At 41.6% G+C, this 72,089-nt stretch overlaps 2 long non-coding RNA genes across 2 annotated transcripts; both read right to left on the reverse strand.

The window, feature by feature from the left end:
• Positions 1-3,996: 3,996 nt before the first annotated feature.
• LOC146398756 (uncharacterized) lies at positions 3,997-9,241 on the reverse strand. Its single transcript, XR_014818202.1, has 2 exons — positions 9,132-9,241; positions 3,997-8,082 (listed from the first exon to the last, which is right to left on the reverse strand). It is a non-coding gene; the product is annotated as an uncharacterized LOC146398756 (long non-coding RNA).
• Positions 9,242-20,573: 11,332 nt separating this feature from the next.
• LOC146398757 (uncharacterized) lies at positions 20,574-33,293 on the reverse strand. Its single transcript, XR_014817230.1, has 2 exons — positions 33,044-33,293; positions 20,574-22,941 (listed from the first exon to the last, which is right to left on the reverse strand). It is a non-coding gene; the product is annotated as an uncharacterized LOC146398757 (long non-coding RNA).
• Positions 33,294-72,089: the final 38,796 nt, after the last annotated feature.

Raw genomic sequence — 72,089 nt, forward strand, 5'->3', positions numbered from 1 at the left:
AATAGCCAAAGTAATCTTGAATCAGGCTCCCTGACTTCAGAGTATAGTACAAACCTACAGTCATCAATACAGAATGGTACTGGAACAAAAAAAAAGAAATAGAGATCAGTGGAATAAAAGCCCAGAAATAAATCCATGCACCTATGGTAAGTTAATCTATGACAATGGATGTAAGAATATACAATGGAGAAAAGACAGCTTCTTCAATAACTGGTTCTGGGAAAAACTGGACAGCTACATGTGAAAGAAGGAAATTAGAACATTCTCTAACACCATATACAAAAATAAATTCAAAATGGATTAAAGTCCTAAACATAAGACAAGATACTGCACAATTCTTAGCAGAAAACAAGCAACACACTCTTTGACATAAATGATAGCAATCTTTTCAGATCCACCCCCTAGAGTAATGAAAAGAAAAAGAAAAAGAAACAAATGGGGCCTAATTAAACTTAAAAGCTTTTTCTTTTAAGCATTTTAAATCAACTATACTTTAGCAAAACATTTTACATGAAAAAACTGTCTAAAATAAATTAGACAACTGAATTCATATATTCTCAGTGTGGTCATAGCATATCTGTGCATTATCTCCACATTAAAGAAATAACTTTTAGGAGTTCCCATCATGGAGCAGGGGAGAAATATCCAACTAGGAACCACGAGGTTGCGGGTTCCATCTCTGGTCTCACTTAGTGGGTTAAGGATCCAGCGTTGCCATGAGTTGTGGTGTAGGTCACAGACACGGCTCAGATCTGGCATTGCTGTGGCTACGGCGTGGGCCGACAGCTACAGTTCCAATCAGACCCTTAGCCTGGGAACCTCCATATGCCATGGGTGTGGCCCTAAAAAAAAAAAAAGAAAGAAATTTTAGAAGTAAATCTTCTCAATATTTTTATGACCAAAAGATAAGTTATACTAAATGGTTCAACATGTTTGTTGTGGATAGAATGATTTTACAACCAATTCCAGTTAGGTCAAGTACAAGTTCTTCTTGTCTAGGACTGCAATCACTAACATTTGCTTGTGTTCTCCTCCTGGATCCATGATTATCAAGCTTTCAGAAAAATAATTCTATTTTCCAAAATAGTGTTACTGGTTTTGAGTATAAATGGTAAGTTTGATGGGCTGTAGAGTACAGCATCCAAAAAGGATGCTAAGAAATAATTTTGGTTTTGTTTTTAATATGTAGGACTACAAACTCAACTATTACTTTAGAAGTATTTTAACACATTTTTCTTAAACATATATTACCAAAGCTTAAAAACCTTTGCCCAATGGAAAGAAATGTGTATGAAGTCTAATCAGAATTAGTCAAAAAATAAGGCTCAGTGGGAAAATAAATAAATAAATAAATAAATAAATAAAATAAGGCTGACTTTCAGTAAAATCTTAGATTTGTCTTCATTTTATTGAAGCTTCTATATTGGGGCCTGAAAATCAACACAGCCAGAATGTGGCTAATGGCAAGATATTTCTGGTAACTGAAATCTTTAAAGCATAAGGAAAAGAGGAATGAAGTTTCATGATGCGAAATTTGACACGAGTTCATGGGGGGATTTTTTTGAAATTTGAAATGTCAATTTGCTTAATAAATATACAATTTGCAAGTCTTCACGGCTCCTAATACAATTGTTCTTTCTGTGATTATTCCCCTCCCCTCAAGATCATAATTATTTATATTATTTTTCAATGTTTTTTAATCATTTCTTAGCCTTACTGCTTGAGTTTGTGTTACACAAATGCAGTCTATAGCAACTAGTATTTGACCTCTATTTATTAAATATTTATACCTTTTGAGGTGAATTTTAATTATTCTTAATACTGGAGATAGATGATAGATATCTAGGTAGAAACACAGATGGAACAGACATAACTCGGAAACTTATTCTTGGTGAACCTTCATAATTGCGATGGTGATGATGGTGATGGTGGTGATGGTGATGATGGTGGTGGTGGTGGTGGTGATGGTGGTGGTGATGGTGGTGATGGTGGTGGTGGTGATGGTGGTGATGGTGATGATGGTGGTGATGGTAGTGGTGATGGTGATGGTAGTGGTGATGGTGGTGATGGTGGTGGTGGTGGTGATGGTGGTGATGATGGTGGTGATGGTGGGGTGATGGTGGTTATGGTAGTAGTGATGGTGATGATGATGGTGGTGATGGTGGTGGTGATGGTAGTAGTGATGGTGGTGATGGTGGTGGTGGTGATGGTGGTGGTGGTGATGGTGATGATGGTAGTGGTGATGGTGGTGGTGATGGTGGTGGTGATGGTGGTGATGGTGGTGGTGATGGTGGTGATGATGGTGATAATGGTGGTGGTGATGGTGGTGATGGTAGTGGTGGTGGTGATGGTGATGGTGGTGGTGATGGTGGTGATGATGGTGATGATGGTGGTGATGGTAGTGGTGATGGTGGTGATGGTGGTGATGGTGATGATGCAGCCACCATTTGTTAAATGCTTCCAACATTCCAACAATTTTTCATTTGTCCTAATTCATTTGCACCAGAACTTAATGAGTTCGTCTTTTTCCACTTATAAACAAGATTAATAAAGCTCAAATAGCTGAAGGGTATTGCTTATATTGCAAGAGGCTGAATCAGAATTTGAACCCAAACATACAGAGAGTCATGGTCCCATGATTAGTCACGTCATACATCCTGCTTCAGACCTTTTATTATCCACTTCACTGGAATTTGCTAAGGAGGAAAATGTCAAAATCCATTAACCTATTATTAATCTTTTTTTTCCACCTGCATCTGTGGCATGTGGAAGTTCCCAGGCCAGGGACTAAACCTGCACCACAGTAGTGACCTGAGCGATAGCAGGGACAATTTTAGATCTTTAACCTGCTGGGCCACCAGAGAACACATATTACTAATCTTTCAATACAAAAACATAAAGACATCTCCAAATTTGTGTTTTCACTTAAACGAATGTAGTCAGATTTCAAAATGTGAGGGTGACTCCCTCTGGTTGTCAGTGTTTACTCAAGTGCTGTCTATTGCATACTATTTCCTAGTCTGCACACCCATCCACATTCAGTCTAACTGAAACCCTGGTGGACATGCCTTAAAGCAGAGCATGCTCCCATTTGGAGCACACGGGCACCAGGTCTCATTGACAAAATGACCTTTTCCTCCTGTGAGCAGTGACATGAATGACACAGACAATGCTCCTGGGAACACTCTGTGAAAAACAGTTGGCACATTTTCCTCTTTGGAACTGAAGGTCTGTAACATGGTGGATGATATAATTGTGAAGGGAACCATAACATTCCTGCCCTTCTTCTATAGCAAGCATTTCATTTTTCAGATAAACCTAATGATGAAAACTTTCATACTAGAAAGCACTTCCATTTTCTCTCCTAATACACAAGTGTATGCATGAGAAATGAATGTTTCTTCTATTTACTTAATATTGCTAAGATCAAAAAAAAAAAAAGAAGAAGAAAATGCCTGCTAACAGAGACTTTGCAAAAGATATAATTGCCACAAGCCAGCTTCTATCCCAACAGAGTAATACCAAGGAAAGTCTCCGATCCTCCTGAATTTGTTGGAGCAAAAAAAGCATTTTAATATAAGCCATGAGAAACTGAGAGCCAGAAAAAGAGAGAGAGAGAACATGCTAGTCTGGCTTTATCTTACATCATAGGCAAGGGGACTGGCTTGGGGAAAAACACAGCTCAGAAGAGAAAAGCTCAAGAAGTTCTACTAGATGTCCCAAGGCTGAGGGACACATCTTAAGAGACCAGATGGACAAATTTGTCTCAAGCAACTGTCCCGAAGAACTGCAGATATGAGATCTCCAGCAACAGTACTATTTTTTTTTTCTTTTTTTGGAGAGGGAGGAAGGGAAAGGAAAAGAATCGATACCTATCACAGTGAGGGAAAACCAACCAATGACAGGTGGATTCAAGTTCATGAAGACTATTCCTTGCCTTTCCTCCCTTGAGATCCTGGGGAGTCTCTGGCAGCCTAAGGTGTCAGGATAGAGCAGTGGAGAGGTCTAATGGGAAGCCGACAGGCAATCTATGGTGCAGCCCTTTCCCACTAGGATCTTGCAGTGAGCAGCAGCGAAGAGAGGAAAGAATCTTTAACATCACTGAAGGAAGGAGTTTATCTTTACACTGGACTAGATATGATAATTACGAAACTGGGAGATTTTGACAGAACTACAGGTAATCAGAGAATGGTTATCTGTGAATGAACTCCTTCCTACACACACACAGGCGCACACACACACAAAAGCACTGGGTCTGCCCAGGGCTGAAAAAGAATTAACCACAGAATGGGTAGAAATGGACCACAAAGTAATGAATGCAAGTGTTTTGTATCTGTGCCCAGATATCTTGCTTATTGATACTTGCAGTGCTTGAATTCCTTTAGGAGATGTGTAAAGCACTGTGTATTCTACCGTTTCATGCATCCTCTGTCACGTACCAGTCATCTTTAGGTTCGGGGACATTTCTGCCTAGAGTGAGGTGCCTGTTTGATACTGGGACAACACCTGTTCTGTTCCCATCTTTGCCGTCTCCTATTTCATGTGGTTCATGCACAACGGCCGCTGCACAGAAAAGCAGCTCACAGAACAGAGAACAAACCAACTTATTCTGTGACTGGTCGTATTCTAATGAGTGACCTGCTGAATTTCTACATCACATTGCAGGAACTGGCAGAGAAAGGAAGACAAGGCCCATTCTGCCACCAAAGGGATTTAAAAGAATCCGTGTCCTTTCATGTGACACGAGCACCAAATCCTTGGCTGTGCTCTGTGAAGAGCTAAGAACCCAGGAACCACACTAAGACAGGGTTGCTCAGTGGGAATTATTGTTTCTATTGAGAAGAACTGAGCTCCTTTAAGTGAGAAAGTTAAAAATTTCGAGAAAAAAAATACACGTTATAGGCAAGTTGGGCATATGATCTCAACTAACTCAGAGCCAGTCACAAATGTTTTATGTTTGTTCTTCTTCACCTAAAACACAATCATTAATATTCAATGAAGGAGATCTGTTCCAAAAATATTTTTCAAGTACTTATTGAGAACAAAGAAGGAAAATGAGAATTTTTTTTATCACAAATTTGTATCAATATTCACTTAGAGTTGTACAGCTTTTCTTATAATCTTAGAAAAATAAAATTTTAGCTACATTCACTGAGATTCACCCGTCTAGAAGGGATTGGAGTAGGAGTGAGATGAACTCTAGGCATCGAAAGCCTTGCCCTAGGCTTCTCACCAATTCATTCTGTTCATTCTGTAACCTTGAATGTTGCTGTGACTCTTGTTTTACTGAATTTATTTTTATAAGGTTGCTCATACCCTCTAAAAGTAAAAACATGAAGTAGTTCTTCTAATCTCAAATCAGGATAGATATATTCAGTCTTGTCTACTATGTTAGAGCTATTAAGAAGATCAATAAACAAATTTCTAAAATACAAAGTACAATACGAAAGTTACCAAAGGCCAAACTCTTGATAACACACTGAATATATTTTGCAAAGGCAGTGTACGTAGCTCATGCACTTGACTAATCCACGCCATCACCCAGGTCAAACAAGTACTTTGACAACCCTAATTCCATACAGGGGTACTGGAATTATACTGAGGCCGCATAAACAGCAAATAGGTGCCAAGGAATCAACAGCAGAAAATCCCTTACCTAGTCTCAGGAAAATATTTATGAAAAGATATGAAAAACATAGCATATTTTAAAAAAAATTTACAAAAAACATGGTATAGTTAAACCTTGAGGTTAGAAGAATTGTGGATTTAAAATACATTAAAATGGGGAGTTCCCATCATGGTGCAGTGGAAATGAATCTGACTAGGAACCATGAGGTTGCAGGTTCAATCCCTGGCTTTGCTCAGTGGGTTAAGGATCCGGCGTCGCTGTGGGCTGTGGTGTAGGTCACAGATGCGGCTCAGATCTGGTGTTGCTATGGCTCTGGCGTAGGCTGGCAGCAACAGCTCCGATGAGACCCCTAGCCTGGGAACCTCCATATGCCACGGGTGCAGCCCTAAAAAGACAAAAGTAAAATAAAATAAAATAAAATAAATAAAATACATAAAAATGTATTATTCTTGAAATGTAGATTTGTGTCATTTTGATAGTCACCTGTATTTCCTTAGAAGTACCACTCTAATTATACAAATGAAAATAATTATTTGATTCATGAAGGGGACAAGCCAGTAAATATAATGTCCCCAAATTTTAAAATATAAAATTCTGACGTATCTACAAAGGGAGAACCAATGATCAATACACAATAGATCTGATGTTGAAAATGTGGAAGTCTGATATGCGTATAGATTATGGTTTGGAAGCTGCCAAAATACACCACATGAAAATAGGCACTGAAAATAAATTCAGGAAGATACATTTTGGCGTTGTGATCCACAAGTATTGCCTTGATAAAATAGGTTTCCCTGGAAGTTGCTTGTTTTTTTCAAATGTCAGCATCAAAGTACTTTTCCAGAATGGAAACACAAATGAGATGAAAAACCTTCTCTTGTTACACAAAAGTGCTTTATAAAATTACGTGGTTTTTCCTAGTGGGTTAGGAGAAGGGTTGTAGTGGAAGTAAGAAGTAGCTTCCTCAAGCTAACGCGGGCCATTTTTACAAAGTCTTCTAATAATTCTCCTACGGTCCCAGGAACTAGGAAATCAACCCTGCAGATGGCTCTTGACACAACAGTGTGCAAAGAGTGGCTAAATCCCTTCATGTCATCTTGCTTCCTATTTGCCCTGACTACACGCAACCTCGGCTTCAGAAGTTCTCACATTTTCAGGAGGAGCCCAAAGACGGCACTTCTCATCCTGGCCACGCGATCCCAGGGCCTCGGAGAACGGAAGCGCTGAGAACAAAGGCTTGCTGTTTTGAAAACTGTTTCTGGGCCGCAAACCAGGAGCGCCAGCTGCCTGCTGCAGAGAGTGTGTCTGCAGAGCTCAGTGTCAGCCTGGAGCTCCTCTCCTAACCCTTTCTTTCCTTCACACTGCCCTGCGCCACGGACGGTGTCACCAGGTGTTCCTGTGCCATCCATGTGGGCACCACTGGAGGAAGCAAGCCATCTAGACGTTGTCGGAGGAATTACTACGCCCTTGTTGAGGGCAGCACAGGCGATCACAACCTTTCAGTCGAAATCTCCACGTGGGGAGGACGCCAGACACCAGCAGCACCACTGAGCCCGTGAGGATAATGGAATTACTTATTTGCGGGTCGAGATCTCAGGATCCGAACGAGACAAACACGGTGATGCTATTGATCGTGACGCTCTCAGAAGACAAACAGAATGAGCGGAGCGCAGAAATCGGATTGACTTTTGTAAGTCAGCTTAGCATTTCCCCACTAAAACGTCAAATACGCTGCCCCCAAAGTCCTAAGAATCCTGCTCTTTTCTGCGGATTTCACTTCAACAGTGTTATCAGTGTGAGGCTCATACGAGCACCGTCACAGTGGGGCGATGGGCTATTACCACCCAATGTACATTTCAAAAAAAAAAAAACCTCTGCAAAAAAATAGTAATTAATTGCTGGAGGCTTGTTACCTGGCTCTTACTGATTTTATGGCATTCGGAAGGGAAAAGTGATTTTAGAAGGGTATATTGAAATTTCAATTTCAAACAACAGTTTTCAGAATATGCAGACCTAAGTTAACAGGCCTCTTCGAATTCGCGTTTAAGAAAAGTTTTTGGCCCTCTCCGTCTCCGTCACATTGAGACTGAAAATACTTGTGGCGCAAGTAATGAGGACCCAGAAAACCATGAAGTCTCCAAAGTAACTCCCTCCTCGTCCAAAGGGCTGAGCACAGGATCACAGTAAATAATACGTCCCTGCAAGAAGTCACGGCAAGCCTTCCTCGGATGGGTAAGTTGGCGGGTACCTCTCTTTGCATCCGTGTGCCAGGTTGCAAGTGGGAGGCAGGTACACGCATGCACTGCGGGGTTTATGCAGAAGATCCGTGCTTCCCCTTACCTCTTGGTGTAGGAGGTGGCTCTGTCTGCTGAAAGCTCTGTGAGTGGACGGTGGGTGGCGTTTCTCAGCTGGCTGGATGTACTTACTCAGATCCCAGCCTCTCATCCGGACCCCTGGTCCTCGCACAGCAGACAACAAGGAGCCAATCAGAATAAAGTCAACACGACATTGGTGAAACATGTGGAAACACACACCAGAAAGATTCTTATCCTCCCCACTCTACTGAACCAGGGTTCAAGGACCACTTCCGGAGGCAGATAAGAGACATCTCAGAGCCACAAGAAATTGCTTTTGCAAAACTGCTTATGAGCAAGCGTGTGGTATTAAGCCACATACAGTGAAGTGGTTTTGCTGTTGTTGTTAGGAAGGAATACCGTGGAATGGAGTAGCGTGGGAGGGAAATAAAGCGGAGGTGAAAATTTAAAACACGGAGTCAAAGATGACCGCTGGGTTTGGGGAAGATAAACAGGCCCAGCTTCTGGAGATGGTTCAGGTGATTCTGTTTTCGTTCCCTTTTCTCATGAGAGAGTGATGAAATCTCTCCCTTCCTTCCTCCCTCCCTCCCTTTCTTTCTACTTCGTTCCCTTTTTTGCATCATCAGGTTCTGTTACGAAAAATAAAGATACATGATGATGTCTGGGAACTGAGCAGCACCACTGATCACCTAAGCCGAATCAATGAAAATGTGCCATCTGGGTACATGCCTTGACATGCAACAGACACAGAACTACAACAAGCCCATCTTCCAGGCACCTGTCCCACTTGCAGCCTTAGGGGCAGTGTGCTTCCTTATATGTATGTCAGAATAGTTTCTTCTAAAGCTTGGAGATAACCGTACTTTAGGTGTACACGTTCACAGAGCTCTGAAATCATATCACATATCTGACTTGTTCTTCACAATAAGCCTGGGAAAATTGCTATTGTTGAGAGTTTTAATTAGTGAACAGATTGAAGCTACAGATTTTGTATTCACTCCATAAAAACAATTGATGGCTTGCTAAAATGAAATCCCCTCAAGTCTGAATCAAAGACTTTTCTCGTGTTTAAATAAATACCATAGCCTCAGATACACACATCCCTTTATCTCTCCACCATCTACTGCCACTCAAACGGTCCCTTTCATCTTTGACCCTCATCTCTTTCCTGGGACAGCAGTACTTACCTCCCATTATTTAGACGTACGTCCCTCTTTTCTGGACATTCATCTTTTCTGTTTTATCAGCTCAGTTACGAATGATGTAACTTGGTCATTTTTATCGTAGTGTCTTTGCTGTTTTGCAGAGATATTTAGCTACTTCATATATAAAGTCATCTCAGGATTAGCACTGAAGGAAAGTTAAACAAGGGACATCTCGTGTGGGGGTAGGAATGCGCGTGTCTATGACAATAAAGACGTGGACAGGTTCCCTGTTTTTGCGCAGCTTAGCAGAGACAGCAGCGTTTCTCTGCAAGAGTCTCTCCTAACACTATCTCCCAACAGCCACATCAGATTTCCTCTTAAGCATCTCTTTGTTGCTATTGTGCTATTTCTGCGCCTAAAAAGCAATCTTTGTGTTAAGATTTATATCTCCTATATTAAAGATGATCCCACATCTATAATTCCACTCCAAAAATGCACTCGTATTTTTAATGCCATGTTTCTAACACAAATAAACTTATCAGCAGAGCAGCCCATTCCACCAAATAGAAAAGAGGCGATATTTACATCAATGGGTCTTTGAAATGAACATTTTCCCTCAGGGAGGCAATTCCTACATCTTCTCCAGTCCTCTCTCTTGACAGGTTATAAATATTCTCAGAAGTAACTGTTTTGATGTTGCCCTGAAAACCAGGGGAAGGAAGGAAAGAATACTGAGGCCACATGCCTTTTCGCATAAATTTCTCCATCGACATCTGACAGTTTAACTATATTGTTGTTATTTGCATTTCTCATGTTCCTTTATACTTTTGAGTCCTAGCTAATGGCTTTCCAGAAAGTGATACTTCCTCGTGTTCCTGGCTGGATCACATGTTATCTTAGTTTCTTGTTCTGCAAGATAAATTCAATCCACCACAACCACATGTTTAAGAACTTTTGAAGTTAGTCTGTCAGAATCAACAATTTCTGAAAGCCCCTATTTTTGGCTTGACATAATATATGTCAGAAAATCAAAGAGCATTCCATGACAGAAAGGGAATTTAGAGAAATGACTATGGGAATTTACTGAGGGGAAAAATGTTATGTTCCCATTTTAACACAATTTGGAAATGTTTGCATACATTTCCCCCCAGCAACACTTACTTCAAAATTAGAAAAAACTCACTTAAGAATTAAGTGTGCTACACTTCATCCCTTCTCAGACTTCTCTACACTAGAATCCAAAGATAACTTTACAGAAGCATAAACCATTTGAGTCCTGGTTTGTGTTCTTCAACAGATGTGGACTCTGCCATCAGACTCTAATTCAGATGGCAACACCTTATTTTGAGTCTTACTAAGGGATGAGCAGAATCACCCTGAAATACCTTGTGCAATAAAAGAGAAGAATCTGGTCTGATTTGCCACAATCGCATTTTTTAGTTTCCCTCTGTGATCAGCCATGCTTTTGCCTTTTCACTTTATTTGCTATTTCATTTTGATGTTGAGAAAAAAACAGTAGAAATCTTAGATTTAGGCCTTCCAGTTTCTTTATTCTGCCAAAAACAATTACCAGGTTCTAAAACTTGAGCAGGCCTTTGACCTCGCCTGGAGGACGTGTGAAACCAGACTCCTGAGATCCATTCCCTGAGTAGGTCTGGGTTGGGGCCCCAAAATGGGTATTTCGAGTCAGTGCGCAGGTGCTGCTGCTGCTGGCTTGGGAACGACACTTGGAGATGACTGAACGAGAGGAATCCGGTGAGGAGAATTTGCTTTTTCCCAAAAGCATTTTGGCTAATTCCCTGACTCCAGCCTGCTCAGTAGATAACGGATCAACACCTGTGCTCCCCCTCCCCTTAAAATTTCTTCAAAGAAAGTGAAAAATCACACCTTTGGTCCTACGAGTGGAAGAGCTGAGCAGGAGTAAAGACACAGATCTCCTCCCCTAGGCAGAGGATGGGATTAATCTGAGCAGGGGAGGAAACGGGGGAGGGAAGAAGGAAACAGCTCATTACAACTAGACCTGGGGGGTCTGTCCACCTTATCATCAGGACACTTAGCATCACACTTGGTTTTTCTCACGCCAGCACTTCCTGGAAGGTATGGACTATTACTCAGAACGTTGGATTGTTCAGGCTCCAAGACAGTAAAGAAGGGAGGAAAGCAAGGAGGCAGGAAAGGGAGAATGAAATACACACAAACATCAGTTTCAAGGCTTTTAAGAGAGTTCGCTGTCTCTCCTAAGAACAGTAGCAAAATAAATACAACTCCGCCCAAAAAGAGGACTTGGGGAGAAACCTCAGAATCTGTCACGTCTAGTGATTTTATAAATCATATCTATTGTCCTCAAATAATTTTTATTTTAATTCTCAGCTACCACAGATAAGCGGCCAATTAGGATATTTATTGATAGGCTCATTAGTAATTTTATTTGGAGGCCTCTGGTTGAGTTTCTTACTCTGATTAAATTAAGACATTCCTGCAAACTTTGTCATTTCGTATGAATACTCAATCAGTGAAAAATGTGAAGCTAGCCAAATTGAAGTAGACTATTTTTGTAAGTTTAAAACATTTTACATGTCATTTTTCCTAATTACTAATCTTGTTTCCTCTATGGTAGAGTAATTGAAATAAAGGTATTCTAACTACAGTATATAATAATTTCCTGTTACAAAGATTTAGTAATCTCACCTTAAATTTTTATTCCAGGCATTATTAAAAATGTGTAAACATCTGAACCAGATTCTCACAGGATCCAGATACTTTCTACCAGTAAATGGACTTTTTTCCAAGCCATAGCAACTTTTCAAACCATAGCAAAATGGAACGTTGTCTTACCCAGCTGTTGGCTGTTATTATGTGTGCAGAATTTTCTAGGTTTGGCACAGAGACAAGAATGCACGATGGGGTCTGGCACCTAAGAAGCTAACAATCTAACTAGGAAAATGGCCATGCAGAGTCAGGAGGGATAAATGAGCCTACATGCCATAGAAAACAGGAGGAAACATTGGTATGAGGAATAAAAAAAAAAAAAAAAACTTGATCTGAAAAGAACTAGCCTCATGAACACAGGTGGCAGAGAGGAAAGGGGTCTTCGGTGGGCGGTACCCTGCAGATTCACAGGTTCAGGTGCAGATGGCTGGACGGGGAGCTCGTCCACTTTGTCATTACAAGAGTTAGGGCCATGCTTTCCCCACCCTGCTCCACTGTAGACAACATTACTCTGAATTCAACAGTAGGGTTCAGGCCACCAGGTATTAACGGTCAGAAAGAATTATTTCAGCTCCAGGTAGAACTGAGCTTAAACCAGAAGCCGAGGTAGGTCTTCAAATTCCACCATCTCTTCGTGGTTGAAAATATTAGCAACAACTACTCCCTATGGAAAATAACCTCCATCTCATTCAAATTAAATACGTTTGCATTTCTATCTGGTTAGCGGAATTCTGCAAACTCCTTTGCAAAAAAGCCTGTGCTTACAGAGTTTGCAGGCCTTTGTCTGGGCTCTTTGTTTTCCAGCGGAGTGTGTTGGTGTTTTAACATTTGCTGTTTTTGTTTGGGACAACGTGATATCTACTTATTTATGTTGTAAATATTAGAACAGATTTTGCACAAAATGTGTAGTGAGCGCAACTAAATGTCCAGAAATACTTCTTGTGGGTCACCGAAATGTACATACCTTTCAGGATCCATACGTGTGTGTGTGTGTGTGTGTGTGTGTGTGTGTGTGTAAATACACACTATAGTGACGCACTTTTGATGATGTTAAAGCAGCAGCTGTCAGTCGGTCTGGCGGAGTTCCCGGCAGTTTCTAAGCAGATGGAGAAGTCTGAACAACCACTGGATATTTCTCATTGAAGTGTTCTACAGATGTTGGCAAAGAGATAGAGTCCCTTGAAAGGGACAAATGTGCATTTTAAGCTGTTCGAAGAAAGATGAAGCCTCAGGCAGGCATAACAATGAAAAACAGTCTTTCAAAGGAATAACACTTTCATTTGTTCTGCTAAATCCCAAGAAAAAGGGAAAAGCATCCAGTAAATAAAAATTTAGCTCCTGAACTAATGGTCTTTAAACATCTCTTCTAGATGATATGCATAGTTTGAATGTTTAGAAGAAAACACACAATAGTTTGAAAGGAGTGCCTGCTTATTGGGATTTAAAAATAGAATCTGTACATTTTAAATAAATTAGGCAATCCTTATACCTCTAATCAATGAATCACAGATGAAGTATTTCAGAAGGTGAAAATACACCAAATAAGCATACTACCAAGATATGGAAGGATCTTACATAATTTAATGTCTTCTAATAGTACAGAATCTGAGATTAAGAACAAAAGATTTATTCTAAATACTGTCACAAATTTTAGTCATATAAATAGTTCTAATTAATACTGTTTAACCCCATTAGATATGAATGTAGTTAATACAAAATTATTGTGTGTTATAAAAATAAAAAAAGAAAGTATTTAACATATGAGATAATTTCATTTTGGCTGATTAGCACAACTTCAAAAAATAGAAAAACATGGACTTGTTAAGTTAGGTATCTTGATTAATTTCTTTTTTTTTTTCAATTGTTACATGGCTAGGCAAAAATCACTTCAGTTATCTGAGCTTAATTTTCCTCATGATCACACAATCATGAAGCCTTGTTCTTTCAAGCATCATTTGAGACAATGGATACTAAAGTAATTTATAAAGCATAACACACCAGTCTGTAAAAAAAATTCAGTGGGCTTAAAATCAGAATGCCAGGGGAGTTCCCGCTGTGGCTCAGCAGGTTATGAACCTGACTAGTGTTCATGAGGATGTGGATTCGATCCCTGGCCTTGCTCAGTGGGTTAAGGATCCAGTGTTGCCATGAGCTATAGTGTAGGTCACAATTGCAGCACGGATCCCGTTTGCTGTGGCTGTGACATAAGCCAGCAGCTGTAGCTCTGATTCGATCCCTAGCCTGGGAACGTCCATATGCCACAGGTGTGGCCCAAGAAAAATAAATCAGAAGGCCAGTTTCAAGGCCGAGCTCGTGTAGCTGGGTGAACGGGGAAAGGTCATCATTTCCCTTCAAGTGGACAAGCTTCTTTGATCCTCCAACCATGTGGTGCTCAGAATGCGGTCTCCAACTGGGACCTTGTTAAACATGCAAATTCCCAAGCCCTACCACGGATCTGAATTCTGAATTCAGGGGTGGGCCTCTTCAAACGCACCCTAAAGTCTGAGACCCTCTGAACAAAGAAAACAAATAACATACACCCCGAAGGCAGCTACGAAGCGCATCAGCAGACTCAGCTGTGGTGTATACATATGTACATATACACACAGTTCGGCCCAGATGCACATAATGTGCCCATCAGCCAGGCTGATGAAATCAGTATCTTTTGGGTGGAAGCCAACCATCACCATCTTTCTAGAGGTCGCAGTAATGTGCGTTCAGGTGTTGCTAATTATTTCCAGAGCTGTTCCAGGCAACGGTTCCCTCCAGCAACCTCCAGCCAGTTACTGCAGTTCTGTCCGTTGTTTAACATTGTAATTCCCTGAAATGTCCGGGGCTTCAGTATTTCTCTGCCACACTCTCCCAGGAAATGTCTGGCAATGTGGGGGTGGCAGGCGTGAAGATCCTGCAACTAAGTTGTCGTAGCCTGAGGTGCACCTGCACAGCCTTCTCCTGCCCTGACCGCCCCCCCCCCCCCCGCCCCATCAAATTAGCCGCCCATCCAGAGCCACAGGCAGAAACAAACTGTGGGCTCTTCTCTTTCCTCACCATAGCTGCTTGCAGCCCTTTTCTTTAGGAACTCAGGGTTTGGGACCTCGAAATCCAGACAAGCAGTGTCTGTTCTCAAGGAGGGTCTGCTTTCTCTTATGGGGTAAAACTCTTTGACAAAGTGCAAAGCAGCCTGGGAAGGACCAAGCCATCATGATCATCCCAATGAATGATCTTGCAGCGCTAGCACCGAGGAACTAGTTTAAGACCAATATCGAGGGAAGTTGGTTATTTGTTTCATTCTCCATTTAAATTGCGCAAAATTTGACCCAAAGTACAAGTTAATGGGCTAAATGTCATATCAAGTTTCAAATGTACAGACACCTCTCATTTTAGTGCCTTTCACTTTATTGCACTTCGCAGAGACTGCATTTTTTACAAAACAAAGGTTTGTGGCAACGCGGGGTCAAGCAAGTCTTCCTGTGCCATTTCCAACAGCACCTGCTCAGTTCATCACTCTGTGTTACCTTTTGGTCTTTCTCACAATCTTTCAAACTTTTTCATTATTATTATAGTTGCTATGATGATCTGTGATCTTTTTTTTTTTTTTTTTTTTTTTTTTTTTTTGTCTTTTTAGGGCCAAACCTGCAGCACATGGAGGTTCCCAGGCCAGGGGTCAAATATGAGCTGTAGCGGCCGGCCTACACCACAGCCACAGCCACATAGGATACGAGCCACATCTGCCACCTACACCACAGCTCATGGCAACGCCAGATCCTTAACCCACTGAGTGAGGTCAGGGATCGAACCTGTGTCCTCATGGATGCTAGTCGGATTCGTTTCTGCTGAGCCACAATGGGAACTCCTGTGATGCGTCATCTCTGATGCTCCTATTGTAACTGCATGGGGGCTCCGCAAATCCCACCCTATGAGGCAGCGGACTTAAACGAGTGTTTAAGTGACACAAGGGATTTAGAATGTTGCATAAAATGGGTGATAAAGCAGCTGCAGTGTTTGAGAGTGCAGACTCCAGTTTTGAAAAGTTCTGCTATTGGTAAACTGCTATCAAATGGCACTGCGTGTTGCAGAGAAATCCTTCCTGAAAGGAAGAGTCAATCCCTGCCGTAAACTTCACTGCTGTCTTATTTTAAAAATGGCCCCAGCCAGCTCAACCTTCAGCAACAACCATCCTGATGAGTCAATTCGGCAGCCATCAGTATCAAGGCAAGGCATTCCCGTCGTGGCTCAGCAGAACAGAATCTGACTAGCATCCATGAGGACACAGGTTCGATCCCCAGCCTCACTCAGTAGGTTAAGGATCCGGAATTGCCGTGAGCTGTGGTGTAGGTCACAGGTGCAGCCTGGATCTGGTTGTGGCTGTGGTGTAGGCCAGCAGCTACAGCTCCGATTCGACATCTAGCCTGGGAACCTCCATATGTTGCAGGTGAAGTCCTAAAAAGACCAAAAACATAAAAAATAAAAAAATAAAGACTATCAGGCAAAAGGATTCAAGTAGCTGAAGGCTCAGATGATGGTTAGCGTGTTTTAGCAACACTGCATTTTTAACTAAGGCATGGACCTTTTTAGACATTACGCTACGGCACACTGAATAGACTACAACGCAGGGCAAACACAACTGCGCTGTGCACTGGGAACAAAGCAGAAGTAAACTTGCTTTACTGTGAGAGTCGCTTTATGGAAACAGTCTGGAACAAATCCCGCAACATATCCTTGGATATATCTGATAAAACCAGTTGTGTTCGATTCAGTTATTCATCCAGTGAAAACCAGTTGTGTTCGATTCAGTTATTCATCCAGTGAGTGGCCCACTTCATTCACTTAACACACCCTAGTCCATCTCAAACTGTGGAAAGGGCTTATGCGTGGCAAGTACACGAAAAGTCGCCCAACAAAGGTGGCACAGAGTAACGCAGCATCAACTTCTTGCAATGATGTGAGTGGAAACCCATTTGAAACAAGGAGATGATATGAAATACAAAGCAAGGCAGAGACGGGTTAGAGAAACCTCGTGCTTGTGCTGGCCTCTGTGAGCTTTTACCCCAGCCTCTCCAACGTGCCACCCCCACTTCTGTGTGCTCACCTGAAGCTTTCTCTGTCAATAGAGGTATAAACATAGGAAAAATTGAGCTCCCCCCCTTACCGAAAAAAACGCAAACTGAAGTAGGCGAGTGATTCAATGACAGAGCCTATCCAGGCTATCGAGAATACTTGTTCGAACATCAGCATAATTGAGGTCCGTGAATTATAGTAATAATTGCGTAACACTTTCATTTCATACACATGCAAAATAAACAGCAATTTCATGAATGTCACCTCCAAGCTGTTAGCAGATTCGCTCCGTGAAATTAAAGTGTCCTTTCATGAAAACATAGGCGACATTAAGGAACCTCCTCTCTACTATTTCACGAGGAAGCCAAGACTATGTCGACGCAGAGGCTCACTCCACACTCCTCGCACACACACACACACACACACACACACGCACTATGCTTCAGGTGCATTTGTGACACAGTAAGAGAAAAAGGTTTTTCCAACACATAGACACATACAAATGAACATACAAATCATAAGAAACAACTTCATGCTGGCAACACCTCAACAGATAAAGCATTCAAAAATTTTGCACCACATCTCCAAACACATATCCTGACAATATAGTTTCAGTTAGTGTCCTAGGAATGATAAGGTAAAATAAACGGATATTATCAAAAAATCACTTAGAACTTCAGGAAAAATGTATCAATTAAAAATTTATGTTGCTTTTTAGAATTAATCTTGAGAATTATATTTACCTGCACAATACAAACCAACATGGCTCCAAATTCATGCAATAAGATGGGGCAGGTGATATGTTACATTATTAAGGATTATGTACAAAAACTCAGTCAAAACTAAGCATCGACAGAAGTTATTCTTTTTGTTGTTGATCATGCCATTTACATGTCTTTTAATTTTAATATTTTATTATGCATTCTAATTAATTAAATACATTTATATTATATGATTGACAGAAGCTAAAAAATTGACAGTGCTCAGTACTGGCAAGGGCAAAGACATAGATGGGACAGTCAAATTGACAAAATTCAGCAAAATCTGTCGATATCAAAATACACGCTTTGATAGCTTTGCTACAAGTATTTATCCTACTGTTTTATATATATAATATATACATACATATACTTGCATATGTATAACATGAAACATATACAGGGAGAGTCATTCCAGTCTAGTCATGATTGGACAGGACCAGGAAAAAAATTTACTTCTCATTAACATCCCACTGGTTAATGAATTATTCAATAAAAAGAAATAAAATACCACTCAGAGAAAGAACAGCTCTAAACATATTAACCTGAAATGATTTCTAATATATTAAGTGGGAATCAAATTGCAGGACAATTTGTATTAGACAGGACAATTTCAGTTGCATTAGCAAATGCCTATGTAAAATGTCTATAAACTCACAGCTAAACTTGGAAATCTGCTTAACACATTCTGAAGTTCCCTTTGAAGATGACCTCAGTGGCCTGGGAACAAGCAAAAGAGGTAGATACACTCCAATTTTAAATTCTTTGTAAATTTTAAATGTTACACTATTTATATGAGCTATAGTAGTTTTAAAAAATTAATTCACAGAGGCAAAAAACTCCAGTTGATTTTTTTTCCAGATCCATCACTCAGAGAAAAGGAATACATTTGTGATAAGAACCTGGCATTCTTCTTAGTGGGTATGTCTGTGTATGTGATTTTGTGTGTTTTAAAAGAGTTAGATTCTGTCTCCATTTTTGCAGATGAAGAAATTAAAGATTAGACGGATGCGGTAATTTTCACCCAGTGTCACAGCAATCACACGGCAGCACGCAAAGTTACATTCAAAACTATTTAGCTCCAAAGTATATTGTCTCAACCACCATACCTCATGGGTTCTGCTGAGATTAGTTACAACTAGATACCTCTAAATATCAGTTTTGAGTCTGTCAATAGATACTCAATGTCAAACTGCCAAACTTAACCTCTGTCATTGTAATTCTCCCGTAACGCACTGTTTTCAAGCAGTTAATGTCTTTTATAGCAAACACCCCCATCTTTAAAATTCAACAACTTCTGCATCATGGAGAATTTTGCAGCCACTATCAGACCTATTTTGAAAGGCTTTCTGAAGCACTGGCCTTTTTACTTTCTGAGTTATGCTACTTTTGCTTTAAAAACCTGAAAATCAACATGTCAATTAGTTTGGTTATTAACACAGTAAGAGGAGATGAGTCCTGTTTGATAGCGCTAGAAATTGAGAGTTTCATATTCTTAACTCAGTTCATAGCTTCACAACTGCTTTTGAAGTGTGACTTTTATGAAACCTCTTAACCCCTGGAAATTTCCTCTCTCAAAGGGTAGCTGCAAAATGTACCATCCTCCACGGGATATTATGAGCTGTCATTAATTAATGTTTTGTAGAGCACTTTGAGATTTGGTTTGAATGGTGCTACATCAATGCAAAGTATCACTAAGCCACTTAAAAATGAAATTGTCATCTGCTCCAGGGACTCAAGCAAAGCCTGTAGTTTGCTGATAATGAAGCTGGCTCTTGGGATGGTTGGGCTTTGGATTTTTGGGGTTTTTTTTTTTTTTTTTTTGAGGCTAGTCAAGGTGGGAGTTTGGTAGAGCCACATTTTAATAAGGCTCTTTGTGAAACTAACAGAATAAAAAAGCTTCATAAATACTATTAAATCTCAATTACTTAAGTAGATTAATTGATTTCTCAATTAACTGTGGTGAAGTGGGCCTGAGCCTCTGTTCCTTCCCTGTGCTACATAGTGGTTAACCTGCGGCTAACTGACGATGCTTGAAGCACCTGGTCAGAAAAGGGGGCAGAGCCCTGCAAGGAGCCCTCTGCGTCATGCTCAGAGCTCTGGAGCCCACACCCCTTCTTCTCCACATGCCCCCTCTGTCCTGGAGAAGGCCAGGGCCCGAGGCTTGGCTTCAATCCCTATTACATGCCGAAGAGGAAAGGAGAGTAAGTCACTACCTTAATCTCAGTTTTAGTCCATCACTACTAATTCTGAATATCTCCAAAAAAAGATAAATTCCCGTTTCTCGGCTGTGCCTCATTCAAACTAAACCCATAACTCTGTTAATCCACCCAACCACGTCTTCAGAAAGTAACATGCTGACTTTATTTTGGCCATTTTCCATGGCATGTGACCTCATGCCCCCCCAGGAAATAAGACTTCACCGGCTGTGATTACCAGCTCATGTTCAACGACAGAATATAATAAGCTGTACTTTTTTTGGGGGGGGAACTGAAAGGACTTTTTTTCAATAACACTCAAGAGAAAATCCTGACTTAGGATTGCCAGTCTTCTCCTTTTGTCCTGGTGCCCTGTTAGTGTCTACGGCACAACGTGTTATACGATTAATTTCCCTGCTAAATGAAACAACCTGTCACATTTCATATGCTCACAGGTTCAAATCTGCTATCACAATGATTTACTTTCGTATACTCATGCCTTGTAAATCTAAAAAGTGGGGTTTAAGAAAATTAAGACAAAAATTTCAAGAATATTTCTGATTATAAAAATAACATGTTGCCCAATGTATTATAGATAATTAAGAAAATAGTTATTTAAAATTCTTAGCAAAACGTAAAATGTAGCAGGAACTAAGGGCAAAAATACATTCACCCTCAAAAGCAAGATTTTATTTTCATTGAGTCAAATAAATATTGAAGAGATATTTCTGGTCCAACGAAAGAAACCAAAGAGAAATCAATTTTTAAACAAGGACATTTTATTGAAAACTCTCAGTATGAGAAAGTTTTATATTAGTAATAAAATAAATGAAATTAACTTTTAAAACTTCAGAAATTTCTACTGAAGATAGTATTTTTATTGAGGATAGCATTAAAAATAGTAAGCATCTTTCTGGAAAGGAATAACTGCCAATCATCAACCAAAAAAATTTAGTTGTACTATTTCATAGATGAAAGAGAAATTCTGTAATACTGTCTGAGAATACGTTTATCTACATTTTTCCGTACTATCTGCTACTAGCAAGGATGTCGGCTGAACCTCAAAACAGAATTGACATTTATCTTGCAATTCTGTCCAATCCAACGACAGATTAGAAATACCAGCAAATCTAAGCAACAGAGATTACACTACATCACATAGCATGAGAATGAAATCAGTGTTCCAGCATTCGAACTAGTTCACAGGGAAGAAGAGAGAATTTTAAAAATATTCTTTTACATGTAACAAATACAAAGTTAAAAATATATTTTGGATGGACTTTAAAAGCTAAGCCATGAGCTATTTCATGCAGAAGGAAAAAGAAAGGTTGACATTTAAATGAGCAAAACAAGACCAGGTGGAGTCCCCATGGCGGCTCACCAGTAAGGAACCCAGCTAGTACCCACGGGGATGCAGGTTCGATCCCTGGCCTTGCTCAGTGAGTTAGCAACCCAGCATTGCTGTGAGCTGTGGTGCAGGTCACAGACCTGGCTCAGATCCTGCGCTGCTGTGGCTGTGGTGCAGGCTGGCAGCTGTAGATTCGACCCTCAGCCTGGGAACTTCCGTATGTCGCAAGTGCAGCCCTGAAAAGCAATAAAACAAAAACAAAAACAAAAAAAACCAAGACCAGGCAAGCATTAAATAATTTTTTAAATAAACCTGATGTACTTTATTAATATCAGACGAAGTAGACTTTCAAACAAAAAAGCTTACAAGCCACGGTAGACTGAAAATAGATCCATGATAGGCTGCAACTCCTCACATCAATTAAAACGTGTTCTCCTTAAAAGGGGGCTGGACTCGGTCTTGCTTTGACCAATAAACTGTTAGAGGTGAGGTCGGTGTATGTTACAATCCTTGTGAATTCTGGCCTCACGTTCTCGGATCCCTGAAACCGCCACGGCGTGAGCATTCCGAATCCTGTTCACCAAAGGATGAGGTGCTACCTAGAGGGAGAGGCTGGCTTCCCCAGCCAAGGGCCAGCTCCAGCTGCAGCAGTTTATGGGTCTCCACGGGTCCTCCAGGTCCACTCAGACCAGAAGACTGCAGCCTCATAAATGCTCACGGGGTAGACAAGCACCCAAACGGAGCAGGTGGCCAACCACGAGACTCCCAGAGAACAGCACATCATTGCTGTTTTACTAAGTTCAAGGTGGTTTACTCCGTCGCAAGAGAAACAGTCTGGCTGGTGATTGGACTGTGCGAGACTAAAAACATGGGTCTGGGATGTGAACACTATATCCCCACCTCTTATATCCTGATGGGTCTTGTCCTTATTTGACCAAGAGCACATGTGAGAATGACCCAGCCTAGAACTGAAGAGACCTTGCATCTCCTGCTGTCACCTTCTTAGAACCCTGAGACTTCCTTGCTTGCAAAAACCAGTCTAGCCAAGTGGAAGGAGAGAAGCCATATGGAAGATAAGGAAGCCAGGAGCCAGCATCAGCAGCCAGACAGATGAAATGCAGGCAGATGAAATGAGGCTACCATGCGCCCTGCAGATCCAGTCGAGCTGTCAGACGGCTGCAAGCATGGAAGATTCCCCAAGCGAGCCCAGCAGAAAATCCCCTAAAGAAAACTTTTTATATGACCACCAGGAGACAGGCGGGAGACTACCCATACTGTATTATTCACAAAAGCAAAATAAATAAATGCACACAGCACAGAATGGACAAATGATTGTAGTCATAGAATGAAAGGCTGGCATACCCCATCGCAGTGAAAATGAACAAACTGAAAGAGGTCTACTGGGTGATGTCAGCTAGACGGCAAAGTAGGAAATCTCACCCTCATCTCTCCACAAAAAAACAATCATGGAACAACTACTATCCACACACAAAAATAGCTCTGGGAGAGCTCTGAAGTCCAGTCAAGAAGGTCAAAGCAACACAGTAAAGTAAAAAAGCAGCAGCAGCACACAGAAAAGATGGAAAGAAAAGTTTTATCTCACCTGCATCATCCTGTCTCCCAGGCCAGCAGAGCTCCGTGCCAAGAGGGGCCCCTCCACCCCCACCGGCGGGTTCTCCTGGGCAGGCGGCGGGGAGAGGGAAGCAAGGTGAGCATCCGTGTCTCATCTCTCCCAGGCGCTCTGGCTGCTGCCTGAAGGAGCCACTGCAGAGCGGACGCATCTGGAGACAGGGAGGGACAAAGAGAAGGGCAGGCTCACGCGCGGACCTCTCACCAGGGAGACATCACAGCCTCCCCGCCAGCGCCCCGCCCTGAGGAAACCCACAGTCTTTGCATCTGCTGCAGATCCCCTAAAGCTTTCCCCACCAGGGTGCCACAGGGTTTCTGTCATCAGAGAGGCCAGATGTGTGAGCCAGGACAACTGCTAGCCCTGGACCAGGGAAGTCCCAGCAAGTATCACCACAGGCACCTGGCACGGAGACCCAGCACAGGCAGAATTGGCCCTGCTGCCACCACAGACCCTGGCTCTCTAAACAGACTCTGAGGACACGATCCAGCAGCAATGCTCCTTGGTGTTTACCCTAAAGAGTTGAAAACATGTGCACGCAAAAACCTGCACACAGATGTGTAGAGCAGTTTTAGCTATAATTCCCAAATTTGGAAGCAAACAAGATGCCCTTCCGCAGAAGAATACATGAATAAAATGTGGCCCATCCATACACTGGAATATTGCTCAAAAGAAACGAGGTATCAAGTCATGAAGAGACATGGAGGAAACTTAAATGCATATTATTAAACCAAAGAAGAAGCCAATCTTGGAGTTCCCACTGTGTTGCAACAGGATTGGCGGTGTGTTGGGAGCTGCTGGGATGTGGATTCGGTGCCTAGCCTGGCACCGTAAGTGAGGGATCTGGCGTTGCCACAGCTGGGGCTTAGGTCTCAACTGTGGCTCTGATCCTTGGCCTGGGGGCTCCATATGCAGCAGCCAAAAATGTCCCCCCCCCCAAAAAAAAGAGAAGCCAATCTGAAAAGACTACCTACTATATGATTTCAACTATACTACATTCTGGAAAAGACAAAAGGGTGGAAACAGTAGAAAAATCAGTCACTGAGTAAGGGCAGCAAGGATACACAGGCGGAGCTCAGACAATGTTCCAGGTAGTGAACATATCGTGTGTGATACCAAAGTGATGTGATGATGCATCTGTCGAAACCCATACAATGTACGACACCATGAGGGACCCCTCAGGTGCACCTTGGACCTGAGCGATTATGATGTGTGAATGCAGTTCCTCAGTTGCAACAAATGTACCATCTGGTGGCGGATGTTGATAATGGGGGAGGCTACACCTGTACGCAGGCAAGGGCATGAGAGAAACCTCTCGAACGTCCCCTTGATCATGCTATAAACCAACAACGGCTCTAAAAAATGAAATCTTCATAAAAAATAAATGGGCACAGAACCTAATTAGACAGTTCTCTACAGAAGACGTTCAAGTGGCTAATAAATATATGCCAAGGGTTCCACATCTCTCGTCATCTGGGAAAGGCACATCAAAACCAGAACAAGGTATCGCCTCACCAGCCCGGATGGCCAGCATCAAAAACACAAAAGATAATAAATACTGATGACGACGTGGAGAAAAGGGACAGGGCTTTTCTTGTGCGCTGCCGGAGGGGATGTAAACTGACACGGCCGCCAGAGAAAATAAGACAGGGATTCCTCAAAGATTTAAAACTAGGACCACCATATGAACCAACAGATCCGCTTCGGAATAACTGAAATCGGCCCCTTGAAACGGTATCTGCACCCTCAGTTCCCTGCAGCGTCGTACCGTCGCCGAGTTACGGAAACAACCAAAATGTCCATCAGTGGATGAGGGATAAAAATGTGAGTTACATGTGTATACAGAAAGCTCCCTCTCTCCCTTTCTCTCTCTCTCCCCCCCCCCACATTTTTTTCCAGCTTTACTGAGATCTATTTGACATGTAAAATCATCTAAGTTGAAGGATTACAATGTGATGATTTAATATACACATTTACACTGCAAAGTGAATGAAATATGGTTAGTCAATACATTATTTCTGTTAAAAACAAAACAACAGGCCCCAAAGGGAGTTACTTACGCTAAGCCCCAAATCATCACACAGATTAGTTTCATCTCTCCTGGAAATGGAATCTTCAACCTGACAGTCAGGACCACCTGATCAGCACTAGCCAGGTGATCTGCGGGCTAGGCCCTGCCACGCCCCATAAAGAAAGTAACCTAGAAACAACCACCTGCCTTTTCTTACCGGAATAACATTCTTATTCTTACACCCTTCTGCCTACGAAAGGCTTTCATCCTGTACAGCTCCTTGGAGCATCTTTCCATGTGCTAGACTGGACGCTGTCCATTTCATTCATCTCTGAATAAAGCCAGGAAGATCTTTACAATTTCCTCCGTTTAATTTTGTTTCTTAACCTCTCACATAGTTACACTTTTTGGTGCTGTGATGACAACACTTAAGATCTACTCTCCTGGCACCTTTCAAGTATAAGATGCAGTATCGTTAACTGTATGAACCATGCCTTGCATTGGATCCCCAGAGCGTAATCGTCTTACAACTAGAAGTGTGTATCTTTTGACCAGGGATCGCCCCATTTCCCCACCTCCCAGCCCCTGCCAACCACCAGTCTACTCTTTGTATCCTCGACTTTTTTAGATTCCACACAGAAGCAAGAGCAACAGGTCTTTCTTCGACCTGTCTCACTAAGCATAACATCCTCAAAGTCCATCTATGTTGTCTCAAATGGCAGGAGTTCTTTCTCTCTCATGCCTACAAAGTATCCCACTGTGTATATAAGCCACATGTTCTTTCTACCTTCACTCATTCCTGGGCACTTAGACTGTTCCCATGTCTTGGTTATTGTAAATAAGGCTGCAATGAATACAGGACTATAGATATATCTCTCTGAGATAAAGACTTCATTTCAATTGACTGTATACCCAGAAGGAGTATTGCAGACAATATGGTGGTTCTATTTTTAAGCTTTTGAGGACTGTCCGCAGTGTTTTCCACAACGGCTGTAGCAATTTCCACATTTCCACGAACAGTGCACAAGGATTTCTTTTTTACCACATACCCACCAACACCTGTTATCATTTGTCTTTGATGTTAGCCGTTCAAGCAGCTGTGAGGTGCTATCTCACTGTAGTTTTGATTTACACTTTCCCAATGATAAGGTGAATAGCAGTCGAGTAGCTTCTCAAGTACCTGGTCTCAAATAGCATCTCCTGAAAAATGTCCATGTGGGTATTTGCCCATTTTTAATCATTATCGGGTTTTTTTGTTTGCTTGTTAGTTTTGCTATTGAGTCGTATGAGTTCACTGTACATTCTGGATATCAAACCCTTATGAGATACATGGTTTGTAAGTATTTTCTCTCATTCTGCAGATTACCTTTCATTTTGCTTCTTATGCTGTGTAGAGGCTTTCTGGTTTGATGCAGTGCCAGTATGGAATTTTTTGCTTTTAGTGCCTTCACTTTTCCTATTATACCCAAGAAACAATTTCCAAAACCAATCTTAATTTGCTTTTGTCCTATGTTTTTTTTTTTTCAAAAATATGTATGGTTTCAGATCTTATATTTAATTCTTGAAACCACTTTGAGTTAATTCTTTGGAGTGGTACAAACTAAGCGTCCAATCATGCTAATGGGTGTGAATGTCCAGTTATCTAAACTCCCTATATGGATGAGACTAAGCTCTTCCCGTGGAATATTCTTGGCTCCCTTATTAAATACTAGTTGACCATGTATGTGTAGATTTACTTATGAGTCCTCGATTCTGTTCCATTGCTGTATGTGTCTGCCTTTATGCCAGAACCATACTGTTTTGGTAACTATCAATTTGTTATAGAATTTGAAATTGAAGGGTGAGGCGGTTCATCATTGCTCTCTCTCAAGAGTGTTCAGATCTTCAGGATTTTTTTTTGTGCTTTCGTACTAAGTTTAGGATTTTTTTTTTCTTTCTGTGAAAATGCTGTCGTAATTTTGATTCTGGTAGAATTTGCATTGCATCTATACATCACTTTGGGAAATATGGAATTTGAACAATATTAATTCTTCTTATCTATGAACAAAGAATATATTTCCATTTATGTGCGTCTGGTTCGATTTCTATTATGAAAGTGATCTTAAGTCTTATAGTTGTACATATCTTTCACTTCCTTGGTTAAATTTATTTCTAAGTATTTTATTGTTTTTAATGCTACTGTAAATAGGAGTGGTTTATTTCTCTTTCAAATAGTTGTTAGTGTCTAGATATGCAGCTGATTTGGAGATGTTGATTTTATATCCTGCCAAATGAGGCTTCAGCCTAGTTCTCAGGGGGACAAAGCTGTTTTGGAGTCTGTAGCCTGGACCTTGTTGTGTCAGCTGCCTGGTGTGGCCCTGCCTTCTCCACATGGCTTTCCTCAGTCTTTGTCTCCAAGCCCATTAACAATTTCCAGGAAATACAAATAGAATCTAGGCAATATAAATAAAGTCTAACCTTTTTCTTTTCCCTTGTGCCTAGTTGAGATTCACTAGTTCACAGGGGGCTGCATGAAGAGACCTCAACCATGGCCTTCATTCCTGGCGCAAAATGGCTCGCCAACACCTCAGCTCAGTAGGTTGTGTGCAGAAGCACCGCACAAGACCCTGAGATGTGGAGTGTGAGCTGCACAGCTGCCCTCTAACCCCTGACCCCCAAGAACTCTGGCCCCTCCTTGCTGATGATCACATTATAAAGTAGCCACACCCACGGCCTGTCAGGGAGAGTCTGTCTTCTAGACTGCAAGTGTGCAGCTCTCCACTCTCTGATCAAAGAAAAAAGCTTTCCCTTGCTTCTGAACCAAACTTAGTCTTATTCTATAGGCGCCAATAATACTGGACAGAGAAATCCTTGTTGGGGCCCAAATTGAAAGGGTAACAAAATTTGGGCAAGCCAGATGGAAAGAACTGCGGCCTGTTCACCTGCATCCATCCACTAGTCTCTTGGCTCCCACCAGCTCTAGCGGAAGGATGGCAGAGGCTTTGGGATATTTGTGTGAGCTCATTCCCTCGGATCTTTGAGTTCACTCTGATGGTGCAGCGTATGATAGCCTTCGACAAAATTCAGAGCAACTCTGCCTAGCAACCTGATACCTGGGTGCGGTGTCCACACAGCAGAGCCCCCAGAGGCATCTGGATGGTAGCCCCTTGAGGGGATCATACTGAGGCATCGTCAGGGATCAGAGACTAAAACTCATGCAAGTCTGCTCACTGCCTCTCTCTGGCCTCCCATGGTACTGGATGCCCAGATGGTGGAGACCGGTGGGTGAGAGGGAGCCAAAGCAGCCTTAGCCACCGTTTCCCCAGTCGTGCTATCCTCTTGACCTCTGTATAAGACAGGAGCAGCCACACCAGGGCTTTTTGCCCTCCTCGCCAACCTCCAAGGGCCATCGTCAGGGATCAGAGACTAAAACTCATAGCATTCTCCATTGTCACTTCCAGTTTGGTAAAGGCCAATGCGCAGCCTCATGAGCCAAGACGTGAAACTAGGAAAAGACCTAGGAAATCAGGACCATCTGATGAAATGGAATAAGGAAACTCAATCCAAGTTCAGGGAAAGGATGTATCAGAGCAAAAGGGTGCCAAGGTCGGTCCTTGACCCATGACTTGGCCTCTTATGGTCAGTGCTAGTTTCTCTGAAGTAGGCTAGGGAGGCTTGTGAGTCACCAAGGAAACCAGGAACCACATTCCTGGGAGTCCAGTGAGCTAGTGGTGAGAACAGGAAACACTCACTGACCTGCCTCTCCCCTCCCACTGTTTGTCAGGTCAACCACGGGCAATTCTTTATCAACCAGGGTTTTCCAGGCTCCCTTCCCAGTATCAGCACAGAATACCAGCTGCCCAAGTGAGCTGGTGCGTACCCGGGAGGAATCCCTCATGCTTTTAACTCCACCCATCTGGGAAGTCCAAGAACTCCCAAAAAAGTTGGAAAGAGAAGAGCCCTGCCTCAGACAGCTGTGCCACGCCACGTGGTACCACACTGGTTAGGAAGCAACTGAAGTTCCTCTGGCCCAGAAGTGATCCCGTCTAGCCTTTTATGGGACATTCTGACTAAGGAGAGACTATCTCAAGCACAGGCCATTACAAGTCCAAAGGAACCCCCCATTATATCAGAGTCCTCACCATTTAGACACCTCCTATTTTGATTTTTTGAAGAACCCATGAACAGTTTGGGGCTGGTTCCAAATTTCCTGAACTGGATATCTTACGTGGGTGAAATCTGATGGCAAGTGTGTCCCAGCAAGTCGCAGTAGTTGGAAACAAACCACCAAAACAGAACACCTAAGCTGTGGCGAACCAAATGTCCACCAGCCCGAAGGACAGCCTGTTAAGGTACATCATACCAAATGGAAGCTTTTCAGGCATCACCCCCGGACCTCCAAACATTTACTCTTATGTAATCCAGTCTGGCCCTGATACCTGCTGAGAGATGGGGAAAGCTGGCCTACCCATGGGTCTCTAAATTACAGCGCCCTTGAATTATAATTGGACCTGCTCTGCCAGAGACAACAGAAACGGGATGAAATTCCCTATGCCCAGTTTTGCACGGCCTTATATCAGGAAAGGGCTTCCAAAGGCATGTGGGCTCTCCTCCTGTGCGATCATCCAGTCCCTGACCCTCCGTGAGGACCTTCTTGCTGTCCTCTCTCAGCCTCCTTCTGCTGCTCCTTCCCCACCCCTTCCCTCTTATGCCCCAGTCTGGGCCCCTCCATCTCAGTCCCGTCCCCCAGAACCTCATCCAGCAGGGATGCAAAGCAGGACTAATTACCAACCAGGGTCCAACAATCCACCCGGAAAAGTAGTCCCTTTGAGGCAAGTCTCCACTGGAGAGTGCGGGCCCACCCGGTTCGCAACTCATTGGTCACGTCTGATCTGTGTAACTGGACATGTCATAATAGGAGTCGAGAGACGATTGGGGCGGGGGGGGGGTCTTAATCCGATTAGGGGACCCTTTCAGACCCATGACCCCCCCCTGGGCTGACATCCAGAGCCTCCTCAATGTACACCAAACAGGGGAAGAAGAGGCCACAGTCTGCGAAATCCCAAGAAGACGACAGCAAGAAGAATAGAAAAAGTGCAGGTTATGCTACTTTCAGACTGAGGAATCAAGGGGTCTCACATAACGAGCCCCACTGGGACCACCACTCGGAGAAGGGGGAGAAGATCGTATGTGGATCCTGAAGGGAGTCTAAGCAGCAGGAAAGAAGCCTGCCAATGGGAATAAGATAAAGGAATCAATCAGGAGCCAACAGAAGCCCCGCTGGCACTCCTGGGGACCCTCAGGGAATACCTTTGAATCTGTACCACTAGTGACTCCAGGTCCCTGGGAGGTAATGTGACCCTGAGGTCATATTTCACTTCCCAAAGTGCTGCTGACATGAGGCATAAACATGGGAAACTGAAAATAGAATCAGACACCCCCACCTCCTGCCTGGTATAGGTTGCCAAAGGGATGTTTAATTACTGAGATACAGAGAAGGAAACGTCAGAGAATAAAAAGATCCAGAGGCAAGATGTCAGCCAGCCAGCATGGGGCTCTGGACTAACCACCCACAGAGACGCTTGAACGCAGTGAGTGACTCTCAGACCCCACCGAGATGGACAGAAAGCCAAGGAAACAGAACCCAAAAAGTGGACCATATGTAAACAAGAGGGACACAGGAAGAGTGAATGCCCTCACCGCCCACAAAGGGGGGCAGAAATGGCAGCTCCCAGCCAGCACCCTTGGAGGCAGATGGTTCCAATGGATGAAAAGTGATGGAGCCGGGGGCTCCTAAGCTGGTACTCCAATGGCCCTCCATGGAGCCCCGGCTGACACTGGACACAGAGGAAAGCCTGATGAATTCTTAGTCAACACCAGTGCCACTTAGTACTGAACACCAGATCAGGCAGACTTGGTCACAGGAGTTGTAAAATGATGAGGGTTTCAGGGCAGACTCAAAAACAGGCACTCCCAGAGCCATCAGAATGTAAATTAGAGATACATCCACCCCTTCCTGTAGGACCTCGAATGCCCCACGCCCCTGCTAGAAAGAGATAACTTAGATAAATGGGGATTACTATGCACCCGATTGGAGACAAAGTGGACACCTGCACCCCTGCAGAAAAAGGGCACATGATGACGTTAGTGGCTGAGAGCAAACCTTCCCAGGCAGATCAAGCTGGTGTCCCTGGAGCAAATCCCAAGGTCTGGGCCCTGGAATGAGTGGAGTGAACTCAGACATACTTGGCTCAATAAAAACAGTACCCCCTGCGTCAGGAGGCCTTTTTGGGCATTGTCTCTGTTATGCGGGGGGCAATCAGCCTTAGTACCCCCATGTTGCAGGACATGTTTTTATAATATTTTCTTAGCGTCTTTGCTGAAAACTCCATCTTGTCCTGCCTTACTTTGTCCTGTCTTCCTGCTGGAGAAACAGGCTCGGTGATGGTAAATGACTTGAGCTTAAGAACAAAGACCTAAGGGCAGGGGTTATTCGCGGGGTCAGCTGAATGTGGATATGATACCATGGTCTAGGCGCACCGGACCTGTGCAGACGGGCACGCCGTTTGCACAAGCATGATGTGTCCTCTAAAGCATAAGAGAAAGAGGAACCTCCTGACCAAGTGGTGTATGAGGGGTCCTTAGCAGAATATGCATCAGCAAAGAGAACCAAGGTGCAAACCTAGGCACTCAGGGTTGCCGCAAATAGGCATGCCCTTTGCAGAGGATTCTCTGAAATGCTATGCATAGACAGCTAACTCAAATGCTAATGATTCTTAAATGCCTAAAGTTTCAAGTAAAAAGTTTAACCATCTACCAGCTAAGTGACTTTTAAAATAATAATAAAAAGCCCTATATCCTGCACCTAAAACCCCCTTTTCGCTTGATGTCATCCTTGTCCTCCTCCAGAGCACAATCAAAGCAGTGTGGTTTCTTGAGGCAGGGCTCTTGGTCCCTGAGACCTTAAGTCCCCCGGTTCCCACCTTTACTTCAGATAAATGTCTCTGTGTCTTGTTTTATGTTAACTTTGTTCCTTAAGTTCCAGAGCACCCGTTCTTCAGCCCCATCCTGCTGAGCTGGTCTCGGCACCCCCACTCTCCTTGTTTAAAAAAAAACACTCAGTGGGGAACACCACATGGTACTGGACCTCAGGGTAGCCACTGAGGCCACCTGGGACATACATCCTGTGCTCCCTAACCCTACACCTTATGGGCCACTCTACGAGTGCCCTGGGCATAAAAAACGGACCTTCCAATCGGCCTGGAGACCCCATTTCTCATCAGGGAAAGTCAAGAGCTCTATTCAAATTTTAAAATGGGCCTTGGCTGAAACTCAAGAAAACTGGATTAAGTGCCCACTGCCCTGCTCCCCATGCAGTTAGTTCTAAGAGATAAGTTAACGTTAAATGCATTTGAATTCATGTAGTGTAGACCCCTTACCCGAGCCCGAGAAAAGGGAAACCTTAGCCCCCCTGAAATGGAGCAGCTCAGGTGCCCCCTCCAGGCAGGAGCGCTCTCCCAAAACTCAGTGACCAGGCTCTGCCTGCACCTGACCTGGCCCTCGCCCACTTTTAGCCAGAATCCCGGGTGCACCCAAACGTGTGGAAACCCTCGGCCACTAGATCAGCTCACTCCTAAGTGCGACAGACTCCACTCCGTGCCCCTAACCACAGGCTCTGCCCTGACGTCGCAGGGAAAAATCTGTGAAAACATCACACTCAAGTAAAAAGGCCCCGCACCCCAACCTCCAGAGAGACAACCTGGGGCAATGGACCCCCTTGATTCCTCAGAGAACCACACTCTGACCTGCATCTCCTCTTTCAAAACCAGAAAAGTCTGAGCCTTGACCTCAGGGCACACTCACTACAGGCCAGAGACCAGGACACCTGCATTCGTGGGAAAACGTTGGCAGGTGACCATGGCTCTCTTTTGCTGACCTCTGGCCCAGGGATCTTCCACTGCCTGGTGTCCTTTGTCTCTGGAAGGTTGGACAAATGGTGGTCACGCAGAGAGAAACTGCTAAGGGCCGAGGCCCGGGGACAAGCAAACACCTCCAAAGGAGGCTGAGAAGTTCTGCTCCTCCACCCGGATTAGCAAGACACCGGCGCTCAGCAGAAAACAGTTACAGAAGATGGACCTGCTCCTGCCTGCACCCCTGGAGAACTAGGGGCAGGACAATAGGCAGATTGGGGGGGGGTGTTGTCGCCAACGAAGCCCATTAATAATTTTCAGAAAATAAAAATAGGATCAAGGTAGCAGAGTCTCACCTTTTTCTTCTCCTCTGTGCTCCGTCTAGGTTCCCTGGCTCCCGGGGGGCCGCTGCAGAGTCCGACCCTCCCTGCCCTTCAGACCAGGTTTCCGGGGCACAAGGGCCGTCGTCAGGCCTCCGCTCGAGCGAGGGGCGATGCCACACCTGAGCACCCCCCACCCACGCGGGCAGTGGCAGGTGGCCGGCGTGCGGAGGTCCCCCACTCCCACCCTGCGGCTGGAGCTGAGCAATGCGCCTGCGCCTCCCCCTTCACCCCCGGAGGCCCGCCCCCTGCCCAATGAGGAGCCCCTAGAAAGGGGCGCCGCCCCCAGCCTGGGGGAGAGCGTGGCTTCCGGAGCTCAGCTCACACCTGTCCACGTTGATGCAGGAGGCACGCTCTCCTCTGCCCTTGCACCCAAAGCAGGCTCCTTCTGGGGGCTGGAGGAACACCAGCCAGGAGGAACCTTGCTGGGGACCAGTTCAGGAGGGTCTCCAGCAGGGTCACATCTACCGCCTGAATCTCAAAGCTCCCATCAAGTTTTGTCTTTGTGTTTCTGCTTTTGTTTGTTTTGCAACCCCTGGGGATGGTGGCCAAATTATTTTTGTTGAAGAGAGAGACGAGCGACGGGATATCTTATTCAGTCATCTTGCTGACATCACTTTCCATTTATGTAAATAAGTATAAAGTGCTTAAGCTTCTTTTAGAGAAGACCAAGGTTAAACATAGATGCTGTTTACAGAAAACATTCATGATAAAAATTAGCAGGAAGGGAGTTCCCGTCCTGGCGCAGTGGTTAACGAATCCGACTAGGAACCATGAGGTTGCGGGTTCGATCCCTGCCCTTGCTCAGTGGGTTAACGATCCGGCGTTGCCATGAGCTGCGATGTACGTTGCAGATATAGCTCGGATCCTGCGTTGCTGTGGCTCTGGCGTAGGCCGGTGGCTACAGCTCCGATTCAACCCGTAGCCTGGGAACCTCCATATGCCGCGGGAGCGGCCCAAGAAATAGCAAAAAGACCAAAAAAATAAAAAATAAAAATTAGCAGGAAGATCAAAAATGTATACAGTATGTCCAAAACTTATAAAACAAAGAAAGCAGACTATGACTCTAATATTAGCTAAAGCAGGGTTCCAGATTAAAACCATTAAATCCTTTAAAGATTCAATGTAAAAGAGTCATTTTCTGTTGATACAAAGTTCGATCTATAGTGACTGTATAAAATTCACAAATGTTTTTACAGCAAAAATGAATAAAATTTTCTTTGATTTTCAGCTGTTGGGTTTTAAGAAACCTCATTCTTATTTTCACACTCTTGACATCCGAAGTCCCTTTTGTATTTTCATCTTTCCTACAGCAGCTCTCCGATGATAATTTCAAGCTTCCCTAAAGTGGCATTGCCTGCCGGCCAATGCTGCAGGAATTGCAGTCTTTGCCAAGACAGCCTAAGTGTTGATAGGCGAGAGTTTCTGGCAGAGATGAGACAGCCTCCTGTACCACCGGTAGCATTTTCTAATTACCCGTCAGTATCCCCTGTAAACCGTAACACAGCCGTGGGAATGAAGAGCCGCAGCGCAATATTTATGAACAAAACTATATTTTAGTCCATAAATTGTGGGAATGCTGTTTTGATTTCTTTCTTTGTACATAGTAATGAAAAATTTGCTAAATGCTGAGTAAGTATGGGACTTGGGGAAAACAACATTATGCTTAAGTAAAAAATATCTGCTTTCTGGAAGCAGTCCCTGGGGCTCTAAGTGATAAATCTGCACTGTAAACCGCCGAGTGTGGGGGTTTTTTTTATTATTATTATTATTATTATTATTATTATTATTATTATTATTATTATTATTATTATTTTTTTTATTATTATTCAAATGAATTTATCACATCTGTAGTTGTATAATGATCATCACAGTCCAATTTCACAGGATTTCCATCCTACAACCCAAGCACACCCTCCCACCCCCCAAACTGTCTCCTCCGGAGACCATAAGTTTTTCAATGTCTGTGAGTCAGCATCTGTTCTGCAAAGAAGTTCAGTCTGTCGTTTCTTCTGATTCCACACGTCAGTGAAAGCATTGGATGTTGGTGTCTCATTGACTGACTGACTTCACTTAGCATGATCATTTCTAGGTCCATCCATGTTGCTAAAAATGCTGGTATTTTGTTCCTTTTAATGGCTGAGTAATATTCCACTGTGTATATGGACCACATCTTCTTGATCCACTCCTCTGTCGATGGACATTTAGGTTGTTTCCATGTCTTGGCTATTGAAAATTGTGCTGCAATGAACATCGGGGTACATATGTCTTTGCCAGTTGTGGTTTTCTCTGGATAGATGCCCAGGAGTGGGATTGCTGGATCAAATGGGAGTTCTATGTTTAGTTTTCAGTGTTGAATACATTGTATTCCACTGGTTCCCCTGCCTGCAGGAGGCCTCAGCTTCTACTCTGGGTCTCAGACATGCCTGTGCGTGTTGCTTTGGGCAAAGAGGGGAGGGTAGAAGGAGGGCACGTCACCCCCTCAAAGACATTAAACTAGCTAGTGCCTGCTTTGACAGTTGTATGCTTTTGTCCCTCAGCTCTAGTTAGCACCAGTGTTCGTATTGTAGCTGCTACATCCAGAATATTCTGGATCCCAGAGTGAAGGCTCTGATGCAACTGAGCAGGACCCCCAGGCCAGCTCATTTATCCATATGGCATGGGCAGGAAATAAATGGTGGTGGTCGTTTTAAATTTGTCAGGACAGCAAAGCTTCGGTTTTGAATAATACACCAAGCCTGGAAACGTGGCCCCCAGTTAGACTATTGAACATGGCCGACCCTTTCAGGCCTTCAACATTATTCAGAGCAACTGAACAAAAGCCAAAATGCACTTCACTTTGGAGACAGTTTAAATTGACACGGCACTGCTTAGAGTGGGGTTGACCTTCGTGAGAGCTCTAGAAAGCATTCATGAGGCACTAGGGGAAATACATACATTCGCATCTTAGGCTTCACCTAGTCTGCAGTTTAAAAAAAATTTACAATTTGCTGTGCCCAGAATGGAAAAAAATTCACATGAAATGAAAACATTTTCTATTTATCGTCAAAAGAGAACCTCCAACTTAAAAATTTTGCTTTTATTCTTACCTATTTGACCTGCCACCACTAAAATCTTATACAATCTAGAAAGACAATGGTCTCTTGGTCTATCCACCTAAGGTGTTAAAAAAAAAAAAAATTCCATCTGGAAGCTACCCAAAAAGAAATATGTTTTTTGTTTAAATGTTCAGTGTCTAAATTGTAAAATAATCAGAAGAACATATCTTAAAGGATCAGAAAAAAAAAGTGGCTATTCTAAGTCCTGACAATTAAGTGATGAGGAGAGGAGTTGAACCACATACTGGCTTAATAGATAACTGTGGACTTCTGATTTTCTGTGTGACTCAGTTTTTCCGACAGCACTCCATCATTTTATTTCAAAAACTGTCCCCGTCTAATATACTCTCAAAACAAAACTGTGAAATGGTTGGCTGATAGAGTACCACTGCAATTTCACCATTAACAAACAAGGTGACACTGAAAGACACCATTTCTCAGCCAAGAAGACAGAACTGTATATTGAAGCACAAAGGCAATGCTATAGATTTCTAGTCTAGTTCTTATACCTTACAACAGCCATATATGTTTCGTCTCTTCTTATGCTGCTACCCAATCTCATAACTTTCTTTGGAAAATTTTCAGACTCACCGAATAACAGCCAGACTTGCACTTCATGTTGTTATATGCCCCAACTAAGCATCTGCGATAGGCTTTCATGAATAGTAAAAAGAGGTGTTTGCAGGGATGTGTAAGATATACTTAGGGGTCCAAGCATCACTTGAAATCTAAGTTCCTAGACCTCCAGGTCTTTCTGGAAGTACATCTCTTCCAAAAATCTAACAGGCTTAATTTCCACCTTATACCGTGCCTATAATCATACTCAGAATTCTGGTTTTTTGACGTAGATACAAAAATGGCTATTCTGCTTTGCTTTCTTGCCATCACGTCTCTTAGGAATTCATGTCCATGCACTTGAGACTTGAATAGAAGAACCACACCTTTGTTGTTTTGCCCCTTAGTCATTTTATCTAATTAAGAACTTTTATTTGGTCCCATTGTCTTCCCTTGAACTTTGCCTTGAGGCGCAATTAACAATTATTAACATGGAGGATAATTAACAATAGGTGGGGAAGCCATAGTCCTAACTTTGTCTCTGACAAAAGGTTGATGTTTAATAAGCAGAGGTCACTCAAAGTTTTCTCAAGTGTTTCTCATATACTCTTGCTGTCTGGATTTAGGACGTCGTTACCTTTTAAAAGCACCATTTCTGAATATTCTCTATCTCTTTTCACTCTTGACTGCAAATTGGCCAGTTCTAACTGCACGTCTTAGGATGCTATGTTAAGTGCAGCCAGCAGGAAAGAAGCCAGATTCTTTGGCTGTAGCCATCCCTGCAATCGCTGCCCCTCTTTTCACCCTGCCTTCTCTTTAGATGGCCTTGGGTATTAATAGTTTTAACAGTATTAATGCCTTGGGCCATGACTATACCTTCCCATTCATTTGTGTTTTCCACAACTTTTATCAATGTTCCACAGCTTTCCTTGCGAAGATCAATCGTAACTCGGTTAAATTTATTCCCAAATATAGTATTCTTTTTGATGCGGTTATAAAGGTATTGTTTTCTTAGTTTCTTTTTTGGATAGTTTGTTGTTAATGTACAGAAACACCATAGATCTGAGTGTTGATTTATATTACGCAACTTTACTGTATTCATTTATTCTAACAGTTTTCTTTGGAGTCTTCACTATTTTCTTTATATAACATCGTGTCATACGCAAACAGGAACAATTTTATTTCTCCCTTTCTGATTTGAATGACTTTTCTTTCTTTTCCCTGCCAAACTGCTCTGGGTAGGACTTCCAGTACTAAATTCAATATAAGCGGCAAGAGTAGGCATGTTTTTCATGTTCCTGATCTTAGCAAAAGAATCTTCTAGGTTTTTGCTTTTGTTTTTTAAATCACAGACTATGATGTAAGCCAGAGGTCTGTCATATACAGAATTTATTATGCTGAGGTACCTTCTTTCTATATCTAGTTTGTTTTGAGTTTTATCATAAAATAATGTTGGATTTTGTCAACATTTCATCATTTCCGTGTTACTGCCATGATTAAATAATTTTAATTTCATTATATCACACATGTGATTTGTGTTCAATCATCCTGATATCACAGGAGTAAGTCAAAATTGATCATTGCGTATGACTCTTTTTTTTTTTTTTTTTTTTTTGTCTTTTTGCCTTTCCTTGGGCTGCTCCCACGGCATATGGGAGGTTCCCAGGCTAGGGGTCAAATCAGAGCTGTAGCCACCAGCCTACACCACAGCCACAGCAATGCGGGATCCGAGCCGTGTCTGTGACCCACACCACAGCTCATGGCAATGCCGGATCATTAACCCACTGAGCAAGGGCAGGGATCGAACCCGCCACCTCATGGTTCCCCGTCAGATTCGTTAACCATGGCTGTGTGTGATTCTTTTAAGGTGCTGTTAAGTTTGGTTTGCCAGTGCTTTGTTGTGAATTTTTGTATCTATGTTCAAAAGGATATTGGCCTATAATTTTCCTTTATTGGCGTGTCCCTATCTGGCGTTCATGTCAGAGTAATGCTGGCCTTGTCAAATGAGTTTGGAAGTGATCCTTGAGAAGAAGTGCTATTAATCCTTCTTTAAATATTTGGAAGTATTCACTAGTGAAACCATCTGGTCTTGAATTTTTTTCCTTGGGAAACAGTCCTTAATGATTCCATCTCCTTATTCATTATTAGTCTGTCCAGATTTTCTACTTCTTCACGATTAGGTCAAGATACATTTCTATACATTTCTAATAAGTTATCAATTTCTTCTGGGTTATTAAATGTATTGGCATATAACTGATTGCAGTAGTCTCATAGTATGTGGTGTTTCTGTGCTACCCATGTAATGTCACCTCTTTGATTTTTTCCTTACTGATTTGTTTCTGGCCACCCCGTGGCGCATGGAGTTCCCAGGCTAGGAATCAGACCTGAGCCACATTTGTGACCTCTTTTGCAGCTGGGGCAATACTAGATGCTTTAACCCATTGTGCCAGTCCAGGAACTGAACCCAGGTCCCGGTGCTACAGAGGTGCCTCCAATCCTATTGCACCATAGCAGAAATTCCTCCTCCTTGATTTATAACCGTAGTTACTGAGCACTCTCTCTTTTTTTTTTTTTTTTTTCCCTTGGCTAGTCTAGCTAAAGATTTGTCTATTTTTATCTTTTAAAAAACCAATGCTTGGCGTTTCTGCCGTGGTGTAGCGGCCCAGTGATCTGGCTTGTCTCTGTGGCCATGCCTGTTCAATACCCTGCTGGGCACAGTGGGTTAAGGATCTGGCATTACTGCAGCTGTGGCAAAGGTTGCAGATACAGCTCAGATTCAGATTCCATCCCAGGCCGGGGAATTCCACATGCTGTGGGTGTAGACAAAAAAGGAAAAAACAATTCTTTGTTTCCTTAATCTTTTGTTTATTTTTCTGATCTCTGTTTCATTTATTTCTGTTCTGATCTTTTTATTATTATTATTATTTTCTTTAGCTAACTTGGGGCTAGGTTTGTTCTTTTTCTAATTCTTTGAGGTAAAAAGTTAGGGTTTGTTTTGTTTTGTTTTATCTGAGACTTTTCCCTTTGCTTAATGTAGCTACTTACTGCTGTAAGCTTCCCTCTTAGAACTGCTTTTCTGTACCACATGACTTCTGGTATGTTGTGTTTCTATTTTCATTTGTTTCAAAATATTTTTAGAATTCCTTCTCAATTTTTTCTTTAACCCATTTGTTTTTCAGGAACATACTCTTTTATTTACACATATTTGTGAATTTTCCAAGGTTGTTCTTATTATTGATTCCTAGTATTATATCATTATAGTCAACAAAAACCTTTTTTTTTCTTTCTGCTTATCTCATAAAATTTTTTTCATATAATTAAATGTTCTGATGTTGGGTATACATATTCTTACAATTGTTATATCCTCTTGATGAATTGATCCCTTTCTCATTGTATAATAAACTTCTTAATCTTTTTTACAGACTATTTTAAGTCTATCTTGGCCAATATAGATACAGATACCCCTGCTCTTTTTCGTTCGTTCGTTTGCTTTGTTTCTTCCATGGAATAATCTTTTTCATCCATTTACTTTCAGCTTATGTGTGTCCAAGCTGAGGTGAGTCTCTTGCAGCAGCACATAGTTGGGCCTTGTTTTTTTGTTTACCTATTTAGCTACTCTATGAATTTTGCTTGAAAATTTGATCCATTTACATTTAATGTAATTACTGATAGTGTCATTTTTTTCATTGTTTTCTGGCTGTTTTCTATTTCCTTCTCCCTTTCTTCTTTCTGTCTTGCTTTGGGATGTGATAATTTTCTTCAGTGGTATGCTCTTCTCTCTCTTTTTCCCTTTTGTGTATCCGCTATAGGTTTTTGCTTTGTGATTACCATGAGAGTTACATAAAACATCTTAATACTTATAAGTTTATTTTAAATTAATAACAACTTCAGTTTGGCCACACACAAAAACTCTACTCTTTGACTTCCTCTCTTGTATAATATTTTGATATAAAAATTTATGACTTTTTATATTGTGTATAAACTAGTTATTATAAATATGTGTAATACTTTATTCTTTTAACCTTTATACCACAGTTAAGAGTGACTTAAATTTCACAGTTAACAGTGTTGGATATTTGAATTTAATAATATACTTTCCTTTACCAGCTAGATGTACACTTTCATAAGCTTTTTAAATTTTTTTTTATTTTGTAATAAATTTTACTGGTGTACAGTTTACTTAGAAAGCTTTCATAAGTTTTTATGCTATTACATATGTTCATTGTATTCTTCGGCTCTAGAATTGCTGGGGGCTTTTCAAATGATTTTTATCTCTTTGTTTAAGTTCTCGTTTTACTCATGTATCACATTCCTCATTTTGCTGAGGTGTCTAGATTCTCTTGCATCTCTAGTCTAGCTTCCTTAAAACGATGCTTTTGAATTCTTTGTCAGGCCATTACAGATGTCCATTTCTGTGGGGCTGGTTATAAGAAGATTATTGTGTTCCTTTGGTGGTATCGTGTTTCTTTGATTTTTAGTGTTCCTTGAAGTCTTGTGTTGCTGTCTTCACATTTGAAGAAGCGGTCAGCACCTCACATCTTTACCAACTGACCTTAGGAGAGAAATATCTTCACCAGTCAGCTCAGCTAAGGAATCTGAGGGTCCCTCAGACCTCTTCTATGGATGCGCCAGCTCCACTCATCTTGTTTCCTCTTGCAGGGCTAATTCTTCTCTCAATCCTACAAAGCCAGGCAAGTGTTGAGAGCCTTCCATTTGTTCTCCCTGGGGCCATTCCCCGAGATGCCCGAGTCGGTGTGCTTTCTCCCAGACGAACCCAGTTGAGCAGGCATTCTGCATGCATGACACAGGCTTGCTCTCATCATCTGCCAGGGTGCAGATTGCAGGACCTCTACAGTCCTCTGATGAATTCTGAGCCCTGACAGCTGTGCTGCCAGCCTCTCCCAACTTCTCATCCATGTCCATCACCTCAGTTTTCTTGGTGGGATGAGAAAGAAGTGTCCTCCACATCTGGGGAGGGCAGGTGCTCACTCACTAGGCACCCACTTTCCTCTGCGGGAGACAGTGGGGGCCACATCTCTCTAGCATTGAGCTGTACTGACTGCCTTGGAAGAGAGGCGACGCAGGTAAAGTGAAACTATTCCTCTTACTCTCTTCAATTGTCTCTTCTTCTGTTTTGTGCTCCAACAATGTGCGAAAACTTTACCATGGGGCTACTGGACTCACACAAAAGAATTTTTTTTGAGTCGTTGTCAAAAATCAATATTCCGTGAAGGATTAACTGTGGAAAACTCCTATTCTTCCTACTTGCTAAAACCATTGAAAACAAAACCCATTAAGAATATGGAATGTTCAAATGCATGTATATTATGGGTATAATAGCAGTGGCTTTACAATTCAACACCACTAGTAATATGACTATAATTCTCTTAAGTTCCCATTTTTAATATAAAACATAAATATGCTGAATTATCTTTCAAAATTAAATGCAGTCTTTTCATCTGCCAGTTTCTAACTCCTTATTTCTTTAAACTGAATTAAACAGAAGTACTTCAAAAGCTGTGACAGACATCACAATCAATATTTAGACAATATCCAGTTTTTTTTTAATCAGGCACTGTTGTCGCATTAACAGGCAACTTCATTAGAGGCTTTAGAAATAAAGTATCTGGGTTCAAACTTGCCCAGGAACCTGCTGTATAGCTCAGAGATAATAATTGGAGGGGAGATACCATACAAATAACTGGTTGCTGAATAATAAAAATGTATGACATTTATCTGTATAATAGCTGGCATTAGGTTGAATAAGGGCAGAATTAAATAACTGAGTTCATAATAAATAACTGAAATTCACATAACCTTTCAAAAGTAACATCTTGGGTTCCTTGCCATAAGGTTCACCTTCTCCAACCTTGAAATTTTCCTTTCCAAAGTTCCCATTAAATCCTCACTCAACACTTGAGATAGTCTTTAAATGCATGTATCAAACTATTACATTTAGAATGGACAAGCAATGAGGTGCTGCTGTACAGCACAGGGAACTCTATCCAACCTCTTGGGCTTAGAACATGATGAGAAAAGGAATGTACATATAGGTAGGACCAGATCACTTTGTTGTAGAGCAGAAATTGGCACGACATTGTAAATCAACTATACTTTAATTAAAACAATAAAAAATAAAAGCATTTGATTTAATTCTATCAGAAATTAACATCTCTTTAAACTTTTAGTGGAATAAATTATTTTTAAAATATTCAATTACCTATGGAAACTGCATAACAGAGAAATATAATTCATTTCAAGTATATTTCTTTTCTTTTTTTTTTTTGTCTTTTCCAGGGCCGCCCCCCTTGGCATATGGAGATTCCCAGGCTAGGGGTCTAATCTGAGCTATAGCCACCGGCTTACACCAGAGCCACAGCAACGCAGGATCCATGTCTGCGACCTACACCACAGCTCACAGCAACGCCGGATCCTTAACCCACTGAGCAAGGTCGGGGTTCAAACCCACAACCTCATGGTTCCTAGTCGGATTCATTAACCACTGAGCCATGACGGGAACTCCTCATGTATATTTCTTAATATATTTATATTTAGTTATTCACAGTACACTTAAATGCTTGAAACTCAAAGCACCATCAGAAAGGAAAATATTGAGCAAAAATAAGCACTCATCAGGAAAGGATCATAAAAAGGAGAAAGCAGAATGTGTTCCGTTTATATTTGAGGTTTTTTAAGCCATTTTCCTATGTCAGGGGAAAATAACTCTTACTTTAATAAAATAACATTCTGTTCTTACTTCCGTATTGTCATATGATTAGTTTAAATGAATGACTTGCTTTCCATTCTATTTTGGATATAGGAATTTGTATTTTACAATGGATAAATAACTAGTTTTTACTTTAAACTTTCTATGTAAAAATACTTGAAACTGTCAAACAAATTCAAAAGATATATTGGCCTAATGCTAAATGTTTGAAATATCTTTAAAATATCAGATTTTATAGAAAAAAATCAAAGTGATGTAAATTAATCCATTGAGGCAGGAGAAAATTAGGAGGAAGGAGAGGAGGAAGAGAGAAATTATAGAAGGGAAGAGAGGAAGGACAGACGGCAACAAGAAAGAGAGGAGAGGAGTTCCCGTCGTGGCGCAGTGGTTAACGAATCCGACTAGGAACCATGAGGTTGCGGGTTCGGTCCCTGCCCTTGCTCAGTAGGTTAACGATCCGGAGTTGCCGTGAGCTGTGGTGTAGGTTGCAGACGCGGCTCGGATCCCGCGTTGCTGTGGCTCTGGCATAGGCCTGTGGCTACAGCTCCGATTCGACCCCTAGCCTGGGAACCTCCATATGCCATGGGAGCAGCCCAAGAAATAGCAACAACAACAACAGACAAAAAGACAAAAGACAAAAAAAAAAAAAAAAAAAAAGTGAGGAGAGAAAGAAAAAGAGAGTCAGTAGGTAGGATGGAAACTGGGAAGCTAGAGGGCAAGAGCGAAAACGCAGGCAGCTCACTGAGAGTTGAGACGACCTGAGCACTCGGTCGCTCGAGGTAGCATTATCCTCTAAACATGTCTCACTGATGCTGAGGCACAACGAATAAAAATGTAAATGTTTCAGCATAAAATTAAAAGTATTATCTAACTCTTGAGCATTTTCTGGACTCAATTCTTTCCACTTTTCTGTATAAACCCGAACTCTAATCATAGCAAATTCACTACAACTGCTGACTCTGAGGCAGAAGATAGGTGGGGTCCAGGATGGACATTTACAACTGGCCACCTGCTCATACTTCCAGATAAAAACGACAACAGGGAAAAGGTCAATAACTGCACTTCGCCTTCTGCGGGCGCTCTAAGCAGTGGGAAGGGCAGCTAAGCCCTGCTTGCGCTAACGATCAAGAGGTCACCTATTTCCCATCCTCGGGGCTGGGGAGACCCCCAACTACACATGCAGAGAAAGACCCCTCAGGGTCAGAAGGAGGGGGGGGGGCGCCAGGCCATAATGAGTCCTGGTAACCTTCCCATAAGTCTTTGCTCTGGAATCCATCCTGGCAAAACTACGTGCATACACATCAGGGAGGGCCCTGGTCTGGTCAGGTGTGAGAAACAAAACGAGATGATTACCCAAGGAAGGCAAAGACCCAGAAGCACTGCCCCTCCGAAAGGGGTTTACGTTGCCCCTTGGCACATTCCGCACGAGCAGGGCCAGCCACACTCCTTTCTGAATGTGCTTCTAATGAAAACAATGTGCTGTGCCTACAATAATAAACTCGACACCTGTTTTTACAGGCGTTGCCTCCTTGAAACACTTTTGCTTCCGATGGGCAGGGAAACTCTGCTTCAGCCCCTAGCCTCCAGCTGGTCTAGCAGCTAGGACTCCTGGTTTTCCCCTGGGCTGCTCAGGTTCCATCACTGAGCAGGGAATGAAGATCTTGCTTCATGCTGTCACTCTCTGCTCGCACTCCGAGCTCAACCACACCAGCCTTCATCAAACCACTAGGCACATGCTCTTTAGCCCTGCCTTTGTCTTCCTTCCTTCTTTTCCCACACTCCCTTCTCTAGTCCTCTAGCCCTACAAACGTACCTCAATGTCGATTCCAATCTTGACTTCTCTCTGAAGTGGCCCCAGATCTGCCCTGATGTTCAGAAAATGCTGTATCCCCTCTTCAATGTTCGGTTAGCAACATGTCAAAACCTCTGTTCCAGCACTAACATTTGTACTGTGCTGGACACAGACATGAATGAACTTCACGAGTGCTGGAGCTAACCAACATCAGACCCTCACTGATGAGTTCATTTCTAAATTCTTAGAAAGTAACAAATATTTACAGTTATAAGAATAAGGAGACACTAATAATTTGAGATTGAGTGACTAAGTCTTATTAGGAATGAAATCCCCTTTAAAGAAAGTCATATAAATAAATTATGCAATTCATTGATCTTGGTCAAATTTGCTTGATAATTTTTACACATCCTTACAGTTTGTTGATCAGAGTCTTGGACTAACATTTAATTATTGCAGAATGAACTTTTCATGAATTAGCCAGAATGCTGCGCATAAAAAGTCTATAGAGAGTATACAAAGTTCAAAAACATGCCAATTCTGTACAAAATAAAGTCTGTGGAGCTCAGGGTGCTATTGCTGCTGAGTTTGCAGGAGCATTTGGTAATTAATCTGAGCTTTGGGGAATTTTAAACGTTGGCAAACATGTTTTAAATTTTAAATCTCTTGTTTAAAGGGGTGTTCCTGAGTAGAGATTATACCATAGGAAATAAAAGATGTTTGATCTGAACTTGTGTTTTTTATTTGGTTAAGTGAGTACAACAAATATTTGTGGCACTATAGTATGATGTCAAATAAAGCTTGCGTGAGAGCTCCAGCAAATACAGTAGAAAACATTTCTGTATAATGATCTGATTTTGCATGAGTTAGCTAGGGGTTATGAATTAGTTTTCACATTTCTTCCATTGGATATTACTTGGTTCTGTCATTGTAACGTGGGATTCAATGTAAATAAAGTCTTCGTTTGGCCCCTTCTGTCTTAGAAATGCCTACCTGTGAATATTGACTGGGGAGACGCATAACCCTTTCTGCAGTATAGGAACAAAGAGAACCAAATTAAACAACTACAAGACAGGAAGCAATATGCAAAACACACAGTAAATGAGATGCAATACACTCAGCTAAGCATCTCAAAACCAGGAAGTTGGAAAAGACCTGGAGGAATTTCAGAAGGCATAGCTAAACTGACTGTGGGAAGAAAAAGTAATTTATAAATTAGATTGAAGCCTTAAATATGTATGGCTTGGGTGAAAGAACTAAAATTGTGATCACCAACTAGAAATATTAGAGAAGCATAAACATCAACAGAAAAGGGAAAAATTGGCATGGTCCTATAATTAAATGACTGCTCTTTAGCAAAAGCTAGGAAAAGTTGGGCCAAGTAACAAAAGTTTAGTATAACTTATAAAAATCTCTGGACATAATGTGAATTAAACACTAAAAAGATTAATATGTCATCAAAAATTATCGTTGTTTATTTTTAGAAGGGACTTTGAAGGTATAATAATTTTCAGCATCATTTCCAATGCTTAATATGTTTGCAAACATATCTTGAGGGTCTCTAAGAATAAAAAGATAATCTACAAATCAAACTCATGTGGAAGAGGTGGGGAGTTTCTAATTCCTACCACCACTAATCTCCTGCTAGCAATAATGGATTAAAACGGATGTATAAACAAATGACTACAATACAGTGAAAACTCCCCCTGCACTTTAGGGCATAAGACCCCTTCCCCGGCACCACTACACCACAACACTCCAAGTCGCCCAGAAATACGGGCCATAAAAATTAAGTGCCCTTTTCTCTTCACAAAAATAGCCCTGTGCTTATTTCTATCATAACATTTTACACACTATTTTGTAATTTTTGATTGCCTTTTTAGTCCCCGCTGAACTGAGGCTGTTTAAAGACTACATTTTCATCATTTTATGTGTAGTATCTGATACAAAGCTTGGCAAACCATTAGTTATTCAATGAATGTGTTTAAACTATAAATATGGGAGTTTCGGAAGCTGAGCTCATTGGAAATTGTAACATTCAGGAAAAGCATTACGGAAATATTAGGGAAACTGTGCACAGATTCACAGGCATAATTGGACTTTGAAGAGTGAGAGGTAACTGAAGAGGACATTCCATGTGAAGAAATTAATTAAAAATGATCAGATGTCTCTGGATTTCGCACGGCATTTTCTGCCTTTAGCTACCATTAGCATTGGTAGCTATCTGCAGTTTGGATGTTTTATTTATCCTTTAAATTACAATACTAGCATAACTGTCTTTTTCCTGAGGACTTAGAATGTTTTTTCTAACTATTTACAATAGAGCAAGCACACTTACAAGGGAAAGTTTGGCAAGATGTTTTTCATACCCTTCCCTACTTTCCTCCCCATGAATATGTGAATAAGAATGATTAACATAGGAAGCTAAGGACTTATGTTAATACTATTTAGTGAATAACTTATTATTTAACTATTATGCAATTGACTCCTGTCTCTCTCTCTCTCTCTCTCTCACACACACACACACACATACACACACACACACACACACACACACACACACACACACACACACAAGAGAAGAAGTGGGAAGGTGGGAGGAGGAGAGGAAAAGAAAAACCAAACTCACTCAAAGGACCTCAACTAGGAAACCCCCATGGGTCCTGGGTATCAGGTTTGCTGGATGCTAGCTTCCGAGAAACATTCCTATGGAATGGCCTTCATAGTCGTCCACCTACACACTGATTCCTCAGGTACAGTTGTCGAAGTCAATGCATTCCACACGTTCCCACTGAGAATAAAGGAGTAACTGTGATACCAGGATGTTCATTGAGAAGTATAAGTACATGAAGAAGGTAGACATGTGAATCAGGTCAGGAAGGGAGGAGAGGAAGGAAATTGGGAGAATAATTTTTTATCAACTATTGGCAAATCACCACGACACATGTTCAGGATCCACCTAAGAAAGACGGTTCTAATTATTAGATCTAGTCAAGATGAAAGAGTTTCAGAACCTAATGAATTCCAGTGATGGGAACTGCTCAAGCAGAAGCTAAGTGACCATCTGTCGGGGATGTGGTAGGAGGAAGTCCTTCATTGAATGGGAGGTTATGCTGAATTGCCTCTAAAGCTATTTCTAACCCTTGAGATTCTATAATTCAATGAAGTAGAGCTTGAATAAAACCCTGAAGAACTATTAAATATCTCTGTGTACTCAAACATATATATCAGCAGTTAATTTCAAATCAACCATTAACTTCATCTAAGCATTTAATTTGTCTCAGAAATTTGAAGAAAATGGTCATAAAAAATGGAAATAGAAGAATACCTTACCTGCATGGATGATCTATTTAATGGTTTTCAAATTATGCTCTTTCAGTATCTTGGGAACAGAGAGGAACCTAGGAGTTATTTCAGAGACAGCCTCAAGGCAGGAATTGGAAACCAGAAAAGGAAAGCTAACCAGATAAAGTTTCAGATCCCTCCGATCCACCATAACCAGGGCAGTTCAACTGCCATTCGTTGCATATTGAACTTCTGAGTAACATATATTATGTGAATCGGATAATTCATGGCCTAGGAATTTTGATCAGAACTAGTTTAGTTCATGCAAGAATGATACAATTTCTTGTTAACTCGGCATTAAAAAATATATCAAGTAACAGAATGTTACAGATCCATTGTTAAAGTTACAGGAAAATAGTTTTTTCCTCAGGGAAAAACAATTTAAATATGTTATGAAATGGCTATTTCAGGTCATCAACATTTTTGTCCACTAGAAAGTAGGGATTATGGTGTTTGAGCATGTCGACAGTTGTGTACCTTGGTCACTGATGTGTTCTCTGAATCTGGAAAAATACCTGGTATAGAGTCGGTGATCACTGAAGTCTACTGAACTTCAGAAATGTCACTGTTTCTCCAATTTAGGCTAATTTTAAAAATACTAAATTGAGGGTTCTGTTTTTAGCTCGAATGTAGAAGTTTACCCAAAATCATCACTTCTGCCTGAATTCTGAGAAAACCCTGGATAAAATAAAATGTTAGATATTTCTTTAAAGCCCCTGAAGAACAGTGGGAACAGAGAATTTCAGAGATAGATAAATGCCTCCTTAAAAGTAGCCACTTTGTGAAATAGAATATTACTTTGAAGAAGACTGTGGTAAGTACTTCATCGCCTGTGTAACCACAAAGAATGCAAAATGATAAGGAGTAACAAAGGAGCCAATGGAGGAATAAGATGAACTACAAATACATCCAATTAATCCAAAGGAAGAGAGAAAAGGGAATACAGAGACACTGAGAGTAAGTGACACAAGCAGAGAATAAAAAGGTAGGCTTAAAACCAAAGGTATCATTAATCGTAGGACATATAAACGGACTACCGAGTCCAATTAAAACATGGAGACTGTTGGACTGCTGTTTACAACAAACAGGCAATTTAAAAGACAGTTGAATATCAAGACCTGGCTGAAGAGGACGGAAAGCCTACACCATGTGTGCACGAGACGTATGGCTCTGTGAATACAGACGCAGAGCAAACGTCAACGCAAGAAGTATTGCACAGATAAAGAAGGATTTTCATAAAACACAGCAGTCAAGTAATCTGGAGGCATTTTTCTCTTTTTCCTCTCAATGTCATGTATTTCCCCACATCATTTCTCTGTCCTAAAAACGACAGTGTGCAACCCTCAAGGTTGTGTGCACCTTCAAACAAATCTTCTACTGAATGTCCAGGACCACAGAACCAGATTTTGAGACATGTCCCCTCCCTTCAGAAGTGACTTTGAATTCCCTTGCTCGCTCACTCTCTTTACCCAGGAAACTGCTTTTCCCTGGTATTTACACTTTTTCCCCTAATGGAAGCTTTCTGACTCTAAGTCTCAGGATAACATTTCTTAAACATAGTGGATTTAAAGATTAGGAAATATGTTGGTTACTTTCCGATTAATTGATTAAACCTTGGGGAGTTCAAAGATACCTAGCTTTTGTCACTGGACATGGCCCACAGTTTAGCTGCAGAGACGAATAAGTGAGTCACTGCAAGGCTTTGTGAAAAGTATACAAGGGCCGCTCAGTAGACGCTACGGGGGTACAGGGAGTTTCTGACTCATTCTAGATTCTGAGAGGAGGGCTGGTTAGGGACATGCAGTGTTATGTCAGAGGGCCCTTTGCAGCATCTTTTAGGCTGGACGAGACCATCACAAACGGCTATTCCTCTCTGTGTTCCCTTGGAAGTACTTTACCATGATTTTCAGTGAAGTGGGAGAGACACTTAAATATTTGGTCTGAATTCAATATGCAAAATAACATCACGCAGAGCTATTTTGATTAATGGAAAACACCAACCACTGTGATTCTGTTTGGGTTGTGATTCTGTTTGGGCTGTGATTCTCTTTGAATTGTGATTCTGTTTGGGCTGTGATTCTGTTTGGGCTGTGATTCTGTTTGGGTTGTGATTCTGTTTGGGCTGTGATTCTGTTTGTTTGGGCTGTGATTCTGTTTGGGCTGTGATTCTGTTTGTTTGGGCTGTGATTCTGTTTGGGCTGTGATTCTGTTTGGGTTGTGATTCTGTTTGGGCTGTGATTCTGTTTGGGTTGTGATTCTGTTTGGGCTGTGATTCTGTTTGGGCTGTGATTCTGTTTGTTTGGGCTGTGATTCTGTTTGGGTTGTGATTCTGTTTGGGCTGTGATTCTGTTTGGGCTGTGATTCTGTTTGGGCTGTGATTCTGTTTGTTTGGGCTGTGATTCTGTTTGGGCTGTGATTCTGTTTGGGTTGTGATTCTGTTTGGGCTGTGATTCTGTTTGGGCTGTGATTCTGTTTGGGCTGTGATTCTGTTTGTTTGGGCTGTGATTCTGTTTGGGTTGTGATTCTGTTTGGGCTGTGATTCTGTTTGGGTTGTGATTCTGTTTGGGCTGTGATTCTGTTTGGGTTGTGATTCTGTTTGGGCTGTGATTCTGTTTGTTTGGGCTGTGATTCTGTTTGGGTTGTGATTCTGTTTGGGCTGTGATTCTGTTTGGGTTGTGATTCTGTTTGGGCTGTGATTCTGTTTGTTTGGGCTGTGATTCTGTTTGGGTTGTGATTCTGTTTGGGCTGTGATTCTGTTTGGGTTGTGATTCTGTTTGGGCTGTGATTCTGTTTGTTTGGGCTGTGATTCTGTTTGTTTGGGCTGTGATTCTGTTTGTTTGGGCTGTGATTCTGTTTGGGTTGTGATTCTGTTTGGTTCCCGAATGTACACGTTCTCATCCTCCATGACAATTTGGCCTCTTACCTTCACATTATCATGAAAACCAAACCGTATAATCATAATCTAGAAAGAGTTCGATGTTCTATATTTATATTTTTTTCCGCTGTTAACAAGAGCCCTAAGAATATACCAAAGGTGATAATGAGGAGTTCCTGTCATGGCTCAGCCGAAACAAGTGTGACTGGTCACCATGAGGACGCAGGTTCAATTCCTGGCTTCGCTCAGTGGGTTAAGGATCTGGAATTGCTGTGGCTGTGATCCACCGCCTAGCCTGGGAACCTCCATATGCCATGGTTGCAGCCCTCAAAAGACCAAAAAAAAAAGGTGAGAATGAGTATAAAATTTTAACAATGGCCTAATTTTACACATAATAATAGGAAAAATGAAACCTACAATTCAAATATTCACTTTGGTCAATAAATTCAATCTCCAATAATTAAGCTAATTGAGTTTTACCACTGCCCTTTATACTTCCCGCCATCTTTGAGAAGAAAGAAAAACAGGGAAGTGGCCAAAAATAATATCTGAAAAAATTACTAGGCATATCCTCAACTTATGTATTGAACCTTATATATAAATATTAATTGACATATAGTTGACTTACAATATTGTGTTAGTTTTGGATGTACAGTAAAGTGATTCAATTACACATTTTTTCAGATTGTTTTCCATGATAGGTTATTACAAGATTTGAATATATTTCCCTATATAGAGAGTAGGGCCCTGTTGTTTCTCTAGTTCATACAGAGTAGTTTGTACCTGCTAATCCCAAGCTCCTAAGTTACCCCTCCCCCAACCCTTTCCCCTTCAGTAACCATGCGTTTGCTTTCAACATCGGTGAGTCTGTTTCTGTCTTGTAAGTTGAGTCGTCTGTGTTATTTTTTAGATTTCACATAGGAGGGATGTCATGTGATACCTGCCTTTGACTTCACTTAGTATGACCATCTCTAGGCTCACCCATGGTGCTGCAAATAGCAATGCTGCCTTTTTTACGGCTGAATAATAATGATAAGAAATTAGATTTTAAGCTCGATATAAATGTATCCATGACATAGAATTAGTTAAAGGCATTGCCACCTCAATTGCAAGTCTACCTGTAAGCAAGAGTGCTCTCAGATTTCACACCGATTTGTGCTGCCATCCTACAACAGTCGTCTGAGACCTGAAAACCTGGCACATCTCTGAGCCTGACACCCATCTTTGCACTGCCTTCAATGTAGGAAGCTGTCAAGAGCTTTTTGTACTACAAACCATGCTGCATACTTCATTAAACCTTCTTATTCTTCCATTTATCTTAACGTTTCTTTAATATTTTTATTTTGTGATCTTGTTGTGCTAAACAGTGATATATTCTTTAAATCTTTCTTTCAGTTTACTTTTTTTTTTTTGCCACAGCTACAGCAATGCCAGATCCCAGCTGCGTCTGCAACCTACACCACAGCTCACAGCAGTGCCAGATCCTTAACCCACTAAGCAAGGCCAGGATCCAACCTTTTCGTCCTCATAGATACTAGTTGGGTTTGTTAACCACTGAACCATGACGGGAACTCTCAAGCTGTTCTTTTTCCTTCAGATCTGTGTACTAATTTTCACCATGTTGCTCATTCCTCAAAACTCAAACCATTCTATGTCTTTTAATATTCTAACCTAGTTGTTTTGTATTCTGTATCTTATAATTCTTCTATCATGATACTTTCTGGGTCTCATTCTTCTGTCTGCTCTCTCTGCCCATGCCCGTACATGGTAATCTGGTTTTCTGTGGTTATTTTGTAGTATTTGTTAGTGAGCTCTTATTTCTTGGGACTCCATTGTTGACATCCTTCAAGGCTTAGTTTAAAGGTGGATTCTTCCAGAGAGGGCATTTGTTTCTACTACGCAAGAGCATATACAATTAAAATTAACTTTTGGCTTCAAGGTTTCGGGGCCAGCTACCCAGGTAACCCAAATTTCTTACTGAGGGTGGGGAGCTGGCTACCAATACATGAGGAGACTATTATTTTTCATTCATCAGTTGCCAAGTGTGGTGGCATAATTCCAGCTCACTCTCACTTAGAATGCTTTATATTCATGTTCTGAAGGGCTGGAATCAAGGAGAATGTATTAGTTTCCAACAGCAACTGTAACAAATGCAGTGGCTTAAAAACAATACCTAAACTATCTAATAGTTCTGCAGCTGAAAAGAAAAATCTGAAATGGATCTCATCTAGCAAGAATCAAGGTGTCAACAGAGCCAAGTTCCTGTCTGGGACCTCTATAGGAAAAGTTGTTTCTCTGCTCTTTCCAGCTGCCTAGAGTCTTGAACTCCTAAGCCTCTCTCTCCATCCAAAACCCAGCAATGGCTGGGCAAGCCTTCCTCATATTGCACTGCCCTGACACTGACCCTTTTGTCTCCTCCTTCTACTTTTAAAGACATTTTGATTACACTGGCCTCACCAGGATGATCCAGGACAATTTTAATTAATAATAATTTCAGATCAGCTAATTTGCAGCTTGAATTCCCCTTTGCCATATAACATAATATATTCAGTTTCCAGAAATTAGGGCATGGATATCTTTGAGTGGGGTCATTATTCTGCCTATCACAGAGGGTCTTTTAGAGTTTTGTTCTTGAGTGGACACTTGACTTTTTCTCTTGTCCTGTAAGCTCTGAAGATCATGAAGACTGAAGTTCAGTTTCATCAGATTTTTTAAATTCTTTCAAGGCTAAAACTGGCTTCTGTGCTCTGCTTACCACTCAAGCACAGAAGCCAGTTTTAAGTCTGTATTAATTGACGTAATGTTTGCTTGGATTCTGCATATTACTTACATTTATGGCAGCCTACTGGTGCATTTTAAAATGTATTTTTACAGTTTTCCTGAAACTTTAGGAGTTTGGGAGAAAAAAAATTGGTCAAATTCCCTTGTTCCCTATACTAACCTAAATGGATAACGCAACAGTATGTTTTTCTAAATTCAGTTAAAAATGAAATGTAATAATTAACTCTACTTTTACTAGAGTATATTTATAGATAATCATAAGCTTTTTATCTTGTTTTTATCTAAAAATATTTTAATCTTCAATTTTTCATGAGCATAGCTTAATCAAAGGAAAGTGTGTCTTCCAGCTATTTCCTAGCTGCCGAGGATTTGCTAAGGTATCATTTCACCCCATATCCTGACATCCTCCTTGACATGTGCAAGAGGCTCCGGTTTCTCCTTCAATTTAATTATGCCCCACAAACTTTTAATGAGCGCCTCTCTGTGCCATTAATTCCCTAGGACTAAAAGAAAGTTAAATTAAATAGAATATCATCTCTACCCCCAAGGAACTCTGAACCGAAGAGCAAATACAGCATGTAATTAGGCTAAGGTCCCACACACGAAATCATAAAAGCACTGTTGGTAGGTGAAATAGTGCCACAAAAACAGTTCTCAGTTGCACACTGGTGTCATAGGAAAGAGATCACAAAGGAAACGCTCACGCTGGATGCTAAAAATGAGTAAAAGTTTGCCAAGGGAACGAAGAGGAAAATCACATCCCAGGGAAAGCTAGAGGCTGAGAAAAAGGAAGAAATTCAAGCAGCTTACGCCAACTCAAAGCCATACTACATTTATAGAGTAGTGAACAATGAGATGAGAAAGTCCAGGGAGAGAGTCAAGGGTCCTAGTTTAGAAGGTATTAACTACACAAAATAATTTAAAGGGAAGTTTCTCCAGCAGTGGCTCCCAAACCTGGCTGCTCATAGTACTATGACCTAAATGGCTTGCTGAGCCTAATCTTCAAACATACTGACTCGGAATCATCTTGGGGTAGTTACAACAAGCTCCTGGGTAACGTTGTAAATTCCATCAGGCTTCAGGCAACAGAAAACTTAAGTAGCAGCTGAGAAAGATGTAACATCTTATATATTACGTAGTCTCCAGAAAGGATAGCTCCATTGTTGAATAGTTTTAGCCCAATGATGTCAGTAAGGATTCAGATTATTTATGTTTGTCTTCTTTTTTTGTCTTTTTGCCATTTCTTGGGCCACTCCCGCAACATATGGGGGTTCCCAGGCTAGGGGTTGAATTGGAGCTGTAGCCGCCGGCCTACACCAGAGCCACAGCAACGAGGGATCCTCGACCTACACCACAGCTCACGGCAACGCCGGATCCTTAACCCACTGAGCAAGGCCAGGGACCGAACTGGCAACCTCATGGTTCCTAGTCGGATTCGTTAACCACTGCACCACAACGGGAACTCCTATGTTTGTCTTCTTTTCATGTTACAGTGTGTCAGCTACTCTAGCTTCTTGTTCTAGGTTGAGTTCAGCAGCCTTGAGCCTTATATCTTCACACAACACACCCCATGAAACCTCTTTTCTTCTCTGTATCTCTCTTCCTGGAGGCAGGGAAAACTATCACAGAGATGCCCCTGCCAGCAGACACTTCCTCACGCTTCATTATCCAAAATTTTGCTATTTAGCCACTTTGAACCAGTCACTATCCAGGGCCACAGGCTTACCAGGACTGTTAACCAGCAGTAATCCCTCATCTCTGAGGAAGGGGATGGGCTTCCATGAAATCCATAAAGACCCACTATTAGAATAAAATAAATGAATAAAAATCAGGGTTCTGAGAGAAGAAAAGTATAAAATTTTGCTTTGGGGCAATCAACAGTGTCTACCACAAAGAGGGTCATGAAGTAATATTTGGAGACCACTGCTTAAGCAACATTAATGGTTTAAATTAGCGCTAAATGGGATTAGGTTGGCATTTTCAAAAGACTCAGCAGGCATTTGGAGAGCAATTCAACTGCAATAGATCCTTTCTATTTTTCAAGTCGGAATATTAGTTACTAGAATACTTAAGCAAGGTAATAAAAAGATGGTAATTTTTCACCCAGGAAAGTAACACTGGTAATGAACAGGGGACTTGTAGTGGAGGTACTATATCAGAATGCAATCAGTGGTACACAGAATCCCACTGAATTTTGGTGGTTATGGAGGAACGAACTGAGCAGTGCTACCCGTGCTTCACTGGCCATGTGGTCGGACCATCAACCAAAAGATCACAAATGGCTTGCAAAATGAACTCCGTTTGTCCAAATGCCATGAGGAGGGCAAGGAAGATAAGGAAGATAAGGAGCAAGAAGGGGCTACGAGAAAGTCCCCACTGATACTGCAAGAGCCTTGGTGATGAAGTAATAAAAGCAGAAGCCAAATTCCTGTCATTGAAATGGACACTGAACAAGGCAAATGATGAGACAGACTTGCTTTTGAGGTGTTTTCACAAGATTGTGAAGGGGAGGGGAGCAACCGGTTGGTAATTAGAGCTGGTCGGCTTTGAGGAGGGGTGTAAGCGGGGGGCAGCAGCTCTAGCCACCCAGAAGGAAAGTCAAGAGGTAGGAGAGACTAGATAATTCATGGAAGAAAAGTCCCCGAGGATACAGATAAGCATGTGAAATAGAATAGAAGTAAAGAGGTTTTTCTTTTGCAATAGAAGGGCTCTCTTCCACAGACATTAAATGGAGGAGATGAAAATGGGAGCGCAGGTACATGTATTTGGAGGTTGGAGTGACATGTATTAAGGTAACTGGAGAAAGTCTTGAAGTACAAGAACACGCAGTTACAGAGGACAGTTGGGAGGGAGACCATGAGAAAAATGATTCACACGCTGGAGAAATAAAGTTCTCCACGGACAACAGGAGACCAACCTGGCCACAAAACCATGAAGCAGCTCCATGAGCCTGAGTGTCCGGATGAGACTGGAAAGCACGATTTAGGCAGGTAGGCATATACAAAGATGACAGATACGTGGATGGATGGATGGATGGATGGATGGCTGGACGGATGGACCTCCATGCATTTTAGGGATATTCTCAAAAAGTTCAGAGAAATCCAAACAAAGTGGCAGAAGGTAGATGCTGGTTGAAAATATCCAACAGGAGTTCCTGGTGTGGCTCACTGGTTAACAAACCCAACTAATAACCAAGAGGTTGCGGGTTCGCTCCCTGGCCTCACTCAGTGGGTTAGGATCTGGCATTACTGTGGCTGTGGTGTAGGCCGGCAGCTGTAGCTCCGACTGGACCCCTAGTCTCAGAACTTCCATATGCCGCAGGTTTGGCCCTTAAAAAAAAGAAAAAGAAAAGAAAATGTCCAGCAGTGAAGGTGTTGAGGATATTTTTGAGGGTTTGGGGGAAAGTAAGAAAGAAAATGATGTCTAGAAGAAATTGGGGGCCTTGTTTTAAAAGGTAGTGAGTGTGTGAAGAAAATGGAAAATTAGAAGTGGTTGAAGAGGAGATTCAGACGAGCAGAAAAATGAAAGAGCTCAGCTGATAGATGCCTAGGGCTAAAAACTGTCTCCTTTCTCATTAAAACATATCTTTTCTTATTCATGGACTCAGTGCCCCACTAGTTACAGTGGCTAATCTCACAAATTCCATGTAAAGTGTTAACAGCTCAGAGTGGATTTAAATGCTATGGTTTTGAGTGTGATGCTCTTTACAGTTGAATGTGATAGTTCAAAGTTTTATTTCTTTATTTTTAATTTCTTAATTTTTTTAATTTTAATTTTTTTTTTTTTTTGGTCTTTTTAGGGCTGCACCTGGAGGTCCCCAGGCTAGGCGGTCACATCAGAGCTACAGCTGCCTGCCTATGCCACAACCACAGCAACTCCAGATCTGAACCGTGTCTGTGACCTACCCCACAGCTCACAGCAACGCTGGATCCTTAACCCGCTGAACAATGCCAGGGATCAAAGCTGCATCCTCATGGATACTAGTCGGAACTCCCTAGACACCCTTGTTTTAATGAAAGGATTTGCTTTAACAAAGGAATAGTGCTGCATGAGGGGAAAACCAAGGTCAAGGGTTGACTCTTGACTCAACTTAGAAATATTTTTTAAAAAATCAAAACTGCATATGGTACCATATGGTAGAAAGTCTCACCTATAGGTTTGGGAAAATCGCCTGAGGTTAAACCTTGTCTCTGTCAACAGTTACGTCATTCCCAACCTGGGGTCCAGAGGCCGTACATGTGATGTTTATACACATGTGATCCCATTTTCTAATGGCTTTCACTTGCTTTTGAAGATAATGCGTCCGAAGGAGTCACCCCAGTGGATGTTGTTCTGCTTAGAGTTTATTTCTTCACATCCAGATTCTTCCACATTTTCCAGGTACGGCACGTTATTTCTTTGGACACAACGTGTTCCATGTGCATTATGCTCTGGGGCCTGAACGGAGATGAATAGATGTGCAAATGTTCTACGTGAGCTCTGAGCACGCTGAAATGTAAAAGAGCATACGACAAAAAGTCCACCTAAACCCTCCCTTAAAGTGCTGAACCTGGAGTTCCCACTGTGGCTCAGCGGGTTAAAAATCCAAGTAGTATCCAGAAGGATGCACATGCGATCCTGGGCCTCACACGGTGGGTTAGGATCCAGGGTTGCCCCAAGCTGTGGGCCAAGGTTGCAGATGCAGCTCGGATCTGACATGGCCATGGCTGTGCTGTAGGCCATCAGGGCAGCTCCAATTGGACCCCCAGCCAGGAACTTCCATATGCCGCAGGTGGGACTGTAAAAAGATAAAAGAACTGAGCTCAGTGACATGGGGGGTCTGGGCCCTTCCCATCTTCAGGGTCTGCAATAGGAAAAGCATCAACTACATTAAAAAACAAACAAACAAACAAACAAAAACACCTCACTTGCAGGTATACTGGAGATGTGTTGGGAAATTGTAGGCACATCTCAATTGAAAATCAGTCATTTCATCATTAAAGTCCTGTTGCCAGGAGTTCCACCAGGGCACAGTGGGTTAAGGACCTTACTGCAGGGGCTTGGGTCACTGCAGAGGTGCAGGTTCAATCCCCGGTCTGGCATCTGGCGCAGGGGTTAAGGAGTGCAGCCATGGCTGTGGCATAGGTTGCAATGGAAGCTTGGATTCCATCCCTGACCTGGGAACTTCCACATGCCACGAGTAAGGGCAAAACAAAAATCCTGTTGCCAGAGTAATAGGATATAATTTTTAAATATCTTGTCTTCCTTTCATGCTGGAATTTGCCCTCACTTCACAGATCATATAAATCGTCCACTTACTAGAGCGGACATATACAAAATGGCAAATATCAAGTCAGAAGATCTTCTGTGGTGGGAGGTCAAAATGAAAGTGGTCAAATTGTGACATTACAAATCTTTATCTGAATCAGAAATGCAACAGGAAACTTGAACCCTCTCAGTATTACTTTGATTTACCAAATCTCCAGGGAGCTTTTGGTCCATAAATCGAAAGAGATTACACTGGACTATTTTCAATTGCGACAAATATAACTTTGTTCCATTCCCTTGAACATTATTTAAAATACAATGGCACTGATTTTGTTACACTCTGCAGTCTTAAAGGTCAAAAGACTCTTTTTAATTTCTCATTAGAAATATACATCAAAAATAATGTAAAATTCATATAAAACATCAAATGTATTTGAAATAACTCATTGCAAATATATTCAGGATACACTTAGATGAAAGTATCTTTACATATTTCAGAGAAAAGTACATACAACGTGAACAAATATTGAGAATAAACTGTAACTAACTGCAGGAGAAAAATCTTTTAATACACATGGACAAATATGATTTGAGCATATTGTCATATTTGAAAACTTTTTTAGATTTTTTAATGCAGATCAAATTTCAAGCAATCTTTAAAGCGCTTTTTATAAGAGTGGATTTCTCTGACTTTGGATTTGGATCATTAAAGTTTTCTCACAACCAGGTTTGATTGTTTATTATTTATTTTTTCCCTTTAATCAACAAGGTCAATTAAAATAATCAAAGTAACCTGGACAAGTAAACCCAACTAAATTTCAGTTCATTTTCCCTGACTATAAAGCAAGCAACCAAAAAAATGACTGATTCCTACTTAAGAGTTAAGTAAAGCCTTTATAAATGCTTTTCTTTATTATAAAAAGAAAACGCATGGAGTTCCCATCATGGCACAGTGGAAATGAATCTGACTAGGAACCATGAGGTTGCGGGTTCAATCCCTGGCCTCGGTCAGTAGGTTAAGGGTCCGGCGTTGCCATGAGCTGTGGTGTAGGTCACAGACGTGGCTCGGATCTGGCCTTGCTGTGGCTGTAGCTCCGATTAGACCCTTAGCCTGGGAACCTCCATATGCATCGGGTGTGGCCCTAAAAAGACAAAAAGGAAAGAAAAAAAGGAAGAAACGTATCGCTGACTAAAGTGAGAAAAATAAGTAAAAATGCATGTTATTAAAGAAAAAAGCATAGATTTTGAAGTAAAAGTTTGGCGTGGGTTCTTATTCTGCAACTTATCGCTGTGTACTCTTAGGCAAGATCCTGAAATTCATAGCTTCAGTTCCCTCATGTTCTTTTTTTTTTTTCTTTTAATAGGAAAATAGTTACGTCTTTTTTTTTTTTTTTTTTTTTTTTTTTTTCTATTCACAGCAGCACTTGTAGCATATGGAAGTTCATAGGCAAGGAGAAAAGTCGGGGCTGTAGCTGCAGGCCTACACCTCAGCCACTGCAACACTGGATCCAAGACACATCCGCAGGACCCACCCCACAGCTTGCAGCAATGCCCAATCCTTAACCCACTGAGCGAGGCCAGGGATCGAACCCCACATCCTCAGAGAGACAGCATTGTGTTCTTAACCCACGGAACCACAAATGAGAACTCCAACAATCCATTTCCATTTGGCCCCAAGTAACTATGCTCCCACGTTATGGTGAATTTCACTCTTCCACCGCTGGCGTCTCTGCCATTCCAGACGACTGGGATAAACCAAGAGGGATGGAAACTGACCCATGCATCTCATCTGTAAGGCCATCCCAGGGGGACAGCCTCTGAGGCTTCACGGGGGCCCCTCCCTCAGCACTCCTTTCGTCAAACGCCCTCCTGAGGGACGGCTGGGACCCAGGGGCCACAGCTGTGGTCTTAACACCTCTTCTGCTCTCATTTGTGTGATGTTTCCTCTGCAGCATTAGAATGGGCAACCACAGGAGTTCCCATTGTGGCTCCATGGTTAACGAATCCGACTAGGAGCCATGAGGTTGTGGGTTCGATCCCTGGCCTTGCTCAGTGGGTTAAGGATCTGGCATTGCTGTGGCTGTGGTGTAGGCCGGTGGCTACAGCTGGGATTAGACCCCTAGCCTGGGAACCTCCATATGCCGCGGGTGCGGCCCTAGAAAAGGCAAAAAGATAAAAACAAAAAGCTTCATTTTTTTTTACGATGCTAAACTCTATGATGCCATTTGGAAAACTGTTTGAACGTAAAATACACTTCAGCGAATGGAATTAGGTAGAGATCCCACCTGTACTGACCGAAGCCAACCGGTCACTGAATAATTTCCATTCACTGAATAATTTCTCCTTTCCTCATTGACATGACATTGCATGTGTATCACATAGTAAATCACGTGACTTTAATCATTACATCTATTTACACATGAGACTAAATATAATGGTCTCTATGGAGGTCAAATTCCACTGTTTAGAAGACCTCATAAAGGATCTGGGAAAAATATTAATTCCAGGTGGGCTCTTCCGAAGCCATGAGGGTTATTACAAGGCCACAGACTCGATCACTCAGTCCATGATCTCGAAATACACCAGGTTAAAAAATAATGAGGAAAGAAATTAGAATGCGGGCTTTAAAATATGCTGCCTAGGTTTCTTATTTGAGTGTGTCATTAATTTCTTATACATAAAATCTAATGTGTACCAGCCTGCCTTCATCGCTGCTAATGAAAACGCCACGCTACAGGTGGAGTCGGACGTTTGATTGGAGGTAATTGAGTTTCTTTGCCTTGCCTAATCACCACTGGAAGAGGGTCCTGACAGTTTTATCACTCAGTTCTTTTCTACATTATGCAAATGCTATTGGTTCTTTTAAATAGCCCCCTGCACCATCCCTTATAAATTGTTTAGAAGCCCAAGACTGATTAACCATCAGGATGAGTGAATAGCTGGGGAATGACACTAGTCAACCATTATACTCAGCTGCTTCTCAATGAGCCCAAGATAGACTCCAGCCCACTCGGCTGTGCAGCCTGGAGACGTTCCTTAATTGCTCTATGCTTCATTTTCCTCATCTGTAACACGGGAATGACCATAATAGTATCCACCTCATATGTTTGTTAAGAGGATTACACATGTTAATAGTTGTAGGACACTTGGAGAAAAGCCTCACACCCACTAAGTGTAGACTCTGGCTGCTATCTAAGTGATTTATCTGTGATAATCAACCTTCCATTTTTCTGTACTTTTATTTCCCACCCTCATGCCCCTCAGTGTCCTCAACGGTCACATCCCATCAAAAAAAAAAAAAAAAAAAAAAAAAAGACTTAATAGTGTCATTAAAATGGGAGTTCAAATTGTGGCTCAGTAGGTTAAGAACCCAACACAATGTCTGTGAGAATGCAGTTCAATCCCTGGCCTAACTTAGTGGGTTAAGTAAGGATCTAGAATCACCACAAGCTGCCGTGTAGGTCACAGACACGGCTCGGATCCAGGGTGGCTGTGGCTGTGACACTGGTCTCGGCGACAGCTCCCATTTAACCCCTTAGCCCATACACGTCCATATGCCACAGGTGTGGCAGTAAACATTTTTTAAAACAAAATTAAATTTTAGGAGTTCCCGATGTGGCGCAGTGGTTAACGAATCCGACTGGGAACCATGAGGTTGCGGGTTCGATCCTTGCCCTTGCTCAGTGGGTTAACGATCCGGCGTTGCCGTGAGCTGTGGTGTAGGTTGCAGACGCGGCTCGGATCCCGAGTTGCTGTGGCTCCGGCGTAGGCTGGCAGCTACAGCTCCGACTGGACCCCTAGCCTGGGAACCTCCATATGCCGCAGGAGTGGCCCAAAGAAATAGCAAAAAGACAAAAAAAAAAAAATTAAATTTTAAAATAATGTCATTAAACTATGAATGTCCAAAAGGCTACACATGTTGGTCCTTGCATGATGAGTTTGGATTGAAAGAAGAATAAAGAAATTACTCTCTAAGGAATAATTACATCTGTAAAGGGAATTAGGTTCCCAGGTAGAAATTGTCCAGTATTTCTGAAACCACATCATGAAGCAACTGCCAGCAGCAAGGCGCCTAAAAGGAACAGTATGACGGTTGGAGGCAGGAAGGTTGATTTCCGCCACTTAACATAATTTGGTTTCTGAAAACCCTTCCCTTTTTTATTTTCTGTAAGTTCGCATTTTCTCCTTGTTTCCCACTTCTCGGAGACTCCTTTGTGTATTTCACTTCCTCAAACCCTTCCTGAAAGGCCCGTGTCCCTCCAGGTCCTTTCCCCCTGACTCCATGGGCTCCTTGGTAAGTCACCCTCCCCACGGCTGGCTTCCATGACCCTCTGCACGTGAACGCGTGCCAGGTACCGATCTTCAGCCCGAGTTTCAGACAGCAAAGGACACCCCTTTAGGCTTAGAGCCCTCTAGCAAATCCTAAAGGGTCTCCCCCATCCTGCCCTGCTGTTCTCATGGAAACCCCCACAAAGGCCACGACCTAAGCTCTCCCCGGGCCCCTGCCCAACCCTGGGGTCTTTTGCCTGAGTACCTCTATGACAAGGGGTGAGGTACCCTCTATGGGTGCCTCTGAGGATGTTAAACTTACTTCTTCCTCCCCAGCTTCCTTCTTGTTTCCTCCTGTGGTTCCATCTGACTTAGTAAAGTACCAAACCCAACACTGCTGTTCTCAGAGCACTGGGTCGGGGAAAATCACAGCATCACATGTGGAAAAGATACCCGCCGGGCTGCCCTCGGAAGGGGAGAGTGGAGAAGGCCAGGGAAGGCAGCAGGAGAGGACAGAAGGCTCCAGCAGGGATTAGGTTCAGAGACGGGAAGTGACTGGCTGCTCAGAGGTCAACGGGAAAGATGGAGTTTCAAGAGGCCTGAGAACTGACCACCAGGCGTGGCAATTGGGAGGTCAGTGGTAACTAATAACAAGCCATTTCTAGGAGAAAGGACAGCAGACCTCTGCCTGGGGTAGTTTCAGTAAAAATCACAAGCAGACAAACTAGAGATAGTAGGTAAGCCAAGTCTTATATTTAGCTCTGCGTGTGAGAGAGAGAAGCGCTAAGTTAGCGGGAGGGAGTGGTTGGGGAAGGAGCGTTACTTTTCAGTGGGAGATTACAGCAGGAACGCATGCTGAAATGAATGCTCCCGTGAAGGAGAAAGCAATGATGACTCCGGGGACATTGCAGGAGCAGAGTCATGGGTAGAAGAGACTGGATGGAGACGAGAGCACAGGTGGAGAGTTTAGTTTGGCCACAAGGAAGGGCAGTTCCACCCTGGCGATGCAAGGGAAGCTGGTGTGTGGGCAGGTGCATGAGGAGCTATGGTGGTGGGTCCGGTAGTGTAAGGATATGGGCATTTTCTTCAACTGGCTTCTCGTTTCTCAGTGAAGGAAGAAGGCAGGTCATCATCTCAAAGTGCAGAAGGGGGACCCTGGCAGGCTGGAGGGGGAAGAAATACTGTATGATTTATACGCTGAGTGCAGTGGCTCCTTTGATCCCCATGGGGTACCAACTACCTGGGGTACCAACAGCACCTTCAGCGATGTCCTCAGCAGCGGAGAGCTACCTCACCCAAGGTCACACCCCTCCTAGCAGCTCACAGCCGGTAAGTATTTGAAGCAGCTTGTAACAGTCTGACCGCTTTGGCCTTGTTCCCAAGGCATCAGCTAAGAATTTTGTCGGTCCCGCATTTCAGCTCAGCGTCTCCTCTGTCAAACTCTGGATCCTTCCCTCCTCTTTCAGGGGATGTGTCCCCAGGTGAGCCCCTAAGGTCCATCCTGCACTCTGAATGCTGTCTCAAGAGTCTGCTTCCTCTTAGAGACTCTAATCTATGCTTTGCAACTTAACAGAGAGCGGCATTTTTCTAAGATGAGAGCATGCATACACTACCCCAAATGAGACCGTGTTGAATCCATAGGGTTCCCGTTTCCATGTGCTGGCACCCTCGATGATCAATAGATGCTGGAAGGATCACATTCATTCATTTTTTACAAAAAAGTGCAAGAAAAGGAAGTTTAAAAAGTAGGGTTAGAAGGGAAATTAATGGCAACATTTTTCTTCCAAATACTTTAGTTCATCTAATTGTTCCAATTTATCTTCTTGACTTTTTTCCTTCGAATAATGACATTGAGTAAGCAGTGGAATTCACATTATGCAGGCGTGCACGGAGTCCATGCAACATTCCTTTTATTATTATCCACTTAAGAAATCTATTAGCTGTATTTGAATTTCATAGCCAGAGGGCAATATAATCTGTTGATGGTTTTTTCCATATTGCACATCTACTAAATATTCAATGACTGTCTTAATCACAGATCTTTTTAAAATTAAAATCGATCGGGAATTAAAAAAGAAGGCCTTCGGTTCATAAGACCGTTTCATCACAGGTTGGTTTTTACTGTTCCCTTCAAAGAAACTAATCTTTCTCATTAATGGCTCAAATAGCAAATACAGAAGACAGTTGTAATAAAAATAGTTTTGGGTAATACTTGATAGTCATTACAAGTGGTACTTGACATTAATCCCAATGTTGCAAATAATAAGATTAAGTTAGAAATTTTATCCATGGCATGGTACAACAATTCCAAAGTGCAGACATAACACGAATAGCCCTTTCTAAGCGGTTTTAGAACACAAGAGAAAAATTCTGTTAAAATACATCAGTTTGGGAAAGATCTTTACACAAATATTCTCCATAGAGGCAAACTACTCCAGGACAAGAAAAGAAACAAGTTGAGTTCATTAAACATAGGTTATATAATGTCTTGTAGGTATGTAACATACGATGTGAAATAAGATTCCAGTTGAACCATGGAAGGTTCAGGAAGTCAAAGGGCCAAAGAAATCCACTGGACCTTCACACTTAGGATGCTGAAGTCATGACAAGGAGCTTCTTAGTGGAGAATGCAACTGCCAGAGTCTAAAACAGCTCTGTGCAACAGAAACAGAATGCCAGCCACAGAGGTGATACAGAAGTTCCTAGTGTCCGCAATAAAAAAACGAAACAAGTGATGTTGGTAATACATGTAACTCAATGTGTTTGAAGTGCTATTTCAATATGCAAGCATATCAAACATTATAAACTAGATACTTTGTATTCTTTTTATACAACTAAGTCTTCAACATCCATTGTGAAATCCTAAGGGCTTTTCAAATGGTGAAACAGGTAAGAAGAGTTTATGGGGCTATTGCCCCATCTTCTTTTCAATACCACTAGTGTCACCATTGCACCATCAGTATCATCATCGGAAAATGGAAAATACAAGCTATATCATGTGTTATCTGTCCTTGAAACATTGTTTTGCACACACTGTTTGATTTACTCTTTATGATCAGCATCATAATTGGGTGGTACACGGTATTTTATGTAATACACTTTAATAACATTTATCAATAGAAAGCCCAGAGATAAACTTTGTGGTCAATTAGTATTTGACAAAGGAGGCAAGCATATACAATGGAGAACAGACAGCCTCTTCAATAAGCGGTGCTGGGCAAACTGAACAGCTCCATGTGAAAGAATGTAATTAGAACATTCTCCAACACCGTGCGAAAATAAATAAATAAATAAACTCGAAATGGATTAAAGACCTAAATGTAAGGCTGGAAACTATAAAACTCTTAGAGGAAAACAGAGGCAGAACCTCTTTGACATAAATCGCAGCAATATCTTTTCGGGTCCACTTCCTAGAGTAATAAAAATAAAAACAAAAACAAACAAATGGGACCTAATTCAACTTAAAAGCTTTCGCACGGGCTTATCAGACACAACTTAGAATAGATTTACAAGGAGATCCTGCTGAATAGCATTGAGAACTATGTCTAGATACTCATGTTGCAACAGAAGAAAGGGTGGGGGAAAAACTGTAATTGTAATGTATACATGTAAGGATAACCTGACCCCCTTGCTGTACAGTGGGAAAAAAAAAAAAAAAAAAAAAAAAGAAACAAAAAAACCAAAATCAAACCTCACAGAATGGGAGAAAATCTTTGAAAACAAAGCAGCCAACAAGGGATTAATCTCTAAAATATACCAATATCTCATACAGCTTTATACCAAAAAAATTAAAAAATTAAAAAATTGTCAGAAGATCTAAAAAGGCATTTATGCACAGAAGACAGATGGCCAAAGTACACTGAAAAGATGCTCAACATCACTAATTATTAGAGAAATGGAAATCAAATCTACAATGATGTATCATCTCATGCCAGTCAGAATGGGCGTCATTAAAAAATCTACAAAGAACAAATACTGGAGAGGATGTGGAGAAGACAGAACCCTCCTACACTGTCGGTGGGATGTAAATTGTTGTTGCCACAATAGAAAAGAATATGGACGTTCCTCAAAAAATTAAAAATACATGTATGTGTAACTGGGTCACCATGCTTTATAGCAGAAAAAAATTTGCATCGGGGAAATAACAATAAAATAAAATTTAAAAAAAAGTCATGTGATCCAGCAATCCCACTCCTGGGCATCCATCTGGAGAAAACTATAATTTGAAAAGATACATGCACCTCAATGTTCACTACAATACTATTCACAATAGCCCAAACATGGAGGCATCCTATATGTCCATCAACAGAGCAATGGATAAAGCTGTGGTACATGTGTACAATGAAATATTACCCAGCCATAAAAAAGAATGAACTAATGCCATTTGCATCCACACAGATGGACCTGGAAATTATCATACCAAGTGAGGTAAGTCAGAGAAAGACAAACATCATATGATTCTTTATTGGATTCTCCTCATGTGCAGTATACAACAAAGAATGATACGAGGCAACCGGTTCACAACGCAGAAACAGACTCGAAGATTTTGAAACCAAATTGATGGCCAACAAAAGAGAAACACTGCAGAGAGGGGTAAATGGAAGGTTGGGACTGACATATACACAGTGGCATATATGGAATGGATGAGTAACGCAGACTTACTGTATGGCCCAGAGAATGCTATTCAATACTGTGTAATAACCGACATGGGAAACAAATCTGAAAAGGAATCAATACATGCATATGTATAACTGATGCACTTTGCTCTTAGGATTAGTGTTAGTTTACACCTGAAACTAACACAACCTTGTAAGTCAATATACTTCAAAAAAATTAAAATTAAAAAAAAAAAAAAGACGATGCACAACAGGCTTGGAGACATAAGCAGAATCTAGCGGCTTTGCAAAATAAGTATGAAGTGCTTACCTACTTAACACATTTGTTCCGGGGATTAAATGATCCAGCAGATGATGTGTTACCTTGAAATACAGTGCAAAGGTGCTTGGAACATAGCAGGCACTCCTTATGTGTGTGCTAAAATAAAAGGAACTCTGTGCCCAAAAGCTTGATTTCCCTAATAATTTTCAAAAAATGTAAATAGCCCTCAAAGGAGACATCAGTGCAACAGAACGGCAACCTGATACTTGGTGATATAATCTGTTACATCCAGCAAGTGTTTTTATCATGACCTAGGTGTTACTTCACCACCTTGTGCACAAGTTAATCATGAAATTTCTCAGTGAGAAATATTGGGCAGATATTTTCTCAGAAACCCCATCAGAGCTATCATATTGTTTTTGTCTGTTTTAAACACAACTCTATTGTGATACAGAAGCAGAGTAACCTAGTAAAAACTACAAACCATGATGTATAATTCTGGCCCAATGCTGCATTCAAAAGTGTGCAATATGAAGGGAAAAAAAAAAAAAAAAAAAGACTTGTGCGAACGCCTACCTCCAAAGAATACTCTTTTCCAAATTCAAGCTTCAACCTTCTTTGTATTATTGCTGGATTTAAATAAAGCATCTTTCTGAGTGTGTTTTTTAAAGGCCTGCTATTTTTCCCATTGCGAATGTGCCTCCTCACGCAGTCATGCTGTAGCACACTGAAACTCAGTCAGAGTACACTTCCGAATGGCTGAGTGAGATTACAGGCAATTGAACTTTACAAGCCTCATTTTATTTTAATGCAAATTACTCTTCATCTTAAAATGCATATTTTTCACCTTATTAAGTATACGATTCATTTGAAAAAAAAATTGTGCTTATACCAAAGTAAAGCCAGGTGTATAATGAAATCTGATTTCTCCTTTCTAATAAAATGATAAACACGTTGTTGCCTGGACACTTCTGATCTAACATAAGACATCACACCATGTGAAGCAGAGGGAGCTCTTTCTTCAGGCCCTGGCTTACTGCTAAATGACCATCTTATCAGATTAGGCTTCTTCATTACACTCACTACATAATCATATTTATTTTATTGAGAGCATTTATGTAATCTAAAATTACATGGTCTCCTGACACTAGAATGCAGGCTCTCAGGAAGCAGGGAATCTCTAAGGCCTCTTACCATTAAATTCCTGAGACCAGAAGTTTTCCTGGCCCTAAAAAGACATTTGTGAATCAATAAATTATGAGCTAGAAGTTGCCTTTTACCCTTTTCAAGGAAATACTACTAAAATTATTAAATATTACTCAAACTTCCTGTTTCCCTTCGTTTTCCATACTATTCAAGTCTCAAAAGAATGCTTTTTAAGACATTTTTATATTCTTATTTGTTAGGCATTAGATATTAATATTTAAATAACCAAGTCTATTTTTAACAGAGTCCATTTTTAAAGTTTTCACATTCATTTTATGGGATAAGTGTTAGGTTCATGGTTTTACAATTGACTTTAAAGTCTTAAGTAGATTCAGTTGGCCTACAATGAGAATGATCGTTTTTCTTAGCATTTTTCTGTTTCTCTACGAGTTTTTTAAAGGGAGCATTTTCCTTTATTCAGTAAGTTCCAAATGAGAAATATATTTTCTTATTTTTAGGCAAATGTAAACATCTTCATCAATATACTTAGTTTTCTAGAAAACTAAAACCATCTGGAGATGGCATACGTAGTAGCCACAGTGATGGTTAAGACAGAGAAAATCATACCGGCCTTTTAGTAATAAAACATGTAGGGCACATCTGAATGAATTAAGATGGTTAAAACCTTTTTCTGAGTATTATATTCATCATGAGAAAGTCTGTTTCTCTCATTTGTCACATGCACAAGCTCCTTGGCATCATTCTTTGTCATCCTCTGTATTTAGAGCCGTGAATTCCCAAGGGCAGGACTTATGGCTGCCCTTACCCTGCACAGAGCACAGCAGTGGGTTCAAAGTCAACATCTCATTAAATGATTTAAAATGTGTCCAGACAGTGTCGGCGTTTCAAAAAATGCAGATTTTCCCTTAGACTCTATTTAGAAGAAATACAGTAAGAAATATATTAATAATAATAAACAGAGCCAAGCTGTGGAGACCACATTGCTAGCAATAAGTTAAATCTCTTGGCAAAATTATTACAATACTAAGACACAAATTAAATTCTTACATCAGTTAGTTTGTTTCACTCTGTTTCAAAGCTCTTGGTTTGCACTATGAAACCTGGCCAGGCATTTGACGAAGGAATTATTGGCACAATAGAAGATATAGTATGTTTTTAATCTTACCTCCTTTACTAGAAAAACAAACAACAATAACAGTTTTGTGTCGGTAGGTTAATCTTCCCATATGAAATGCAGAACATAAATATAATTGCAAGCTGTCACCCACTCAATTCTAAAAGCACTTATCAAGTGTCTAGTCTACACAATACAATGCACTAGATTCAAGAGAGATCCTAAACTCAGCCCAATGATTCCTTCACTGTCTAGATCGTACAGTCTGGCCCATGTGACAGACGTGTAGACTACATCTAACTGTAACAGCAGTAAGAATGAAATAAGCTAAATATATAGGAACCATCCTGTGGCAACGTAAAAATGGAGCAACTAATTTTAAAACAGCCTTTCTGAGATAACTGCACATCGGGGATCTTCTTGGCTAGACTGTCAGTAAAGAGAGAAGTAAGGAAAGAAAATTCCAAACTGGAAAAAAAAATGCTAAGGGAACACAGATATGAATTTTGATAGAACATGTTATGTAACAGCAATAACAGTGAGGCTACATTTGGGCTGATGTTCAAACAGAAAATCTGAAGGTGTAATTTGTCTTGGGATCATCTGAAAGCCACACCAGAGAATCTGAAGTTCGATTTCATGGTAGCAGGTGGAGGTCTCAGAAAATCCATGATCACGAAGTTCAACATATGACAACATATCGTGTCAGTCCACTCTCAGTCTGCAGACCAACCCTTTCAAGGCATATGTCACCATATCGAGTCTACCTGCTTCTCAGACGTAGCTGATGAACCTCCATCACACACACACACACACACACACTCAATGTAAAAATCGTCAGAATGGAACATCCCACCAACGCACTAGTCCCATGGGCCCTCATCTTCCTTCCCTCCCCATCTGTACCTTGGAAGTAGTAGTAAGTTGAATATCGTCTCCCCAAAATTCGGGCACACCTAAAGCCTCTTTGAACCTATTGAAATATGATTTTCACTTTCCCACAAAAGTATAAACACATGTCCTTATTGGGAAATGAGGTTTTGTACTATAATTAATTTGGGATATTGAGATGAAGTTATCTCGGACACAGTGTGGACCTACATCCGATAGCTGGTGGCCTTATAAGAAAGAAGACACAGCGACATCTGTTTGATTAAAGCCATTCCCACAGGTG

Source organism: Sus scrofa, chromosome 10 (genome assembly GCF_054392235.1).
Source record: "Sus scrofa isolate SSC_HxYL_T2T_F1_AM1 chromosome 10, Sscrofa_HxYL_maternal_Yorkshire_Landrace_v2.0, whole genome shotgun sequence".
NCBI classification, from domain to species: Eukaryota; Metazoa; Chordata; class Mammalia; order Artiodactyla; family Suidae; genus Sus; species Sus scrofa.